Source organism: Ambystoma mexicanum, chromosome 4p, assembly GCF_040938575.1.
Source record: "Ambystoma mexicanum isolate Mex_15411 chromosome 4p, UKY_AmexF1_1, whole genome shotgun sequence".
NCBI classification, from domain to species: Eukaryota; Metazoa; Chordata; class Amphibia; order Caudata; family Ambystomatidae; genus Ambystoma; species Ambystoma mexicanum.
The window spans coordinates 712,741,047-712,813,135 of NC_090927.1; positions in this window are offsets into that span (position 1 = coordinate 712,741,047).

Consider the following 72,089-nt stretch of genomic DNA (forward strand, 5'->3'; position numbering starts at 1 on the left):
TGCCCCTAGTGTCCAGAGCGGCGCAGGACACTCAGGATCACCACCACCTTCCAAGCGGAAGAGGAAGAGTGCTCGTCCGGCACAGGCTGATGCCCCAGACACGGCTACACAGTCCGGTCCGTCGAGGAAGCCCAGCTTCAAGGATGACGAACTGAATGCACTTGTCGAGTATGTGTCCGGACATGATAACGAGACGGTCATTGTTGCAGGATCCAAGACCACACCTGCACAACGCCAGGCACACTGGCAGACCGTTGTGGACATCGTAAGTGCCCTTGGAATCGTGAGGCGCACAGCCAATGATTGCTACAAGCGCTGGAATGACCTAAAGCGCAGGGCAAAGAAGAAGCTGGCCTCAAGTCATGCCGCAACTCTAGTGACTGGAGGTGGGTCTCCAGTAGAAGACATGGAACTCACTCCACATGAGTCAGTCGCTGGGACCTACGTCACGGAGGAACAGATCCAAGGCGTGGGAGATCTGCCTGATTACGAGGCATTGTCCGGTGAGTGCACATGCATGTGTGTGTCATCCATGTGCATGGTGTGTGTGTGAGGGCATCTGTTTGTGTGCCAGGTGAGAGTGTGTGCGCCTGAGTCGAATGGGTCAGCCATGTGCTTCATGCAATACATCCTGCGCAGCTGCATTTTGCCATTGCAGTATCCCTTCTGCCAACAGTAGACATCTAGGCCAACAGCACCCAAGTTGGCCTTGAAGTGTCACCTTGCCACAACATTGTTGCTTATTTTCCTATGTTCAATCAGACAGATTGTATGCATTCCACCACTTATACTAGGCATTCCTCAGTCCTCTAGTCACATGTATGGCATGGCCATGGTAAAGTGGAGTTACTTTGTTACCTGGATATCATATGTTCACACATGTCCCTGTGCAATTGGACCATATTGGACTGCCAGCTCCAGGTGATAAAGCAGACCTGTTTGAATTAGAAAAGCTATTGCATGTGGGAACTGGACAGAATGAATAAGTGCTGCCCTCCTCTCCATCTACACTCAATAGCAATGGCACATGCCATCTGTGTGATGGCATGTGTGTGTCACCTGGCAATCACAGGGCAATGTGTGATGCCACTGCCAGGCAGCATGCATGAAATGTGTTCAACTTCCATCTTTGTGTAATGAGTGTGTGCCATTTGCCTGACCTTCATACGCATTGAGGGTGCATGCATGGGAGGGTCTTAGTCATGTGGGACATGTGTCAATCAAGTACTGGTTCTCTTGCTTCTCAGCCCTCATTGTGTGCCATGGTGCTAATGCGGGTTTCCATTTCTTTGTCATTATGTCATTGCAGGGGAAGACGCACCTGATACTGCTGGGGTTGTGGAGATGGTGCAGAGCCAGGAGGGTTCCGAGGGCCGACCAACCACCAGTGAGGGACGTGGTGTGCTGGTGGGTGAAAACCCACAAGTGCTGCAGGTCGTGCTCTCAAGGGGTGTCTCTGGCTGCACCTCCCCCGAGCTGTACTCAGCTGTTGACTCGGATGATGAGACCTACGTGCCGTCGCAGGTGAGTGTTCCAGGGAGGGAATCTGTTCTGTCCCACCCACCTGCACCAGGGTCAGAACCCTCAATGGGGATGTCAGTGTTGGCAGCTAGGCCTTTGGTGGTTACGGATGCAGGGTCACACTCCGCGACATCTGATCCTGTTCCTGGGCCAGCAGATCAGAGGGGTAATGCAGTCCTGCAGCCTCAGGCAGTGCCGGCACAGCAAGGCGCAGTCCGCCTTGCCCCAGACAGGTGTGGTGCCCGCCGACGTGGTGGCCGTACGCCACCTGGCAATACCGCATGGGAGCAATCCATTTACGGTATGGCTACCCAACAGGCAGCATCATCCGAGATGATGGCTCAGGCCATGGATAGGGTGGCCACTTCCATTGTCCCCCCTGAAAGGCTGATGGAGCGTCTAGAGCAGGCAACCGACTCCATCTGCCAGTCACACAGGGAGGACATGTTGGCGTCCAACAGGGACAGGCGGGCGGCACTGGCGACTCTGCAGGAGGCCATCTCCATAGAGTCCCAGGGCCACAGGGAAGCCCTGAGGCAGGAGCTACATCAACTCAGGACGACTCTTGTTGAGCTAGAGGCTTCAACACACCAAAGGACAGAACAGCAGCTGGAGCGTCTCACCCGTACGCTCTCAGCTGAGATGCAAGCAACGAGGGCGGAGGTCCGGGCATCCCGTGAGTTGTTGCATGGGGACCTCCGCACACTCATCCTCCAGAACGAGACCTACCACACCCGCATGCTTGCAGCCATGGAGGAACAGAGTAGGGCCTTGCGTGGGCTGCCTCCCATAGTGCAACCACCTCCGGATGCAGCTGCACAGGGTGATAATAGCGACAGCAGTGATACTCCCACAGTAGGGTAGCCGTGTGGGCCATGAGCCCATGGAGGTGTTTTTTTTTCCCAGGATCCACACAGGTGGTTTCTGGTGTGCACCCTGACCTCGGACCTCCTGGGTGGCCTCCCCAACCCCCCCGGGCCCTTTAATGGCCATTTTTGATTTTTTTTTATTATTTTTTTTTATTTTTATTTTTATATTTTTCCCAAATTTTTTTGGGACAATTTGTTGGCTTCCGTGGTTCCTGTGGGCATACGCTGCATTGTGGCTGGGCACATGCAGGCTTGTCATGTATTAGGTTCAGATGCCTGGGTTTGAGTCACACACACCCCTCCTGCTTCCCGTTTCCATGGGCTTGCAAAGGGTGTGCCCAAGTGACATTGAAGTACATGGTGACATTGGACTCCCACTACATGTGTGGGTAGTCTAGTCAATACTGTGTATACATTCCTAGTGCATATTGCTGTTGTGTTGTACACTGCATGTTGCATTGATGTGTAACTCATCATCTGTGTCTGCCTCCCAATTTGCAGGTCCCTTCCTCATGTCTACACAAGGCCCTCTAGTCTGGAGATGGGGTCCTTGTTGGCAGCAGTGCACCTACAACTATACATGGCACCAACACTGTTCAGTTGGAAGTGGTGGGAGTGCAGGCATATCCAGGTGGTGAGACAACTGATCTATTACATTGCTGAAGTCATGTTAATGGTAGTACGTGCTCAAGTTTGTTGTTTGTCCTGCATTACAGTGAGCATTTCAGGTGTAGGAAGTTTCTATTGGGGACACTGTACATCGCAACACTTGTCATGTTGTGGGGATTACTTTGTTTACCTGCACATAGCATGACATGGCACGGTGTGTTGTGTGGCGGTGCTGGGGATGGGTTGGGTGACATGGCACTGTCCTCTTGTTGCATTTAGCCAGTGGGTATTCATTTTGGCTGCTTGAATGTGTTTCTTCACAAAACTGCATTGGTGTTGTGTGTGGGTAGGGATGCACACATTGTAACACTTCCTGGTGAACAATCTCAGGCTGATATGCTTTTCACGGTTGAATCTCCAGACATCCAGGATCAGTGTCAGGTTGAGTCATCATTGATTGTCAGATGGAATGTGCCAGGCCAGTGTGCACTCCACAGGGGAGTGTATACTATGTGAAGTAATTAGCCACTAGCTGTGTACGGGTTGCCTCCCCTCGTGCCCTTTCCCCTCCCATGCGCAGCGGCTGTGCATGTGGTTGGGGATGTGGGGCCACCACCATGTCCACGGCCAGGCCCCGGCGTGTTGCAGCGTTGTGCAGGACACATGCTGCCACTATGATCCTGCACACTACTGGGGGAGCGTATAACAGCTGCCCGCCAGAACGGTCAAGGGAGCGAAAGCGTGACTTTAGCACTCCGAATGTGCGCTCCACTATGCCCCGGGTTGTAATGTGGGCTGTGTTATATCTTACCTCGGGTGGCGTGGTGGGGTTCCGAATTGGCATCATCATGTGGGGGCTGAGAGGGTAGGCACTGTCCCCTGTGGAGGTGGTGATTGGTATCATTGGTGGGGTTGTGACCTTGCTCAGTATCCAACAAGCATGCATGTGCAGTGGCATACATACTCACCAAGAAGCCATGTATCGCCATGCCGCCCAGCATCTATGTCCCGGCATAGGGTGGACATTCGGTAAATGAAGCTGTCGTGGGTGGACCCGGGATAGTTGGCATATACTGAGGTGATGATTCCCTTGGCATTACATACTACCTGCACGTTGATGGAATGCCAGTGCTTGCGGTTCCTATAGATGTGCTCAGATGCCCTGGGGGGACGTAGAGCCACATGGGTGCAGTCGATGGCACCTAGCACTTTGGGGAATCGTGCCACACCGTAAAAATCCAGGGCGGCAGCATGCCTTTCAGCAGGTGTACTGGGCAGGTATATGTGCCTGCGGACTGATGGGCGTGCAGTGATGATGTCCAAGACCTGGTGTAGGCAGCGTGACTGGGTGGCCTGTGACACCCCACCCACTATGGCACTTGTCCGCTGAAATGATCCAGTGGCTAAGAAGTGCAGTACATTGAGGACCTTCTCCAGGGGGCTGAGTGCTTGGGAGCACAGGGTGGGTGATGTGAGGTCATCCTCCCACTCACTCACCAGGTCCAGTATTATGTGTGGTGGAAACCTGTACCTTCCATACACCTGGTCATCAGGCATCCCGAAAAGGCTGGTTCTGGGTGTGAATATTCTGGCCCTGACTCTCCTCCTCCTCCTTTGGTAGCCCACTGCCACTGCTGCTAGGAACGGTATGTTCATCCTGGCATCTGGCTTGTTGTTTGAAAAGTGCGCAAATTAATGCTTTGCGCGTGTTCTAGGCGAGCGTGTGACCCGCGCACCCCTGGAATCTAGTTCCCAGTCCAATAGCGTGTGGAAATTCCCACGCAGCACGGGATCAAGTGCGCTGACGTACTTGCGTGTGTAAGTGCCCGCGCACCCCTGAAATACACGTACATAGGCCAATCGCGTGTATGCGCACTTTTGTCCAATTACACGCGATGACGCACCCCTGAAATACACGTACATAGGCCAATCGCGTGTACGCGCACTTTTGTCCAATTACACGCGATGACACTCTGATGTGCAGTATTTCCACGTGTGCTCCGTCATCACGTGCTGAGTGGGGAACACCCGTGCGGGTCACGTCAGACGCGCTTACGCGCTGAGGGACTCTGGTCCAATAGAATCGCGTATGCGTGCTGACGTGCTTACGCGCTAAGGGCCTTTCCTCGGATTTCACGCTGACGTGCAGGAATTTCACGTGCCAAATCACTCCGTATCAAGCTGGTCACCCGAAAACACACGGAAGACCACGCTCCTGCCCAGAAGGCCGAGTTACTGCCCCCCATTACCCCGAGCAGCCTCCCACGTGCCATCTGCTGCTGCCTGCCTGCCTGCCTGCCTGCTGCCACCGTGCCCTGCCATTTGGTGCCTGCACATCAGCCATCTGCAGGGGTCCAGTTGCTGTGTCCACCCCTGCTGGAACTGAAGACTCCCGACTGGGATTACATCGCTCCACAGCCCAGCCCCAGGACCCAGTTGCCCACCCACACCTGCCTCTGGGGTTGCCATGTCGGGCACTTCCACATCTGGCACCAGTGGCAACCCCAGGCCAGAGGGGCAGAGGGGCACCAGCTTCACTGCCACCGAAGTTGGTGTCCTGGTGGAGCATGTCCTGGGGCAGTATGATGCCCTCTTTGGATCGTCCCACGCCAGCAAGGAAGGACGGGAGAGGATCTGGGCCGACTGTGTGGTTGCCATCAACGCGGAGGGGGTGGCAACCCGCAACGTCCAGAAGATCAAGAAGCGCTGGGAGGACTTGAGGTCCAGGACCCTTGTGAAGGCCCGGCGCCTCGTGGAGGGGGGCCGGGGCCACATGAGTTCCATCCAGAAGAGGGTCCTGGAACGCGTACGCCCAGCGCTCCACGCCCAGGTCCTTGAGAGGGAGGCCCGTCTGGAGTTGTGCGGTAAGTGTCCAAGCATTACTGTGTGAGACAGTGCATGTTGCGGTGTGCTGGTTCTATGATACTTGCCTGTATGTGTGCCATGGGCCATGTATGCATGTATGTGTGCAGGGACATCATGGTAATGCATGTGCGACCAGTGATGTGTGACCCACATGGTTGTTGCATGTGTTGAAATGCGGCATGGGGAGCCCTATGCAGATTTTGGACATGAGAGCATGCCAGTCTCTGTACCTGGACATGGATGGGGGTGAAGGATGGGTGCTGATGCCAGGTACATGTATGGTAGCCATGTCTGTGTGCCTGACCTGTGTGTCTGTGACTTGTGCATGCCATGGATGCATGACACATGTGTGTGACAATGCACAGATTGGTGTGTTTGGGGCCAGATGGATGTGACTGAGGTGAAGTGTGTGCATGTGATATGCATGAGCCATGATGCATGTGAGTTACATATCATTGAATGTTTCAATAGTCCATTGGACATGCATGGAAATGTCCATGGCATGCACCATGCCTGTTACTGTGTGTGTTTTGCCTGGACTGACCCATGTGTTGTGGAGGGACATGATGGAAGTGTACTTTGACAGTGGTGCTCATCTGCTATTGTTTCCTGTCTAGGGGACCATTGTACAGTAGCCTGATGCTTGTGTCCTTTGTCTCCCTCTACGCAGCGGCTAGTGAAGAAGAGGGCGGAGACGGCGCTGTGGAGCAAGGCGGCGGGGATGCCCCCACGGCTGTAACGGAAGGGGTGGGTGAGCCCCCACAGGGGCCTGCTACGGCGGGAGACGGTGAGGAGCCATCCAGGTTGGTGGTTTGCACAGAGGAGGAGGAGGCCGACACTGTGCACACATGGGGCCTGGTGGGAGCATCCCTGCTGGTGCAAGTGTTGCAGTCCAGGGCCAGGGCCAGGAGGCAGCACAGGTCACCGTGGAGGGGCCTGTGCATGTCGCTGTCCCTGACCCTGTGAATGCACCACCATGCACCAGCAGGGATGCCCCGTCCCAGGCCCGTCCGCAGGTAGAGGGGATGTCCATGTCACCTGACTCCCCTCCACCTGCGGACGTGGGAACCCCTGGCCGCGTGGAGAAGGTCCTGATTGGGGTCGCGATGCGCACGGCTGTGATTCGTGATGACGTGCATGCTTCCCGGGAGGAGCACGCACGTCATCATGAAGTGCACCGTGCCGACGTGGCCCAATTGGGATCGGCCATGTTTGGGGTTTCCTGCATGTGTTGGCCAATCTGACGGCCCTCTCCTCCTCTGTGCAGGCTATCCACCGGTCGTTCTCCTTGCCGTCTTCCGGCCCAGATGCCACCAGGGCCCCCTGTGGACCTGCCCCGACCAATGCAGCCAGCTCGGTGGGGATCCCATCCCTGCCACAGTTGGGAGTCGGAGGTCCAGCAGGGGTGGACAACACAGCAAGTGGACCCCAGCAGATGGAAGATGTGACGGCATCATCGGGCAGGGCACGTGCACGACGGCGTCGGTGGTTTCCATCAGCCTGGATGCCGTCGTGCTGGCAGAGGCAGTGGCGTCGGAGGCAGCAGCGGGCTCGACGTGGGAGGCATCATGGCTCGGGGCCATCAAGAGCAGAGGGGCAGGCATCGGCCGGAGGGCAGGGCAACCCTGGGATGGTGGTGTCTTCCGTGTGGGAGGAGTTTGGCCAGCGGATAGGTGCGGAGAGGCAGCGGGCGGAAGAGGAGCGGCTCGCCATGGTCAGGGCGGAGTTCTCCATGCGTCAGGCATTGAGGCGGGCTGAGTGCCTCGAGGAAGCTCGCAGGGAATTTGAGGTGGACATGGGGTTGTCCCTGCGAGACCTCGGGGCCAGGACAGAGTCCCGCCTCCAGGACATCGACATGGAGTTCGATGATGCCCTGGCCAGCAACATCACCAAGTGAGCCGCAGGACTTGCCCGCTGCCTTTGTATATAGTTATTTAGTTAGTTAGTGCTAGGTTTCCTTTATTTTTTTTTATTATTTTGGATCGCTCGGACAATGGCCACTTTTTTGTACATATATTTTTCATTAGTTAGTAGTAGGTTTCATTTATGGTGTTGGGCTCATGGACCCTGGTACATTCCTGTATATAGTTTGTTTTTTTGGGAGATACATTATTTTAATTTCTTATTGTTTTCACCATGACGTAATGGTTTTTCATTAATTTCCTACTACATGATATTGCTTTGGACAAATTTTTTTTTTTCATTCCTTTGTTTTCTTGTTTATCACTTTTGTTCTCGGACATGGACCATTTCTTTACTTAGCCACATAGTTGTATGTTTGAAAAGTTAACTTATTTTTGTTATTTAATACATTTTTTATATTTTCTTACACTTGTGTTATTTTCTCATTGGTTTCTTACATGTCATGATATGGGTTTTGACATTCACTTGCACCCTTTGTGTATGTGTGTTTGACGGACATGTGTTCTTTTGCATACTTGCCATTGGGGTTGTGTCATGTGATTGCATTCACTATGTGGGTGGATGCAATCCTTGCCTGGGTGTTTGTGCTGGGTATGCTGGCCATTACTGCCATGATTGTGTATCGTCAGGACCTGGGGCCAGGGGGACATGTGTGGGGGCCTGCTGGCAGGTTCCCCACAGTGCTGGGGGTTGGGGGTGGTGGGAGACATGGGTGGGGGCCTGGTGGAGGCTGCCCCTGGTGGCGGGAGGGTGGGGGTGGTGGGAGACATGGGTGGGGGCCTGGTGGAGGGTGCCCCTGCACTGCTGGGGGGTGGGGGTGGTGGGAGACATGAGTGGGGGCCTGGTGGAGGCTGCCCCTGCACTGCTGGGGGGGTGGGGGTGATTGGGGACATGAGTGGGGGCCTGGTGGAGGGTGCCCCTGCACTGCTGGGGGGGTGGGGGTGGTGGGAGACATGGGTTGGACATGAGTGGGGGCCTGGTGGAGGCTGCCCCTGCACTGCTGGGGGGGTGGGGGTAATTGGGGACATGAGTGGGGGCCTGGTGGAGGGTGCCCCTGCACTGCTGGGGGGGTGGGGGTGGTGGGAGACATGGGTGTGGGCCTGGTAGTGGGTGCCCCTGCACTGCTGGGGGGTGGGGGTGGTGGGAGACATGGGTGGGGGCCTGGTGGAGGCTGCCCCTGGTGGCGGGGGGGTGGGGGTGGTGGGAGACATGGGTGTGGGCCTGGTAGTGGGTGCCCCTGCACTGCTGGGGGGTGGGGGTGGTGGGAGACATGGGTGGGGGCCTGGTGGAGGCTGCCCCTGGTGGCGGGGGGGTGGGGGTGGTGGGAGACATGGGTGGGGGCCTGGTGGAGGGTGCCCCTGCACTGCTGGGGGGTGGGGGTGGTGGGAGACATGGGTGTGGGCCTGGTGGAGGCTGCCCCTGGTGGCAGGGGGGTGGGGGTGGTGGGAGACATGGGTGGGGGCCTGGTGGAGGGTGCCCCTGCACTGCTGGGGGGGGGGGTGGTGGGAGACATGGGTGGGGGCCTGGTGGAGGGTGCCCCTGCACTGCTGGGGGGTGGGGGTGGTGGGAGACATGGGTGTGGGCCTGGTAGTGGGTGCCCCTGCACTGCTGGGGGGTGGGGGTGGTGGGAGACATGGGTGGGGGCCTGGTGGAGGGTACCCCTGGTGGCGGGAGGGTGGGGGTGGTGGGAGACATGGGTGGGGGCCTGGTGGAGGGTGCCCCTGCACTGCTGGGGGGTGGGGGTGGTGGGAGACATGGATGGGGGCCTGGTGGAGGCTGCCCCTGGTGGCGGGGGGGTGGGGGTGGTGGGAGACATGAGTGGGGGCCTGGTGGAGGCTGCCCCTGCACTGCTGGGGGGTGGGGGTGATTGGGGACATGAGTGGGGGCCTGGTGGAGGCTGCCCCTGGTGGCGGGGGGGTAGGGGTGGTGGGAGACATGGGTGGGGGCCTGGTGGAGGGTGCCCCTGCACTGCTGGGGGGTGGGGGTGGTGGGAGACATGGGTTGGACATGGGTGGGGGCCTGCTGGTAGGTTCCCCACAGTGCTGGGGGTTGGGGGTGGTGGGAGACATGTGTGGGGGCCTGGTGGAGGCTGCCCCTGGTGGCGGGGGGGTGGGGGTGGTGGGAGACATGGGTGGGGGCCTGGTAGTGGGTGCCCCTGCACTGCTGGGGGGTGGGGGTGGTGGGAGACATGGGTGGGGGCCTGGTGGAGGCTGCCCCTGGTGGCGGGGGGGTGGGGGTGGTGGGAGACATGGGTGGGGGCCTGGTGGAGGGTGCCCCTGCACTGCTGGGGGGTGGGGGTGGTGGGAGACATGGGTGTGGGCCTGGTAGTGGGTGCCCCTGCACTGCTGGGGGGTGGGGGTGGTGGGAGACATGGGTGGGGGCCTGGTGGAGGGTACCCCTGGTGGCGCGAGGGTGGGGGTGGTGGGAGACATGGGTGGGGGCCTGGTGGAGGGTGCCCCTGCACTGCTGGGGGGTGGGGGTGGTGGGAGACATGGGTGGGGGCCTGGTGGAGGCTGCCCCTGGTGGCGGGGGGGTGGGGGTGATGGGAGACATGGGTGGGGGCCTGGTGGAGGCTGCCCCTGGTGGCGGGGGGGTGAGGGTGGTGGGGGACATGGGTGGGGGCCTGGTGGAGGCTGCCCCTGGTGGCGGGGGGGGGTGGGGGTGGTGGTAGACATGGGTGGGGGCCTGGTGGAGGGTGCCCCTGCACTGCTGGGGGGTGGGGGTGGTGGGAGACATGGGTTGGACATGAGTGGGGGGCTGGTGGAGGCTGCTCCTGCACTGCTGGGGGGTGGGGGTGATTGGGGACATGAGTGGGGGCCTGGTGGAGGGTGCCCCTGCACTGCTGGGGGGGTGGGGGTGGTGGGAGACATGGGTGTGGTCCTGGTAGTGGGTGCCCCTGCACTGCTGGGGGGTGGGGGTGGTGGGAGACATGGGTGGGGGCCTGGTGGAGGCTGCCCCTGGTGGCGGGGGGTGGGGGTGGTGGGAGACATGGGTGTGGGCCTGGTAGTGGGTGCCCCTGCACTGCTGGGGGGTGGGGGTGGTGGGAGACATGGGTGGGGGCCTGGTGGAGGCTGCCCCTGGTGGCGGGGGCGTGGGGGTGGTGGGAGACATGGGTGGGGGCCTGGTGGAGGGTGCCCCTGCACTGCTGGGGGGTGGGGGTGGTGGGAGACATGGGTGTGGGCCTGGTAGTGGGTGCCCCTGCACTGCTGGGGGGTGGGGGTGGTGGGAGACATGGGTGGGGGCCTGGTGGAGGGCACCCCTGGTGGCGGGAGGGTGGGGGTGGTGGGAGACATGGGTGGGGGCCTGGTGGAGGGTGCACCTGCACTGCTGGGGGGTGGGGGTGGTGGGAGACATGGGTGGGGGCCTGGTGGAGGCTGCCCCTGGTGGCGGGGGGGTGGGGGTGGTGGGAGACATGAGTGGGGGCCTGGTGGAGGGTGCCCCTGCACTGCTGGGGGGTGGGGGTGGTGGGAGACATGGGTGGGGGCCTGGTGGAGGGTACCCCTGGTGGCGGGAGGGTGGGGGTGGTGGGAGACATGGGTGGGGGCCTGGTGGAGGGTGCCCCTGCACTGCTGGGGGGTGGGGGTGGTGGGAGACATGAGCAGGTGTGCAGGGTAGTCCCCTGTGGTGTGTGCTGCCTGCAGGGGCCGTGGAGGGTGCACAGGTAATGCCTGGGAGCACACAGCCAAATCGCGTGTGGAACTTCCCGCGCACCCCTGCAATCCACGTACCCTGACTAATCGTGTGTGGAACTTCCCGCGCACCCCTGATATCCACGTACCCGGCCATATCGCGTGTGGAACTTCCCACGCACCCCTGAAATCCACGTACCCGGCCATATCGCGTGTGGAACTTCCCGCGCACCCCTGCAATCCACGTACCCTGCCTAATCGCGTGTGGAACTTCCCGCGCACCCCTGAAATCCACGTACCCTGCCTAATCGCGTGTGGAACTTCCCGCGCACCCCTGAAATCCACGTACCCTGCCTAATCGCGTGTGGAACTTCCCGCGCACCCCTGAAATCCACGTACCCTGCCTAATCGCGTGTGGAACTTCCCGCGCACCCCTGAAATCCACGTACACTGCCTAATCGCGTGTGGAACTTCCCGCGCACCCCTGAAATCCACGTACACCGCCATGTCGCGTGTGGAACTTCCCGCGCACCCCAGAAATCCACGTACACGGCCATATCGCGTGTGGAACTTCCCGCGCAACCCTGCAATCCACGTACCCTGCCTAATCGCGTGTGGGACTTCCCGCGCACCCCTGAAATCCACGTACCCTGACTAATTGCGTGTGGTACTTCCCGCGCACCCCTGAAATCCACGTACCCGGCCATATCGCGTGTGGAACTTCCCGCGCACCCCTGAAATCCACGTACCCTGACTAATCGCGTGTGGTACTTCCCGCGCACCCCTGAAATCCACGTACACTGCCTAATCGCGTGTGGAACTTCCCGCGCACCCCTGAAATCCACGTACACGGCCATGTCGCGTGTGGAACTTCCCGCGCACCCCAGAAATCCACGTACACGGCCATATCGCGTGTGGAACTTCCCGCGCAACCCTGCAATCCACGTACCCTGACTAATCGCGTGTGGTACTTCCCGCGCACCCCTGAAATCCACGTACCCGGCCATATCGCGTGTGGAACTTCCCGCGCACCCCTGAAATCCACGTACCCTGACTAGTCGCGTGTGGTACTTCCCGCGCACCCCTGAAATCCACGTACCCGGCCATATCGCGTGTGGAACTTCCCGTGCACCCCTGAAATCCACGTACCCGGCCATATCGCGTGTGCAACTTCCCGCGCACCCCGGTATACACGCACACGGTTATTTTTTCTCTCAGCGCGTGTCTGTGTTTGTGGGTACCCCTTTGTACGTCATTTATCCTGGAGGGCCACAGTATTGGACATTCATCATGGCTTTATATAGGTGCTATTTGTTGGCGCACCTTTTAGCGCACATTTCTTCCAGGCGCAGAGACGCTACCGCCTGCTTTCTTGTGGCGGTCGTGTTTGTGCCTGTGCGCTGGTTTGAGCGTGCGCTTTTTTGCCCTATTCTATTCCATGAATACGTGTTGTAGGCGAGCGTGTGGGCGTTCCGCGCACTTTTACCCTGTGCTTCCCCCGTGACGCCCACATTTTGGCAAGTTGTTCCCCATTCCGAGTGTTACGCCCCGTGTTCCGCCTACTTTTGTTGCGTGCGCCGCGGTATGTGCGATTTTCGCTGTGGACTGTGCGATTTTCGCTGTGGCCTGGCGCACGCCGTTAGATGGCCTGTGCGCCAACGTGCGCCGCGCACTTTCTTATCGCACGTCCGATGGTTTTCTCGCGCACGGCCTTCCATGAATCGATGTGCGCTGCTTTTCGTGCGATTTTCGCTATTCCACTGCGATTTTCGCTATTCCACTGCGATTCGCACGTTTTTGGCCACTTGCGCCGCGCTAATTATTCCATGAATCGGCTTGTAAATCTTTTGGGTGGGCATGGGAGCTGCACGTGCAACCCAACAACAAGTTTAACATTGTTCATTACATATGTGTGCATGCCTTCACGTGTGTAAATGCATGTAATTGATTGTCCTGTATATCACCTTGGAATTGAAGCATTTGGTTTACTCTTTAAAAAAACTAGGAAAAGATCTCTTCACAATGTAGGTGCTCTAGTGTATACTACAGAGGGTCTATCAGCAATGTTTTGTTTTTAAATCTTCATCAGGTAATAGAACATGCCAATGTTTATTTAGTACTTTGTTTAAGATATTACTGTTTTGGGGTTAAAAAACTTGTTCTGCGTCTGATTCGATCATTATTTTAGCTTTTTCCTGCTTTTTGTTTTGATTCAACAATTATATCACTTCGATATTGCTGTTGAAGAAATCATTTTGCATCAGTGAAAATGTTTTAATCAGTGTTTCCTTTGCACTGCAATGTCTACGAGCTCTTACATATTCCACTGGTGGAATGTATTTAACTGCATTCTTGTGATGACAACTGCATGCATGAAGTGCTGCCTTGACTTCTGGTGGTTTGAGAAAGGCTTTTATGTGTTGTTCATTATATTTAACATATATATTCAAAACCAAAAAGCCGATGCTCCTTTTATTGAAGCTACCACTTAGGTGATACCAAAGTTATTATATATTATGCAAAACCCATCCTGTCAAAATTCCTTTACTGCGCCTTTCCAAATGAAGACCCATTTATTACACCATGTCATTGAATTGTGCGTGTACCCCTTTGTATTCAGAGAATACGTCCAAAGGCTTTGGCCTTCTTTTTATGTGAATATATATCTAATTTAGCACATATTCTTGTCAAGCAGATCTCCCATTCTGTCTTACTATCCAGACACCAGAATAAAAGGTGTCTGAATGTCTCAGTTCCTATCCCACAGACCCTACACAAACCGTCACCCCATCAGACTCCTTCCCTCTTTGCAGCAATAGATTGGGACTATAATGTGGCCATTGAACTGCTATTCAATGTGGTATAAGATTACATCAAGCAAGGAATCCAAACCCCAGTAAGTGTCCAGGAGTGTATCTCACTTGCACTGCGTGCCTTTTGCTCTCTAGGCTTTTGCTCACTCAGACGTTGTGATCGTGACACTAAGAGGTGACCCAAGAGACCCCTGAGAAGTGATTGCTCAGGATCCTCACGGGACTCCTCCCTGTCCCATGATATGGCTTCCCCTCATTTACGTGGCACAAAAACAGTGCCCAACACTGACAGGGGAGCCATTCAGATGGTGTTTGTAGTAGAAGTAATGCACAGTAGCTAGAAGGGCAGGTAGGAACTGATAGTTGGAAACCAGTTGATGATCAGGCAACAGGCAGGTAGCAAGCAAGGAGGCACAGAATGTCTGGCAAAGGAGAGGAGAGAGGCCTGGCCAAGAAAATAAAAAAAAACACGCTTCCTTTTGTTAAAATCGCGGCAAAAATGTCTGTTGTTACAAAATATCGCGGCAGAAATGCTGTGGTTTTTCTGCCGCAATCAATGCAAAGGATGCGGAGGACACCCCCGCTACCCCTGCTCCCCTTAAATGGTATAATGGGCACACCTTTAACGGGTCAAACCGCAGCATTTTTGCCATGATTTTTTGTATAGGCGACATTTTTGCCGCAATTTTATCACTGCATGTCAAAAAACACACTGGGGGAACCCCAAGGAAGGGAAGGTGATCAGATAAGAACAAATAATAAATAGCAAGGGCAGAGGAAGAAAGGGAAAAGGCTAAGGATGACTAGACAGAATTCAAAGGCGAAGGCGGGAACAACGAGGTGTGCTGAACTCACAGCATTGAGATGCACCTGAATGAATGGGAAGCCTGCTTTTAACTGCTTCTGACATGCCGTTATGGTGACGTGCTCTCATGGCGACCAAGACCGCCTGTCCCATTGTGTGCGCATGTTGCAGCTGGTGGGGCCTCCACCCAGACGTGTGCAGAGAAACATGGCAACCACTGCTGAGTGTGCGATCCCTCCAGCTGGACTGATGTTGGCACTCCATCGCTGGGTTCGCGCTCCACTTCATTGCTTGGTTCGAGCTACACTCCCTGACCTGAATGGCCCTAGGAGAAGGCAGCAGCAAGGGTATACGCACCACCCTCCAGTGGGTAAGTGGATCATTGTGCGTGGCAGGTGTGAAAATAAGCAGAGTGTGGGAATTCTCTCTGCAAGAAAGTATGAAAATGGGTCCAAATCATGATTTGTAAATCACATTGGTCCTTATAAAAGATATAACACATTGTTAAGATTGAGAAAAAAACATACTGGAAGATTTATGACATAGGTTTTACTTCCAAGACATGTGGTGGCTGAGAAGAGATGGAAGGAAAGAGGTTTGGTGACTAGGAGAGATGGTTAGAGGAGCAGAAAACAAGGGAACCCACACAAAAGAGACGCCTGGAGTTAAGGCCCATCGGAGAATCTCCATAGTTCCGTCTAGGCCAGTTCACCACAGCCACTCTTCTGCTACTACCCGAGTCTTTGTGTGATTACACCTTAACAGCATGAATTACCTTCTGTTGGTCACATCAGGGATAGATTTATGGTATATTTGTTGGACATGTTCTCTTATTTAACAGTTCAATTATTCAAGAAGGGAGGATTTACTCTTCGGTTCCAACAAATCCACCTACAAATCTCCCTTCAACGACACATCTTTATCTCTCATTTAAACTATATTTTTATAAAATTGCTTATTTTGGCCACATAACATATTTTAATACTTAGCCATCCATGACGTTTATAGAGCTATTACTCAACATAAATGCATAAGTTATCTAATCTAATGTATTCGTTATCAAAGCACTTATTGGAGCTCTGGTCAATCGTGAATCTTTAAGGAGCTTTAAGGTTGTATAATCTTTAAGGATTCCTAAATAGATTTATCCTTGGACTGTTTCTAGTTTTTGGGCACGCATACAGCATTTACATTTTTTCACACGTTCCACTGACATGAGTATGGTTTTCTATAGCTGATTTGTAGGAAATGAAATTCAAAGTACCGCCGCGGGGTAAACAGCATTTTTCCTTTGGGGTGTGATCTAGCAGCACTATGCCATGCACATTTGACAGGAAGGGCAATAATACAGAGCCCAATTCTGGAGGGAAATATTTCTCCCTACTAACAGCAGGTGGGAGGTCAGAGGCATACCACTTAAAAAGGACGGTCAACATGTGTTAAAGTGGATTTCAATTGGTTTCTCTCAGATAACTTTCCACTTTTGTTTAAACGGATTCTAACTGAAGAGTCAGTGTGCAGATATAGAACCAGTTTAAGCAGATCGGCCTAAATCCCACACCATAGATATTCTTATCATACTTTTGACCAGTTTAGCTGAGAGACAGGCATATTTTGTTGTGTATTGCACAGCCCATCTATTTTGCAAGAATATATTTCTCAAGATTTTCCCAGTTGAGCAAGAATCATGGTTAATTTATAAACCTCTACACCAGAAAAATAAGTCTTGGATTTGCAATCTAATATTCAATTGTTCGCTTATGGGAGGAAAACACCCAGCCTATTGGTCTTTTAAAATGTTGACAGAGCTTTTAGACAGGGCAACAGGGCCTAGAGTGATTTTACAGAACATATTTCGTTTATTATACAAATCAAACGGTGGTTGTTATAATACAGGGGTCTGCAACCCAATGCTCTTCAGATGTTTTGGACTGTGGCTTCCATGATCCCTCAGCATTGACTTTGTTGATTAGGGCCAATGGGAGCTGTAGCCCAACACATATGGAGAGTCAAAGGTTGCAGACCCTTGCTATAATATCTGACTTCTTTATTATATTAGCAAAAATACGAACTGCGCCCAGAAAACGAGAGCTTTTGGTAGGCCTACCTCTGTTGGCTCTTGTCCTATTTACAGTGTGATACAGAGAAATGTGCATTAGAATGTTGTGGGATATACCAACTGTAAACTCTGTTAGTGTAAAAAACAAACTTGTAAATAGCAATTTATGTGACTATTTGTCAATACTGCAGCTTCTATTATGTACTATATACTATGAAGAGTTTTTCTTTCCTGCACCAATGGCAAACGCAGATCTGGAGTGTGTGGATATAATATTCTTTGCATATGTGAACCGTATCATGAGTAGTTTGTGACCAATGCAGCCTGACCTTCAGGGCGGCTGTGAGCAGTCTATTCCCACACTGTGTACTTTTAGGGTCTTTTTTCAATGTGCCACACACAGTAACAATGCAATTATTGGCAAATGGTTGAACTGATTAATTACTTCTGAAATTTCGTATTTACATTTTCAATTAACTGCACCACTCTCATCAAAGGATCTTCTTTACCTGCCTCAAAGATGATTAGCAATATGTCAAATATTGACCTAATGTAGCCAATTCATTGTCTGAGGATACAATCCTCTAGACCTGTACACCTTTCCAGTTCTTTCTTCCTGCAACAAAACTAAAATGTATTACCACTGTTCCGGCAGGGGAACAGGGTTAAGTCGGGGCTAAACTGCCCACTGAGCCTCACACTACTGCTAAACCAGCAGTGATCCAAGTCATGAAGGTGAAAAGGGGTGTTCAGGCAAGATACTAGCAGCAATATCAATTGTTCAAGGATATTTCTTTGGAATTATAGAAGAGAGCTTAAAAGTCACTATTGTCCGTTAATGGACCGGCGGGACACATCCTCTCAAAATGCATTGCTATTTGTCTTTTGGGTGCTGGACAGCATCAAGCTGGGCTTGTGCATGCTTTCACTGCAGTCGAGCCAATGTGAGATGTCTTCAGTCGTGTGCAGCCACTGGTGAGATGGCATCATGACTGTTATTTTAATTGACTTTTATACTGCACATGTCACCCCCATAGTGCTATTGAAGCACTGAAATCTTGTCTGTTTGGGTGAACTGTGACCCCGCCCAGGGAGTAGACCAGACAGTCTGTGGGGTCAAAAGGAAATGGGGAAACAGTAAGTGAGAAATGGAAAAGAAGGAGAAAGAAAGAGAACAAAACAGACAGACATGGGTTACAATCAAAAGGGAAGGATAACATAAGATTGAGTGATAGTGATTGCTCGGGTACATGTATAGTAATATGTTTCGACCAAAAGAGGTCGTGACAAGAATCAAGGACTATCCATTTTGGACAATTCACTTGTCTTGTCAACTAGCAATGTGTTGTTGCTATTATTTAAAATTGAATAATTTATGAGTGATGCTCAAGAGTTCCTGTGAGTTGTGGAGGCTTAAAAACCAGGCATTCACGAGGAGCCCCTTTATGAGGAGTACTCATGAGAGCTAGTAATGTTGAGCCTACTGAGAGAGGTGTCTGAACCAAGAGTTGGCTGTGTGCTGAATGAAAGTCGGTGGCACCTAAAGAACAAGAAGCAATAAGCAATAATTGCAATAAGGGATTGAACCCGCCTATATTCTATGGCAGCTCTCTGTAGGCTAACATCAGTTATGGCCAGTGAAAATTCCACTTTCTCATAAGGCTCTCCTACAAGCCACTTCTCATGCCTTTCAGGGATGGACGGTTTAGAGAACTTTTAAATTAACTCTACACTCCTCACACATCACCTTCGTATATATGAAGATATGCATTTGAATCCCACTTTTTTTTAAAGCTCAGGCTATTAAGCCCTCACAGATGGCTTTCTGTCACACTGACAGAACCATATCCAAGTTCTGTGTCCGTGTTTCTCCTTCCTTCTGCGGAGAGTACGAAGAGAAATACTTTCATTTGTTTACTTGTATGTTTTTACCAGTAGTTATTGACTGCAATCTGAAGATTGGCTGAGACAAGGTGAATAATGAGATCCATGCACTACTAACCATTTAATCAAATTGCATTTGGTGATCCATCTAGAAAATAATTAACTATTGTGAAACATAGCTACCGTTAAAAACTCTTCCCTCATTGCATTCAAATTAAATGCCTTAATGTAAAGATCTTTCTGTTTCCTTAGCAGACTCCTAGCATAGATAATGCATTTAAACAAAACTCTATAATTATTAGTAATTAAGCTGTAATGCTTACAAATTACGAGGAGTCATTACTGAAGTGAAGCTGAGTTATAAATTGGCGATGGGTAATTCTCCCAAGTGATATTGACTACAAAAAGGTATACATGCTTGGTTGTAAAATAAACTGTTTCACAATGTCTTGTTGTTTCCTTATTCACTGTTTTTCTTAACTTTGAAGAAACTTAATTTTCTTTCTGTTTCTAAATGTTCTTCTATTGATCTTCTGTAGAATTCGCAAATGTGTTGAAGAAAATGGTTCCAGGAAAGCAGCTTTTTACTGCTGTGAAGATGTGTTAATATGGGAGATAAAGACAATTGTCATCCGCTCATTTTCAGGCAGCTGCTGACGTCAATATGTCTAGAATGTGGCCGATACTGAGGCAATATGCCCCAATGTGTCAGGCCAACCCTGTAGGTAACGGCCCACTGCCTAAGTTAAGGGCGCGACGACAGCAAGGGTCCCTTAACGAGGGTGGTGGTACCATTCCTGAATGGGTTGGCCCGCCACCTCGCAGCATATCGACATTAGCACCCATGTAGTTCTCTACAAAGGTGCAAATGGTGTTTTTTTTGGTTTTATGAATGAAAATTAATGTACCTTCCTTGCACCTTCTAGCACTGGCACTGCTGCTGTTCGTTAAATCCGTTTTTCATGATGATGACTGTGGCGTCATCAACGTGAAAAATTGAACTTTCAGATGGCAGCACTGAGCAGTGCCGGACGGCACAACAAAGCTACTTTTATTTTTTTTATTTTGAAAAAAAAGACATTATTAGCATGCATGCAGGGAGCTAAACGGGTGCTACGGTGAAGGGTGAGCGGGGAAGGGAAGTGCCAAACACCAATGAAAATGCTCGGAAGGCTGGCTTTCCTTAGTGAATAAAGCCCACGTTTCTAGAATTCTCATGGTAGTAATGCTACTTATTGACTTCATTCTATTTCCTTCTTATAGGTTATGTGGCAGTCAATAAGGGAAACCCTAAACTAATATTATATATATAGTTGAGGTGAGTCAAAATGTTATCATTAATAACTTTTGATTCAAGTAACAGATTTGATAAAAATTCCGAACTGATTAAGGAATCAGACCACCATGCCCCCCACAATCTACAAAGTTTTGTAAAGATTTGTTAAAAAAGTAAAAAGTTATTAAGAAGACAAAATTAGATTTTTTTCTATAAGTGCGGCCTACTTCCCATTCATTTTCCCATAGACAAACAAGACCAATTTTTGCAAAAGCGCACAGCCCAAATCGCTGGACGTATTTGGACCAGGTCCGAAACAACTTGGGCAAGAAGTGTTGACTCGGGATCCATGCATGGTTTGGGGTTATTCCATGCAGTAGATTTTTAAGTATTTGACGGGGAAGGCGGTGCCCCCTTCTCAAAAATAGATAGCTATATCTCTGGTATTTACCCAAAACCAGGTGTTTTTAGAAATGGTACAGCCACTATCTTGTTTTTCTCTCGATGCGAGAAATAACCGCAGCATTAGCTGAGGATATGCAAAAATTAAATGCAGGAAAAAACTATTTGCAAGTCAAAAGACATGCACATGTCATCAGGATAAAGGTGGGGGTGGGGAGTGGCTAGAGGGCACCACGTGGAATTTGAGAGTTGGAGGGGGTTTAAGGACTGAGTTTGCAACACAAAGCTTTCTGTAGCCTCAATTATAGCCTCAAATAGCCAAAATCTCAAAGCAAACTGCATTACAGAAACAGCATGTGTTGTGGGGGAAAGGGAGAGGGCAGGAGAGGTGAGGTGGACGTTTGTGGAGTGGGGGGATTTGGCACAGTTAAGATGGGCACTTGGTGAGAGCTTTGGGGGGGGTGCAAGAAAGCATTTGTCTAGCCATTTGTCCGATATTCATGAATAGAAAGGACTATGGGGAGCCAAGGGTATGTGTTGTTCAATACCTGCAGTTACAGTTTTTATTTTTTTATTTTATAGATATCTTTACAGCTAGAGTGACATCAGGGATTTAAAATCACTGGCCATGGAGAGTGACATGATTGCCATCCAGGTCTCCCAGCCAAGAAGTAACCAAGACAGACGCTGCTTACCTTCAAAGTGAGGAAGCGGGCCAGCCTCCTCAGGCCATGTTGCCCGATAAACAAACCAAAGTTACAAGACCACTTAGAGAAACAGGTTGGCCTTTTCCTTTCTGGAAGCTAAGCAGGGTCAGTCTGGGTGACGGAATAGGCATCCGATTTTTTTTTTAAACCCTGCTACTGTCAGTCCTTGAACGTTTTGCACTCAGAGATCTTTTTTGCCTTTTGCTAAATTGCATTCTGGTATTTGTAGTCTCTCAGTAAATAATAAAAAATAGATATTTTTACAGCAACAGTTGTTTTCCAATCCCGGCAGTAACTCGGACGACTTGCCATGGTCATGATCATTGGCCATTGTTTGCATTATTATGGTATAGTATATACTGAACTAGGATGCAGGGTAGGTGCAGTGAATAATTGGGGTTGTTTGGCTCGCTTGGGGTCATAGTGGAGCCTTATGTCGTAGGCAATTGAACAATGATTTCTATCCCCAGCATGCGCTGCTGATAACAACAGACATAAGTATGTGTTGCAAAAAATATGTTTCTTAAATGAGCTTTGTAGTTCTTATATATATGTGAAGAGTGGCCCTTATAATGTTCTGTTTTAAAGCTTGGGAACATTAATTATGATAAATTATGTTGTGCAAGTTTCCTGAAATGATGTGGATGATGCGTATTTGAAATTGCATGAGCACTACAAAAAATAAAATGCTTGGGGTGGGCTCATGTGCTATGTGTATGGAAATTGGCTGCGTGCTGAATAGGTGATTCCCCCCATTGCGATGCCACAAATAGTTAATGAACCGTTAACTTTGACAATAGTGCCAACTCCAGATATTCCAGTTTTTCTGTGTGCCAAAGTCTAAGTGTTAAGAACAATAAAAATCCTCTCTTTCAAAAATGGGCTGCATGTTTGAAATATCTAATCCAAGAATAAATGTATCCTAAAAATAGCACAATCTCCTAAACCTAAATGTCACTCTTATGTAATAAATAGTTACTATGTAGAAAAAGTCTTAATAGAATGATAGAATATAATCTACAGTTTTATTGGCATAGATAAACATCACTCAAAAAATACATTCTCCACTAGGTTCAAAAACAGCATCTGGCGTACCCTAAAAAAAAACAATTCAATTGTGTTTCTACATGTTCTACAAAGTATTCTTTAGAAGGATTGTTTTGGGGTTATTGATTGTTATAGGTTATGATACAGCTGTGCATTTTACTTGTTTGCTGTGTACAGTTCTCTTTTTGTGCTATTGATTTCTGAATGCTATGAAAGTGACCTTTTTGAGACATTTTGACATTTTGATTCCAGAACTCAGAGTGTGCACATGTTCTGTGTTTGGCTAATGTGAAGATCTATTCATTATTTGAGCAGCTGAAGGTCATTGATTGTGTGTTTTTCTAAATGTCATGTATTATATGAATTGCTGTTTATATAAGATACATTAAGTATGTTTAGCTTTCTAATTTAGTAAAGTGTATAAATATTATTTGGAAAGTAGGATTTTCCATATGTGTTATATTATGGTTATGTGTGAGAAAAATATATTTCCAATTAAAGGTTTTTCTCACTAACATTGGAAGATGTGACATGAAAGGGAGTGCATAAGAAACCCTACCTTCAACCTAGCAGCATAACTCTATCCCTTGACAAATAATGCAGCTGTGTATGTGCTTTGTAGTTGGATATCAAGGTGTTTCCTGTGGCCCTATATTAGTGACTTTCTACTGTGCTAGAGTTGTGGAAGTGTTTGAATGTGGCTTTACATTTGAGAAGTTTTATGAGGCAGTGCTCGTGATGAATGCTAACTTGGTTATGATGTTCGCCAATGTTCTCTTGCTTATTTGTGGAGATTTCTGGATTATGTCAGTTTACTGGGAAAGTTAATTTCAACTGGTAAATTTGCATTGAACAGTTCTTCTCTTGAGAAGTGGTTGGGGTATTGTACTGTGAAGTTATGGCTAGAGTATGCCAGGTATCACAAACGTCTTTTGGCATTTCAGGCAAAATACACCAGGTAAATGGTTTATGAAAAATTATGAAGCGAAGTGAAGAATGTGAATTCATAGTGGCTAAATGGCTAAGGCCTCATAGTTTGCCTTTCAGCTTTTCTGCAGTAATCCATCAAATGTGCCTGTCTCTTTTTATATAGGCACAACCTTGTAAATCACATGGTTTATGCATATCTTTCTCTTAATATGTGCATGCTTTATCATTATTTTTTAGGTTATGAAAAAATGGTTTCTGTGGCGTATAAGATGAACTCACTTTTCAATTCAGCTTTTCATCCAAAACATTTACGGTGCCAACTACTGATATATCACAACCCAACAAACTCAGTGCCCACCTCGTGAAACTCTACTTTGCTCATCTTATTTATGCTATATGAGCTGCTCAATACCATCCCACATTACTCAACTACTTAGAGCAGAGGTCTATATGGGGTATGTTTGTATACTGCAGTATTTCCACTCTCATCTAATTGATGCATTATGGAGCTCAGCTATGTACCCTTCTCTCACCGACAATATATGTGTAATTGAGTCTAATATGTCAGTCACAGATTTGAAAGTAGATTCCATCACTGAATTGTTTGTAGAACAGTATGGGTACTATAATGTTCTGCACAAGTGCAAGCACAAGTCTAACTTGTGTGGTAGACAAAACAAAATGTTCGGTAGTAATTTATAAATAATAATCAGAACCATATCGGGTATTGTTACAATTTGCTTGGAAATGGTGTGCTGTGGAAGGTCAGAAACCTAATTGGGTTTCATGCTATGTAATCACATGTTGCATAATGCACAGACTTAGGAAGATGTACAATGAATGGGGGTGCATAGTCATTTGTATCATCAAACAAGCAGCATAACTCTACCATTGAAATATATTGCAGCTGTGTTTGTGCTTCAAAGTTGGATATCAAGCTCTTCTCTATGACTCCATATTAGTAACTCCTTTTGTGTCAGATTTGTGGAAATGTCTGAATGTGGCCTTAAACATGACATGTCTTATGCTGGAGTGCAGCTGATCAGTGCTAACTTGGTTTTGATGTTGGCAAATGTTATTTTCCTTATTTGTGGTAGTTCATGGATGCTGCCATCTGACAGAGAAAGTTAACTTCAACTGGTAAGTTTCAGTGAACATGTCTTCTCTTTAGAAGTGGCTTGGGAATTGTACTCTGAAGTTATGGTTACAGTATACCAAGTAATGCTAAAGGAATGTTCACTGGGATGGGGGCAAGGGCAATATTGATGAGGATCGCTAGCTTTCTGGGGCTACCCAGGGCACTTGGCCATTCAAACCCTAGTGAGAGTGGGGATGGGCAGTGGAGGGAGGACACAGATGGTGATATCTTTTGTTGAGTAGCAGTAGTAGTGATTAGTTTCTAGGTGAAATGCAGGATAGCGGGTCAGGCCGTTGGCCCTATAAAGTTTGAACAGGTACAAAGAGGTACAAATAGGTGAGGTTCTTGTCAATCAGCACATCGCTGATTGATTGTTTGATTGTTTATGCACTTATAGATTAGTGTTTCAAAGCAAAACCATGCATGTGAGGGAATGAAATAGGAAACGCAAGAAAAACGATCTTACTAGGCATGGTTCATTCAGAATATGCAGGTGAACAGAAACAGAAAGTGCGTGGGTTGGGGGGGCAATAGGGACCAAGTGCGCTGAGTTCATCAGAACCTGGGTTAAGTGCAGAGAGATACCACTCTCATGGGCCGTAACTGAAGTGCAGTAGTGCTGCAGCATGTGCAAGGCCCAGGGGCAAGAGTAGGAGACCAGTGAGGAAGCTTGGGACCTTTGAGGATCTGAAGATGCACCAGGCAGCCAGTCTGTGAAACTGAGCAGAAGAAGAGGAGAGAGAGCAAGAGAGCAGAAAGAGGTGGTTAGCAGGGGAGGAGGAGAGAGAAGGAGGAGGCAAAGAGGAAAGTCTTGAGGAGTTTCCGGAACTTAAGGAGATCCATCTCAAGACGGAGAGTGGCAGTGAGGCTGTTCCAGGCGGAGGCACCTGCACTGGATAAAGATCTCCCCCCAAGTCTCTGCTTGGAGAAGCAGCTCACCCGCAGAGAGTTGGAGGAAGCCGAGCGGAGGGCTCAGGAAGGTGAGTATTTAGGAAGAGAGTGTTGCAGGTAGATTGGGCCCAGTCCCCAGAAAGCCTTGTGGATGATGCAAAGGGTCTTGACCTTAATCCTTGCAGCCACGCGGAGCCAGTGAAGGGATTCTAGCACCGGAGAGATGCGGCCCCTGCCCTTGAGGCCAATGAAAAGTCTTGCAGTTCTGTTCTGGATGAGTTGAAGAGGACGGAATGTAGAAGAGGGCAGGTTGAGAAAGAGGCTGTTGCAGTAGTCCAGCCTAGAGAGGACCAATGCCCTGGAGATGGTGAGCCGCTGAGTGAAGGTCAGAAAAGTTAGAATAACCCTGAGAAGGTGCAGTTGGTAATGGGACTTTTTAGAGCTGTCCATGATGTGAGACGAGAAGGATAGAGTGGAGTCGAAGATGATCCCCAGATTTTTTGCCTTATTGGTAGGTGGAGGCGCAGGGCCTAGGGAGGCCAGCCAGAGAGAAAGAAGGAAGGCAGGAGCAGGGTTCCCGATGAGGACAATCTCTGTCTTTCTGGCACTGAGGAAGAGGTCGTTTTCAGCACACCACAACTGAATTGCAGACAGACAGTCAGGTATGAGTGAGGAAGAGGAAGAGGCAGAGGGTAGACTGAAAGTTGTAGGTGAAGGTGGCTATCATACAGTCCAAGGGAGCCAGGTAGCCATTGAAAAACCATGGGGATAGGTTAGATCCCTAGGGGACACCACACATATAGAGAGTGATAGGGGAGAGGAAGGGCCCTAATTCCACCCGAGATGGGCGGTCGTAGAGAAAGGAGGTTAGCCACGCCAGGTCCTGATCAGTGATGCCCAGGGTATCACTGAGACACGTGATCAGGGTGTTGTGGTTCACTGCATTGAAGGCAGAGGAGAGGTTGAGTAGAATGAGGACAAAGGGAGAGTTAGAATCAAGGTTTGAGAGCAGATCTTCACAGGTGTTCAGAAGAGCAGTTTCCATGCCTCTGAATGCTCTAAAGCCAGACTGGTGGTCATGGAAACAACCAACAGATTCAGTGTCGAGGGTAAACTGAGAAATAGCCAACTTCTCCAGGACTTCGACTAGGAAAAGACTGATAGAGATCGGGCAATAGTTTGCCGGAATGAAAGGGTCAGCAGAAGGTTTTTTAAGGAGGCAGTGCACAAAGGAATGCTTAAGAGCAGTGGTGAAAACTCCAGTGGTGAAAGAGAGGTTGCAGATGTCGGCCAAGGCTGGGCCAAGAGAGTCAATGTTGTCCTTGATGGTCCTTGACAGGGGTCCGCCTGTTTGGAGGAGGCTTTCATAGACCGGACTTGTCTAGTGACCTCCAAAGGTGTGACAGGGGTGAGAGAAGAGAGAAGAAGGGGAAGGGTGCGGCTGGCCAAGGGAGGTATAAGAGATGTTGGTGCATGAGGAGGTGAGGAAGAAAGAGATGATAGGATGTCCTGTGTTTTTGAGTTGAAGTGTGCAGCCAGGGCCGAGCAAAGGGCCTGGGTGGGTGCGATGGTGGAGGAGGCTGCAGTAGGGTTGGCTAGTTCCTTGCAGACTTTAAAAGGTTTGGCTGTGTTATTGGATGCCTCAGAGATGCAGGCTTGAATTAAGACTCTTTTTTTGGAGCGGATGCAAAGTCTATACTGCCTTTGAAGGAGGTGGCAGGCCAGTTTGTCAGAGGGTGCGCACGAAGAATCCCATTTCCGGTCACCTGCCCTGCACTTGCATTTAAGGGCAGCCATTTCAGAGTCATACCAAGAGTTGCACGTTTTGTTAGGCATCGGTTGTAACCTCATGACAGGGGCAATAATATCAAGAGTGTTGGAAACAGAGAGGTTAAACGTAAAGAGGGTTGAGTCAGGGTGGGAGTCAGCTGAAGGAGTAGAAGGAGCAGAGTAGGTGGGGCAAAGGCAGCTACCGACACTCTTTTCATGGGTCGGATGACCTTCTAAAATGGGAGGCACTGTTGGGCTTACCGATGTAAGAGGAGAAGAGAACTTCAAGTGAGAAGAGAGGATAGAATGATCAGTCCAGTAGAGAGAAGTAGTGAGAGGGATAGATAGAGGCATGTCAGTTGAGATGAGAGTATCCAAGGTGTGGCCAGCAGTGTGCCTTGGGCCAGAGGGTAAGATGGAAAGAGAGAGAGAGAGAGTCGCAAAGATTGCGGAAAGGTCCTGAGGAATTGGGTGCGTTGAGATGGATGTTGAGATCACCCAGTAGGAGGAGTTGAGAAGAGGAGGAAAGGAGAGAAGAGGCCAGGTCAGTCCATTCCAAAAGGATCAATACCCCTTAATGAGGATGCCTAAAGAGGACTGATTAAATAGGTGGTGGGAGGAGCCAGTGAGTGGCAGGGAATGTGACTAGCAGCCTACTCAATGCTGTCTGCCTGAAGTTGGCCTACAGTCCTTAAGTAGATGCTTGTAAGGCATGAAAACTGGATTTGGGTGGAGCAACTGAGTGGCAGTGCATTACCTTGCAGCTCTCCTACCTCATCACCTTCCTCATGAATTGAGGACGCACCAGAGATTCATGAATGGCAGGTTGCTACATCAAACCAAAGATGTGTAACACATTATCTTGCAACACTTTTATATATGTGAATTAACAAGTTATGCTAATGTATGTCATGTTTACTCTGCTCAGGACCAAGATGCCCACTTTGCACCTTCAGTTTATAGTGATCATGCCTTTTGCCGAATAGGCCGTCATACCTCTTGTTGATTAGCCTTATATGATTAGAGAAAGTGTGTGAAGGATTGAGTAGTGTTAATAAGATTTGAAAAGTAGACTTTCAATGGATGCTAACTGAGTTTCTCAGCTTGTGATGCATTTCTGTTTGGTACAGTACATTTTCAAGATGCTAAGCCTGAGTGAAACCTGAGCTAATTGTATACATCATATTGACCATTTGTTTCACAGCTTAAGAATTCATGATAAGGGATGCACATATGAAGTGAAAGATATCCATCAACTATGGGATTTGCCAGGTCATACCTATGGAAAAAAGAAGCAAAGACAATTGATAAGGGAAATATATTTTTCACACACAAAAACATAGCATAGCATGTACTATTGCTTGAGAAATCTTCAGAAAACACTGGAATAAAATATGGAAAACCCTACTTCCAAGGAATAACTATAAACTGTACCAAATTGCAAACCTAAATATACTGAATATATTTTATTTAAACAACAATGTATATTATATATTGAAAATATTAAAAAACATAATCACTGACCTTCACACATTTTTTTGTTTACAGATATTTTCGAAGATGCCATCAAGCAGGCAACAACAACAACGTGCCAGAAGGAAGAATCATATGCAAAGAAGTAAACATTTACAATATCATATTTTTTAATGTAATGTTCTCAAATCTTTAGATAATACAACAATACGGGTTATTGATAATACTTTAGAAAATGTGCAATTTCAAATAGTAGATGTGCCAAATAAACAAATGAATGGAGCACAGAATGTTTTTAGTGAAAGAAATAAAAGAAAAGAAAAATGTATCAAATCTATAACTAGTAAATAAAACAGATTTTTAGATGAAAAATAATAAATCTGCTATCAATTTGAAACAGAGGAATAAAGATATTTATCGGAAAATGTACCACTCTCGAGTCTTTGCAAATCCTTTGTGAAGTCTGAAACCAAAATCTAGATATGTTTTAAAGTTTTTTTTGCTAAACAAAAGAGTAGAAGTAATAATTAAAAAAGATGTTTATAAGAAAAGAAGATTGTTCATTTTTTTATTGAATAAACTTAAGAAATTACTTAAGGTGACTACACCATTCCATAGAACTATAAAAACAGTTAATGTACTTACACGTGACAACTTTTTTGACATTTTTGTCGCAGAGTAGAAACACACTTCTCATAGAGAAAGATTCTTTACAGTGGGCGTAGCTATGAAGTCTAAAGCGGTGTGATTTCGAAAAAAGAAGGAATGCTAAGGTCTGATAATACAGAAATTGAAAGTTTAGGTCAGTCTAGAATAAAACCTTAAAAGCAAAGTGAGGTATGGATGTGCAATTTTTTGTGCAATATTGATACATTTTCTTGAAAAGTCTTAAAGAGATTTTTGCAGGTTTTACACAAAAATAATAGTGTTCAAAGACAGATGAAGATGATATAGAAAATAGATGACTGTGAAGTTTGTGAACAAACAGGACATCAGGATCACTCTCTAGCTTGTCTTGATAAAACTAGATGTAAGAGTCCATTTTTTAATATACCGATGCTGGCTGCACATCATACTAAAATGAGATGCCTTCTAGTTAAATTATATGAGTGCAAAACACTAAGTATGTCTCCTGCACTTTTAAATCAAATACGTTTGACTGGACCTGTAGAAAGTTTAGTATTTACACTGCAAATGATAAATATAATGCATTTAAAAGATTATGGGCCTCATTACGAGTTTCGAGGTGGCCATGGAGCTGTTAGCTCCATGGCTGCCTCCAAACCGGGCTCCTTTTCCGGGTTCATGCAATGGGGACTTACTGGGTCATTCCGAAATAGGAGGACCGGGTAAGTCCTCCTTGCAGGAACCATTCCCCATTCCCATTTGAGCCCCCCTAGGGCTCAATGGGAATGGGGATGGAGGTAACAACGGTCACATTATAAGTGTCCCGCTGTTACCTCCCTCTTCCCCTAGCGGGACCTGGAAAGGACGCCTGATTTTATCAGGCATCCGATCCGGGTCCCGAGATGGGAAGCTCATAATCAGCCCTGACGGAATGAAGGGGGTCAGCCCCGTACCGGCCCCCTTCATTTCGTCAGCGCCTGCCTCGTAATGAGGCCCTATGTGTACGTAGATGAAACACTTACAGGAAGTGGAAATGATGATTCTATGCTTTCAAAGGATCTGATTTTTCAACAGTATAAAAAAAGCATTGCAATGTTTGAGTTGTCTTCCACTGAAAGACCTGACATTTTTTGCGTATCTTGTTGATGCACTTTTTATAAGTCTGAAAATGCAACTAGTGTACATTCAGGAGAAAATTAAACAGATTGTAGAAGATGTTTGGAAATAACTTTATTTGTATTTGTTTGTAGAACAATGATTTGATACAAGTGAGGCACCTTATATTTGTGTACACTGTGTTGGGTTTTGTAATCAAACAGTATTCCTGCAAGTAGTGTCTTGAATGACATGATAGTGCTGGATATCCGTGTTGTGCTTCAAAAATGTAACATGTTTGAAGTGATTGCATTTCAAACTGTTCATCCTTTTCAGGTTACTGTTAGATTGCAAACACAAATGTCAAACCTGCCCTTAAAAATCATTAGTGCAAGGTGTGAAAGGCAAAGTTGTGTATTTATCTCTCAGTTTGGAAGACAATATGAACACTGTAGGAGAGAAGGGTAACACCTAAGTTTCTTTGTCTTAGTAAATGGTGTTGCAGCCAAAGATAAGAACATTTGGAAATAGCTTATAGATATTGGAAAGGTGAAAAACATATTGACATGTATGTTGGAGAACAATGATTTCTGCAAAGGCAGTGTGGCTGTACCAGACTTGTCTATGCTTGATGTTGAGTCAACAAACAAAAGCAGTGAATCTCAGTTCCAAAATCTATCTGTTGCAGAAGGCAATAGTTTGTATCAAGATTACACTATTCACACTCTACACTCATGTGAAGTCATGGGTGACAGTTTAGAATTGTATCAAATGAAAGCAACAAAAGGTGCACCAATCAGTGTCTGGGAAAAGACGTTAGAAGCTCATTGTTTGCCTATGCTTTTTCCTGCTGGTACAGGAGGCAGATTGAAAGGTTCCAATTTCTTCTTCAGAATATCATTGTACAAGGATGTATTCTGAAGATTCCCGATTGCGCATGTTGAATATATTTTTCACTTGCATGAAAGTGAATTTTGACATTATGTTATGCTGTCGCTCATACACTTCAGACCAGAAATAGATTTCAAAATCTTTCTGCATGTGAAATGCTCCAACATGTGAAAATAATAAATGAAGTTTTAGAGGGTACAATTACCAATATTCTTGCTACAATGAAAGGAACCAAGGAATATTGGTGTAGGAGACACTCAAAGGTTAGATGCATGATCAGAAACCTGGGCTCTCCAACTTGGTTTGTGACTTAAGTTGCACTGAGTATGATTGGGATGATCTTGCAGAGTGGATTCCTGAAAGTAATCCACAGAAACAAGATATAGAACACATGACACCAGGAGAATTGTTTTCCATGGATCCAGTAAGTGTATAGCAGTTCTTTCATCACAGATTTTTAGCCAGGTTACACTATATATGTAATACATAAGAACATGGTCCACTAGGTAGTGTGGAACATTCCTTTTGGAGGCAAGAGTAACAGAGACAAGGGTCTCCACATATACATAGGCTGCTGTGGATAAAAGATGCTCCTCAGTTTGGAAAAGAAAGTGATGGCTGTATGATGGAGTTTATAGAACATTATGTTACTTGCTGCATTCCTGCTCAGCAGGTGAATGCTGATCTACAGAAAAAGGTGGAAAGATTATAAAGGCACTCATGTGGAAAGTGCTTTCAGAGAAAATACAAAAGTAAAGATAAGTACTACACTCAGTGCAGTTTTGGCTTTCCAAAGCCTGTGACAACAGTTGGTCGAGCGAATAGTTTGATGTCATCTGTTCGGCGCCATGCTACAGGTAACGCACCATGAAATACCTATCATTTAAAAAGAGATAAGGAATGCCTATTCATTAATTATCACAATCATGCTCAGCTTTTTATTTATTGCAATTTTGGTCACCATGCAACCCTGCGCAATATAGACCATTTAACATTTCATACAAGTATAACAATTATCCCAAAAAAACTTAAACCCACATTTTCACAGCATAGGGCAACATATTCGACAGTTTATAGCATAGATCCACTTCCTAGAACATCAAATATAAAAACAACTTGAGAACCTAATTTACTTTAAAATCAACTATAATCTCGTATGAATCAATCTAAAAATGTTCCATAAGCATTTTTGCTGCATAATATTTACAGTTAAACATACAGCTTCTTAGGTCTCCCTGCTATAATCCAATGTATGTACTCAATCATCCATGATTGTCATTATATACACTAAATGAGTTCTTTCTATTAGGTGCTTGCTTGGTCCATAACACAATTAGTCACATATTCATTTTTAACTGCACTTTTAGTAAAAATGTGATCATTGCTATATTTAGCAATATTGATTTGGCATTAAAAAGCATACACCATAAATCAAGAGGCGACAATATTTGAAAGACAAAAATTAAAAAATATATTCTTTCCTTTGTACTTCAAGGTTTTTACAAGAGGTCAAGCGATGTTCTGCAGATTCTTCAATTGATGTGTTATTGCAGTATCTGCAGGATGAGTCAACATTTGTTTGTTTGTTCAATTGGCACATATCTGTCTTGTGGGCCATAAATTAAACATAGCCTCATAATGTGGTCTCTGTATTGTTTATCTGGGAATCTTAATAAATAATTTGTGATTTCCCCCACTTTAAATACCTTAAACTTTTTGCAGTCATCCCGTTGTACCGACCGTCCACCCAAAGTCTCTAAGCTTATTTTTCACCTTGTCTGGTCTTTCTAATAGTAAGTCGATCTGAATTTCAGCTATACTTAGGAGTTAATCACATTCAGCTTTCCAGACTTTTAGAAGGTTTTTTCGGTCTGAATTCATGGCCACGGCTAGACCCGAGAGTAGTGGATGCTGAATTGAATCTGATAATAAACATTTCCTGTAGAAGGATAGCTTCAGCCAGGCTATCATCATTTGGATAGGCAGCAATACCAGCTCAAACCTTATCACTTGTATAAGGAAGCTCTTTGGCACGGCTAGCAATTCCTTCCAAATGATGTCTCCTAAAAGGTTCCAATTTGGCTGATTCTTAGCAGTTTTTACCTGGGTACCATAGGATACTACTTTTTTTTTATAAAAAAGAATAATAGATTCCAACAAGAATCTGCAGAATCTTTTCTGAATGATTTTCGCATGAGATGTTAGGTTATCTTTTACCTGGTTATTTACCTTTTGCCACAAATATTTATACTCGTAGATATTTTCAAGGGGGAGGGTTCCTATAGTCAATTTATAGGACATTTGTAGTTTTCTTCCTCTTGTGATTATAAGCGTATTAAATTTCTGAATAGTTATTTGTAAGGAATTATTCTCAGCATAATTTTGAAAAGCGTACAGTTTCTGTGGAAGTCCTATCAGTGTTAAATCAACAAACAGCAAATCATCAGTGTAAAGTAGCCATGATATCTTCTAGTTTCCAAGTTTGGGTGGAAAGGACCTGACGGCCTCAAAGGCTTTATAAATATCATGAATATAAAAATTAAAAAGGATAGCAGCAAGGATGCATCCTTGTTTTAATCCTCTGTGTGTTGGTATCAATTTTGTTAACAATCCAGCTTGATTCAGTTTAATTTGTATGTAAGTATCTGAAAAGAATTGTACAATCAAGTTAAGTAAATATGATGGACATTCCTCATTGGACAATTTGTTCCACAGCAACTCCCTCGAGATGGAATCAAAGGCCTGTCTAAAGTTGATAAATGCGAAGTAGACAGGCTTCTTTTTTGCTAATGCTTGATTTTTTTGTGCTTCAAGAATTGTTAAATTAACTGACATACCAGGACTGGCTACAAAGCCTGATTGAAATATATGTCTCAATTTGAAATTCTTTAGCCAAATTCAGAAGTCACGAGCAAACAACTTCCCCGGCACGTCAGGCAAGGCAATGGGGTGAAAATTATTGGGGTCCTCTCTATTGCCCGACAATTATCATCGAGCAGGGCAATGGGGCAATAATTAATCAGGTCCTCTCTATGACCCGAATAATTACCGCCCCATTGCCCTGATGTACACTATATTGCTGATGATACAACAGCTGTTGCTCGTTATGTTACAGCATACACGACAAAAGAAAAAAAAAAGCAGAAAAAAGTCTTAGTCAGAAACTTCTAAACTTTGGTCTGAAGAGGCTCTCACCTAGAGCGTGTGGTGGCTACGAAGCTGCAGATCAGCTAACTAGTTTGCCTCTGTATGAACTTAGCATTAATGTACTTTGCTTAAGTCTTGGCCCAGCTAGTACTAGAAATCAGGTACTGAAACCTTTGAGTGAAATTCAGCAGTTAGCTGAAACAATACCTGACAGTACATAGGTTCTGAAAACCAACTTGATTGATATAAATTATCCAAATTGATCAGTAGATTTGAGGATCTTTGTTTATGAATAGCCTGGCCAGGCTCGTATAGCAGTCAGCCCGATTATTAGTAGAGTACACTTAAGCCCCGCAAAAACTCCCAGCCACAAGACTGGAAGACTCAGCCATGGGGCAAAGTTGCTGTTGTTCATTAGCAAATAAACATAACAGGGATCACACCAGAAGAACAAGTTTCATCTAGAGTTCTCAGCTTCTAAGCATGTGTTACCCGGTTTTATCCCGGTGTGAGGTCACAAATCCAGATTCCCTCCCGGAAACCTATCAGACATTTACATTGGCCAGTTTGGGTAACTTATATATAAAGAATGTATAGGTTAGTTTTGCAATTGGTTAGCCATATCCAGTGGCTTCTCCTGGGACTACCTCTACTAGCACCCATCTAAATGATGCTGGGTCACCGAAAGACCATTGGCCCTTGCAACAAATTATATCCCCACAGCAAAAGGTGCATTTGGATTGGGCAGAATGTGTCCTCCGAACTCTGGGACCCTAGACAGTTCTCAGACCGAATGTACCTCTTCAAGGTAATGAGAAAGAAAATGGATGTGCAAAGTGTTCCCTAATGTTGCTATTCTCTGATCACCCAAGCCTGTGAGAGTACAGTCAGTTAATGAATCATGTGCAACACTTGTATATTCTTCTCTCTGGTAACAGTTGCCTCCGTCTGGGTCACGTGTGTCGAGACCACGAAATGAAGCCCTCTTGTATGTAATTATGAGGATGTTAGCCTGAATTTCTGCAGGTGGCCCACTATCTCAGTCGCTCGAATGTTCCTGCTTTGTCTTTGTCCTTGGCTGGGTGTCCTATTTCTGTTCGCCTCAAGCTGCAGTGATCATGCAGCTTGTCTGTGCAGTCTTAATCTGTCTCTCCTTTCTTGTTTGTTTCAGAGGCCTATAACTTCTATAGTATTCCTTATGTCTTCTCCATGTTAGTAGCAGTCAAGCAAGTGCAAGCTAGAAATATGAATTCTTTGCATCTTTCATTTTCAGCGTTGGCAAAAGCTATGAGTATTGAGATTTGTATGGGTGTTCGTCCTCTCCCTAAGTTGGTCATAAGCATGTGCTTTGTGCCTATATGCCATACACTAGGGCAGGTCTGTGTAGCTTCATGAATGGATAAATAAGTGCTTCATGTATGAGCGCGGCTACGTCGTGATGTCAATGATGATGTCATTGGTTTCTGGTTTCCCGGTCAGACGACCAGATTGATTGATGTCAATTCTATGTCATCCAATTCATCAATTTGCTGACCTGTAATGGTACACAGGCAGCCAGAGAGATTTATTTGGGAAAAATCTTGAGATCAACAAAATCGCTTGATGAAGAAGTGGGTCATTGCAGTAACATTATTCATGAAAAATATTGGTTTGGAAAATTTAAAGAGTTAACTGGATTTTCTATTGGGAGAAGACAGCTGGAAGACGGATTATGAAGAATGATGGATTTTATGTGATGGCTAAGAATATCCAGTAAGGATCTTTTTTTGGATTGTTTTCTTTTGAAAAAATTGTAATACAATTAACACAAATAACAAAAAAATAAATTCATCAATTGGGTATGGCCTGAATGGTTGTCTAATAGAATATCGCTTTTCACACCTGCAATACATCAATGATTGTGGTGATGGGCGTAAGAGTGAGGGACACCTATCATTTTGCTGTGTATGTGTCGAGAGTTGTGCAGGGGGGAGGAGGGTCAGATGTGGCCACTCATCTACATTTAAAAGAAGTAGCAGAACGGTACTCATATTGAAATATTGACACAAATAGTGAGAGAGGACAGTTTAAAGCACATGGATGTACTAGTTGTCTAGTCAGACATGAGAAAGCAAGTCTCATCCACAACATGAAACTCTCTTGCCAAAATGCAGAGAAAAAGGAATTATTTTGTTTTTTGTCTTTTGCAGTAGTTCTTCCCATGGCGTGGAGAAAGTGATTTGCTTGGAAGTTTTGAAACATTTGAAGAATACATTGTTTGTAAAAAAAGTGGAATTACATATCCAAAATGTGAACAGTACTTGGAGTTACTGGAGAAAGAAATAGGTCGAGAAGAACTTTTGACAGCTCAATTGGCAAAATAGACTCCTGAGGGAAGTCAAAATTCTGCAGTAGGAAATCAAAACATGCTTGGTGAGCCAATTATTAAAACTGATGTTCAGCTTGCCATGAAGAAGTAGAAAATGCAATGCAACAAACTAAAGTTGCAGATGCAAATTATGATGAAATATTAAACTAAATGCAGAGCAAAAAGAAGTTCATTTTAAAATCAAAGATAGGTTCTTACATGGTTTACAGCATGACAAGCATGAATGTTCTTGTGTCCAATACAAACATGTATTGTTGTATCTTAATTGACAAGCAGGAACAGGTAAATCTTTTTTAATTCGTGCAATAAAAGCTATGATCCAAAATGTAACTGATTACTCTTTGTCATCTATTGTAACTTCTCCAACAGGCTCAGTAACATTCAATGTAGGAGGTGTTACTTTACAACGACAGATGATACTACCAGTGGAGCATGACAACAAACTAGAGTTCCGAAAACCTGTATCAAGTGCAGCACAAGAAGTAGGAATAATTCTTAGAAAATGAAATACCTTGATTGTAGATGAAGTAAGCATGGTGTCTAACTTGATGCTAGCTTTCATTCACTTACGAATGCAAGAGTTTTGAAGACTGACTACAACGTTTTGTTGGAAGGTAAACATGTACTTGTTTTTGGACACTTGTTACAATTAACTCCTGTGAAAAGTCAGCCAGTTTTAAAAATACTGCAATCTAAGGATAGTGAAAAAACGATAGGAAGTATTGGTAATAGTAGCCTTTAGAAATGTTTTGATTTCCAGGAACTTACCATTAATATGAGGCAATCTAGAGACTTAGAGCATGCAGAAATGCTTAATAAGATTTGTATAGGTGTTTCTGAGGAGAATTTGAAAGCAGTCTTAAAGGGAAGATTGATTTCTAACGTTTCATGTAGATTGCAGTCCATCTTCTGTCATGTTGACTCTTAAGGAAAGAAACATTTCTTGTGTTGCTTTGATGTGCACACTTGCAGAGTGTAACAAGTTTAACTCTACAATGCTACGGTCAGAAAAGCAAAATAATGTGGAGATAAAATCATGTGATGCTTTAGATGGTCATGTTATGTCATTAGAGTTGGATAAGAGAGCAAAATCTTGATTAGTTTAACTAGAGAATTAAATTTCTAAAACAGCAGGTCTAGAAGCAGTTTTGAAACTGTGCATAAAAACACGAGTAATTCTGTAGAGGAACTTAATTGTAAGAATTGGTGAAGTCAATGTAGCAAAGGGAAGAGTGATTGCATTTCACCCTTTTCCTCACAGTACAGATATTGAACATGCTGAAGTAAAGTTTGATTGTGTAGAAGATACTGATTTGATTTCTCAAACCTAGTTTCATGATTTTAAGGATACCCTTGTGAATCTGCACATGCAATTACAAAAGGGTTGACTTTAGAAGCAGCACTTATTGACATTGGTCGTACAATATTTAAAGCAGGAATGTCATATGTAGCTCTATCACGTGCGATAATATTGAAGGTTTATTTTTAATAAACTCTGATGAAAGAAAAGTGACGGCTGACATTTCTTGCATTGAAGAATATAATAGATTATGTGTACTGTATGTTCCTCACGTGAACCTTATACCTGTACCTACAAAGCACTTAGCCAGGAATAGTCAAATGAAATCATCTTCTTGGTGTGTTATGAAACTAGTACAATTTTCTGGTTCTAGTCCCAATTCCTTCTTGGTTCAGTTTAGTTCAGCCCTGGACTTTAGTTTCTCTTCCAGTCTGCAGCTGGGTGGGGATTCTGATAAGCTCTCAGATATTGAGTGCCCATTCCCTTCACCTCTCTTTTAAGACTAAAAAACAACAGAATCTACCGGAGTTGGAAAGTCATTAAATTATGACATACTCTCATTGCAGATTTTGTAATGAAACAGGAGATGAATGCTATTATAATGCAGCTTTGTGTATATTATTTCAAATGACACCATTGATGCAACAAATAGCTTCCACAGCAGACAAGCAACTATGTGTCAAACTTTCATTTCTTAAAATATATGTAGATGAAAAACCACACAGTACACATTCAGCAAATCCAATCTGAAATGTAGTAGTCTTTGCAAGTGGAAATCAACAATTTTCCCAAAGTACACAGGAAGATAGTCAAGATTTTTTTAATGACAAGCTTCAATTTATTACTACAGTAAACTGTAAATGTAGATAGATATGTAGGAATTAGTTACGAGTGGAATCATATGTGTCCACAATGTAACAAAGATTACACTACTCAGGTTATTTCTGAAATATTTTTATATGTTCCTATCCCTGATCAGAAAAGTTTAACATTTTCTGATCTTCTAACTAAAGCATTCCATGACGTACAATGCAGTGATTGTGGTTATTTACAACCTGCACTTCAAAATCTAGTTTTCAATAAGTATGCATTGATTATGTTTCAAAGCTACGGTGTAGATGGTAAAAAAATTAACATGGCAGTAATTAATTTTGAAAATAGTAAAGTATCTATTAGTAAGAACACTTTTAAGATACGCAATTATTTTTCATGAGCGTGAATCCATCACTGTGGACATTTCAGAACATGGGTACGTACAGAAGTGGATTGGCTTGTTTATATTGACTCTGCAGTCACACACCAAGCTAGATTGCCAAAGGGTTTAAGAATGCTTACTTAATGTTGTTTGAACCAAAGTTTTAAGACATATGTTTTGTATTCTGTGTGAATATAACCATGCAAAATAAAAGTTTGTAATAGAAGAATAGGGTAATAAGTGTTTGATGTCAAGTAGAAGAGGGATTGTTACTAGGATGTATTTTAAAATCAGTACAAAATAAATGTAGAGGTAATATTCGGAAGATTATATATAAATTAGAAGAGAAAACAGCGTTCTGCAATCTTCTACTTCTGTTTTATTGTGTAAAACAGTGTATATTCTAATATGCGCAAGTGTTCCCTATGAGTAATAGGCTACATAAATGGTTCATGTACATTATTTTGACTGTTAAGGAGTTTTGAAGGTCATGACTGTTTACATATGAAACAAATAAACAGTAGGATGAAGATACAAAAACAATAAAGTACATTGTTTGTAAACTAAATGACATCTAATTACTAATAAGAGTTTTAGGGAAGGATTTCAATATATTATTTCTTATTTGTCATGTGGGTAGGTGTTGAAAATAAGGATGCACACAATGTTTTTAAAAAGTATTCCATTTCAATAAAAAAATGAAAATGGATTACTTTAAGTGTTAGTTTGTTCAATGTTTAAAGATCTTCTATTTGCAGTATATTGCGTTATTACACTTTGGACGTAAAGTAGTTTATTCAAAAATTGTCATTAGCTTGTTAAGTGTGTAGTTGGCCAAAAAAAAGCAAGCCCAATTAAAAAAGAAGTATTCAAATGAAAATGTAGAGGTAATCATTATATTTTAAAAAGAAGTTTGATCTCTTAAAAAAAGTATTCCAACCTACTTACAACTTTTTGTGCAAATAAAAGTTTAAATAGCAATTTCCAGTTAAAACAAATTTCAAATATGATGCGCACATTTTGAAATGCTATTATTAACTTATCATGTGTGCACATGGCCAAACAAAGGACACACACATATTTCAAAGGAAGTCTGTAAATTACACTTGTTAGGTTCTTAGTGTAGCTTTTGGTAAGTGTTAATACGTTTACACACACAAAGGTTTTAATTGTCTACCTATTTTTGGAAAAACTGGTGTGACTTCATTTTAAAAACATGTATACTGAAAATAATGTTACAATTTTGCCATGTCTTCATACATTTATTTGTAAAACTGAAGACATAGTTAGGTTATATGTCTTGGTTTCCTGATTAAGATTGCATAAATTAATCTGCAAATGTATCATCATTTAATATTAGATAATGTTTGTACAGCGTTGCAAAATATCTTCATTGTAGTGATATGCCTTTATAGATGCACAAACTATTGACATTGTGGGCAATTCTATGTGGAATTTACTGATGGGAATCCAAGGGGGGTAATTCATAGAAATCGGCGCACCAGTGGCGCACACGGCTGGTGCACAGTGAGCGCGTGCGGCAGTCTGCGCCAGCCACGTGCGCCAAAACCCATTTCAGAGCACAGCATATTCAGGGATTTCAACATCCATAAACAGCCGTGCAGAGTAGTGCAGCTACCGTGCAGCAGCGCCAGTAACGCCCCCAATCCCGCCCCATGCGCCAAAAACAATGCACAATTCTCCTACATGGTGCAAAGGCCAGGGGACCAGCATACAGCCCCCCAAGCACGAAAACGCGTGTAAAAGTCCATGCGCACACCTTGGAAAACACATACCCCTCTCACGCTAGCAAAAACACGTAGTAAACTCCCTGCACACACCTCAGAATACACGTACCCTGCTCGCGCTATCGAAAAAGCATGTAAAAGTCCACGCGCACCCCTCATAATACACGTTCCCCACTTGCACTATCGAAAACATGTGTAAAAGTCCATGTGCACCCCTCGGAATACACATACCCCTCTCGCACTATCGAAAATGCATGGAAAACTCCCCATGCACCCCTCGGAATACACATACCTTGCTCACGCCAGCCAAAACGCGTGGAAACGTCCACGCGCACCCTCGGAATTCACGTACCGCATCCCACGAAGAGCAAATATAGAGCTATGGAAACTCACGTGGGACCTTTAACCCGTGGCGAGGGAAACGCCTGTGCGTGTTACGTCACAGATGCACTTACGCGCTAAGGGCCTTTCCTCGAATTACACACTGACATGCTGTTTTTTCATGTGCCAAATCACTCCATCTCAAGCTGGCCACGCAACAACACATGGAAGACCACGTTCCTGCCCAGAAGGCCAAATTACTGCCCCCCATAGCCCTGAGCAGCCTCCCACGATCCATCTGCTGCTGCCTGCCTGCTGCCACCATGCCCTGCCATTTGGTGCCTGCACATCTGCCATCTGCAGGGGTCCAGTTGCAGTGACCACCCCTGCTGGAACAGAAGACTCCCGACTGAAGTACCATCACTCCACAGCCCAGCCCCAGGACCCAGTTGCCCACCCACACCTGCCTTGGGGGTTGCCATGTCCGACACAACACCTTCTGGCACCAGTGGCAACCCCCAGCCAGAGAGGCAGAGGGCTACCAGCTTCAGTGAAAATGAAGTTGGTATCCTGGTGGAGGAAGTTCTGGGGCATTATGATTCCCTCTTCACACCATCATGCGCTGACAAGGAAGGACAGAAGAAGATCTGGAAGGACATATTGGATGCCATCAACGTGGAGGGGGTGGAACCCCGTGACTTCAAACACGTCCAGAAGCGCTGGGAGGACTACAAGTCCAGGACCCTCAAGAAGGGCGGCGCCTCTTGGAAGCAGAGGATGCAGTGCATTCGCCCAGTGCTTCTCCACCAGATCCTCAGGATGCAGGCCCATCTGGAGTCGAGCGGTAAGTGGCCATGCACTTATGTTAAAAAAAAGGGCATGTTGCAGTGTGCTGGTAGTTAGCTACTTGGCTGCATGTGTGAAATGGGTCATGTTTGGATGTGTGTGTGCAGGGACATGATGGTGCCACATGTGAGTCCAGTCAGGCGTGACCCACATGGATGGTGAATGTGTAACAATGCATCATGCGGAGCAGCATGCGGAACGCACACATGTATGCATGCCTGTGTCTGTAATTTGACATGTTTGGGGTGTGAGAGATGTGTGCTGTTGTCATGGACATGCATGATGTACATGTCCGTGTGTTTGAGTAGTGTGTGCGCCATGGATGTATGACACATGTTGGTGACGATACAGCCTAATCATCCCTGTATCCACTGTGTTCCCGGGGTATACCGGGCCAAATACATGACCCTCCAGTGATGCGTGTGCATGTGACCAGCATGTCTCATGGTGCATGTGAGAACCATCCCACCATTGGATGCAACTACGGTGCCTTGGACATGGATGCCAATGTATGTTGCATGTGCCATGCCTGTTCCTGCACGTGTGTTGCCTGCACTGGCCCATGTGTTGTGGTGTGGAGGGACATGATGGAAATGATGTTTGACAGTGCCACTCATGTGCCATTGCTTTGTGTCTAGGGGACTATAGTTCAGTACCCTGATGCTTGTGTTCAATGTCTTCCTTTACACAGCAGCAAGTGAAGAAGAGGGCAGAGATGGCGCTGTGGAGGAAAGCGGCAGGGATGCCTCCACCGGCCGGCGATGCAAGGCCCAGTCACCCTCCCAGGAAATACCATCATCCGGGAGTGAGGGGACTGGTGCCGCTTCTGCCACTACGGCTGCAGCGGAAGGGGCGGATGAGCCCCCACAGGGGCTTGCAATGGCGGAAGACAGTGCCGAGCCATCCAGGTTGGTGGTGGGCATAGAGGAGGAGGAGGCTGCTACAGAGCCGCACATGGGGCCTGGTGGGGGTGGTACCACTTGTGCAGGGGCAGGGGCAGGAGACAGCACAGGTTGCCACGGAGGTGCCTGTGCATGTCTCTGTCCCTGACACTGTGACTGCATCACCATGCACCAGCAGGGATGCCCGTCCCAGGCCCGTCCGCAGGTAAGGGGGAGGTCCATGTCATCTGGCACTCCTCTACCTGTGGACGAGGGGACCCGTGACCGGATGGAGTCCGTCCTGATTGGTGTTACGTTGCGCACATGTGACATTCGTGATGATGTGCGTGGTTCCCCGGGGGACCAAGCACGTCATCACAAAGAGCTGTGTGCGAACGTGGCACAGTTGGGAGGGTCCATGGTCGGGGGTTTCCTCCATGTGTCGGCCACACTTGCAGCCCTATCCTCCTCTGTGCACACCATATGCCAGTCGTTCTCCATGCCGTCTTCTGGCCCAGATGCCACTAGTGCCCCCTGTGGATCTGCCCCAACCAATAAAGCCAGCCTGGTGGAGATCCCATCCCTGCCACAGTCGGGAGTCGGAGATCCAGCAGGGGTGAACACCCCACCAACTGGCCCCCAGAGGATGGAGGATGTGCCGGCATCATCAGGTAGGGCACGTGCACGATGGTGCCGGTGGATTCCATCATCCCGGATGCTGTTGTGCTGGCAGAGGCAGTTGCGTTGGAGGCAGCGGCAGGATCAGCGTGGGAGGCATCATGGCTCGGGGCCATCAACATCAGAGGGGCAGTCATCGGCCGGAGGGCAGGAGGACCCTGTATTGGGAGTGTCTTCCGTGTGGCAGTGGTTGGGCCAGCGGATAGATGTGGAGTGCCGGCGGACAGAGGAGGCACGGCTCACTATGGTCAGGGCGGAGAATTGCATGCGCAGGGCATTGAGGCGGGCTGAGTGCCTCGAGGCAACTCGCAGGGAGTTGGAACAGGCCATGACTACATCCCTGCAAGACCTCGAGGCCAGGGAAGAGGCCCGTCTTCGGGACATTGACGTGGAGTTCGATGATGCCCTGGCCCCAAATATCAACGAGTGAGCCATTGGACTTGCCCGCCGCCATTGCACATAGTTCATTAGTGTTAGGTTTCCTTTGTTTTTACTTTTATTTTGGAGTTCAAGGACATTGCTCCACTTCGTGTATATAGTTTATTCTTCATAGGACTTTTTTATAGGTTTCCTTTTGTTTGTAGATCATGGACCATTTGGACTTCCATTGTATACAGTTACAGACTTGTACATACTTTCTTTTTAAATTTTCCCATGGATCAATGGTTTTCTTTAATTTGGATTATGTTTTTCTAATAGACATTGGCAATGAACCACTTTTTCATCCAACATGACATATTTTATTTTTTGCCCATCACTGCTGGGTGGGTGGGGGTGCAGGGGGACATGAGCCGGGGCCTGCTGGCAGGTGCCTGTCACGGGTGGGTGAGGGTGCAGGGGGACATGAGTCTGTGCTCCCGAGTGCATGGTGCCATGTGGGCTGCCTGTGGGGCATGGTCAGGGGTGTAGGGTAGTCTCCTGTGGTGTGGGCTGCCTGCAGGGCATGGGGAGGGGGGAAAGGACACACCCGAGGGCTCATACTGCCAATGCGCGTGTAAAACTCCCTGCACACCCCTCAGAATACACGTACCCCGCTCGCATCAGGTAAAATGTGTGTAGAAATCCACGTGCACCCCTCCGAATACACGCAGGCAGCCCATCCACCCTCCCCATGCCCCACAGGCAGCCCAAACCACAGGGGGAGTTTTTCCTCGCATTTTACCTAATGCGAGTGGGGTACGCGTATTCCGAGGGGTGCGCAGGGAGTTTTACATGCGTTTTCGCTAGCGCGGGTGGGGTATGCGTATTCTGAGGGGTGCGTGGGGAGTTTTACATGCATTTTTGCTAGAGCGGGTGGGATACGCATATTCCGAGGGGTGTATGGGGTGTGCCCTTTACCCCCTCCCCATGCCCTGCAGGCAGCCCACACCACAGGGGACTACCCTACACCCCTGACCATGCCCAGCAGGCAGCCCACATGGCACCATGCACTCGGGAGCACAGACTCATGTCCCCCTGCTCCCCCATCCACCCATGACGAGCACCTGCCAGCATGCCCTGACTCATGTCCCCCTGTACCCCCACCCACCCAGCAGCGACGGGCTCCTGCCAGCAGGCCCCGACTCATGTCCCACCAAACAACATGCTCTTGCAAAACTGACCCATGTCCCTAATGCCAACCCTATTCCCCCTGCCCCCCAGTACAAGCACGCAACCATCCACTGCACTCACTCCATATCACCCATGCCATGAGAGTCTCAAAAGAACCACTATGGCCATGCATAAATGTACAACAGAGCCACACAGTGGCAACACATGATTGAGTATATGCTCATAGAGACATGCACAAAACCAATGAAAGTAGACCACACCAATAATGAAGATGAATGAAATGTATTAAAAATCGTATTGAAAAAACATATCATAAATTAAAACTTGTACATTAAGAGACAATGAAATCATTAAAAAAAAGTAAAATCCGATGTAAAACAAAAATCCACAAGAGAAAAAAATGGCACGGAGTACGACTAGCACATAGCGGGTTCAGTTGAGGAGGGGGCGCTAGAAGATCCAGCACACGGAGGAACCCATCCTGGGTGACCTGTCCTAGTAGGCCGAAGCGGTCAATGAGGTATTCGGAATGATGTGCATTGTCCTCACGAGAACCCTGCACGTCATCCCGAATACCACATTGACGCAACACCACCACAGCTAGGACAGGCTCAACCCGGTCTGGGATAGCCATGTCTGCAGGGAGAGGAAGGCCAGTTGTTGTTCGCGCATCCCCTCCCTGAAAACGGGTCTGGACGAAGGCATCCCTGCTGGTGCGGGATGATGCAGTCACAGGATCGGGGACAGGATTACACACAGGCACCTCCGCAGCTGCCTCTGCTGCCTCCTGTCCCTGCCCCTGGACTGCACCACTAGCACCAGTGGAATCCCCCCCTCCAGAGCCCGTGCGTGGGCCTTCCACGGCCTCCTCCTCAACAAAACCCTCCACCAACCTGGATGACTCTGTGCCATCTTCCTCCATAAGCCCCTTTGGGGTCATCCGCTGCCCCTTCTGCTGCCGAGGGGTCCATCTCCGACCTCCGCCTCTTGGACCTACCCTCGGCAGCTTCGGCCGCAGACGCGGCACCAGACTCCTCACTCCCCAACGAGATAACAACATGGGAGGGGAGCTGGGCCTTGCGTCTCTGGCTGGCGGTGGGATCCCTGCCGCTGTGCTCCACAGCACCGTCTCTGCCCTCTTCATCAGTTGACACTGCAGACATGGAGAGACAGAACACAGGCATCAGGGCACTGCACAATGGTCTGATACACACATGACAGTTGCACATGAGTGGCAGTGTCAAACTTCACACATGGCATCACACTCCCCACCACACATATCATTTGAACCCAACATATGTGCAAATTAACAGGAATCTTGCAGCAGGCAACACCATCCATACACATGCAACAGCATGAGCATATGAAGGTTAGCCTGACATCACATGCAACACGGGGAGTGGCGAACACATGCACACACGCCACCAGACATACATGCATCTGTACATCTCCACCACATGTCGCAGTGAATTCATCGGAATCCATGTCACATCTGCCAATCAGACTCCTACATGTCGGTGTCACATGCATCCATGGTGTATCACAGTGGCACACATGTCAAATACACACACATGCACATGTGCATTGTGCACATACATGAAGCTGGAACCAGCATCCATGTGTCACACCACAAACATGCCACAGTACATACACAGAAATGTATGCATGTGTGCACCCACGCATGCATTTGGGCATCATGCATTTGAACACATACACCATTGATTTGCCTCACACATGACTGGACTCACATGCGCAGGCTCATGTCCCTGTACATACATAGCCATACATTGGCCTTTCAAGACATATGTCCAACCTGCACAATCCTGGCACACCTCAACATGCATTGCGTCCAATCAGTACGCATGGACACTTATCGCTTGCTCCGGATGGGTCTGCCTCTGAAGGACCTGGAGGTGGAGCGCTGGGTGTATGCATTCCAGGACCCTCATCTGGATGTTTGGTAAGGTGGACCCGGCACCCCTCTGCATGCGCTGCCTTCAAGAGGCGCCGGGCCTTGCTGAGGGTCCTGGACCTGAAGTCCTCCCAGCACTTCCGGACGTGTTTCATGTCACGGGCTGCCACCCCCACCACATTGATGGCAGCCACGATGTCCTTCCAGATCCTCTTCCGTCCTTCATTGTCGGCGCATGAATTTCTGAAGAGGGCATCATAATGCCCCAGGACTTGCTCCACCAGGATGCCAACTTCATTGGCAGTGAAGCTGGCAGCCCTCTGCCTCTCTGCTGGGGGGTTGTCACTGGTGCCAGATGGTGTTGTGTCGGACATGGCAACCCCCAAGACAGGTGTGGGTGGGCAACTGGGTCCTGTGGCTGGGCTGTGAAGCAATGGAATACCAGTCGGGAGTCTTCTATTCCAGCAGGGGTGGTCACAGCAACTGGACCCCTGCAGATGACTGATGTGCAGGCACCAAATAGCAGGGCACATGGCCAGCAGGCAGGCATGCAGCAGCAGATGGAAGGTGGGAGCGTGCTAGAGGTTCTGGGAGGCAGGGAAATGGCCTTCTGGGCAGGAGCGTGGTCTTCCATGTGTTGTCGCATGGTCAGCTTGATACGGAGTGATTTGGCACATGAATAAACTGCACGTCAGTGTGCAATTCGAGGAAAGGCCCTTAGTGAGCAAGCGGTATGTGACGTGATACGCGCGGGCGTTTCCCTCAGCACGGGTGCATCCGCAGGTGCAAAAAAATCACGTCCGCGTGTGAATGCATGTAATTCGAGGAAAGGTCCTAAGCGCGTAAGCACGTATGTAACGTTACGCACACGGGTGTTGCTCTCTGCACTGGTTAAAGGTGAGTGCGGGCCAGCAAAACACTGCACCTGCTGTTCGTGGAGACTGACGCGTGTGTTTACTCTGCTGGAATCACACGCGATTACTTCACAGCGTCTGAATTCCAAACCTCTTCTTTTGGTGGGGTGTTGCTTACGTGCACAAGCGCGTGTGTGTTTTTTTTTTCACACAAGGCAGACGGTGACTCGCATATGCTTTTTTCCCCACTGTGGTTCCCCCTGTGCATGCGTACCGTTTACAGGTCATTGTAGCCCGCATGTTCCACACGTACATGTTTTTTGTTTTCCTGGGTGCCACACCGCACTTCTGGAGGTAATATTCATGCACGTGGGCTACCAGGGTCGCGTGCAGGAATATATATTTTTTTCCAATTTCCTGAGCTTACATTTCTTTTTATTTTGGATTTTTTTATTTTTTATTTTTTTATTTTTTTATTTTTTTATTTTCTTTTTGGGGGTGCCTGCGCGTTGCATGACCTGTAATTTCTCCCAAGGGGTTACAGACAGTCTTGCAGGGGCACTGGGGTACCTATTCCATCAAGTACCCTGCCCCCATCTAGCCAATTGCCCAGGACAATTGTTGAGTGAACCTCCCATAGCCCATTTTCCATCAGTGCCATGGTTGGGAGGCCACCAAAGGCTAAGAGTGGCAAAGCTGGGCATCCTCCCAGAGCTGGACGTGGTCAGGCACGTGGGTGCGGAGACCAGGGAGGACAGGGAGTCCAGGGTGGCCAGGGTGGCTACAGCGGTGAAAGAGGCAGGGGTGCTCCTCTGGGTCAGGATGCCCAGCCACGTGCTGGTGCAGACATGCCACCACCCCCTGTGGTCCCTGGTGATGCAGCTGTTGTATCACAACCAGGCGCCCATATCACCCAACAGCAAATTACATCTGCTGTCACAGGCCCACGGTGGTGGTATCTGCAGGTGCAGATGTGGCTACTTCCACCCGGCTCTGGGTCAGGCAGCGCATGTTGCGTTGTGTGACGAGGAATCCCAGGACGATTTCCATCTTGTCCGGAGTTGGGGTCATGTGTGTCCACTGTGGCTGTGACTGTGGCACACGTATCTGGGGTAGTTATGACATCTGCTGCCCCAAGCAGCCGGGTGGTGGTAACTGCATGTGCAGATGCAGCCAACACCACCCCGGCAGTGAGTCAGACCCAAGCCAGACCTTCTGTCCTCATACCAACACCGACTGCTTTGGTCCAGTCCACCAGCGCCACTGCCCCCACTGATCAGGGCCACATTGCCCACTCAGGGTCAGTACCACCGGCCAAAAGGAGGAAGCGTGCTCCTGCACAAGAGGCTGGGACCCCAGACACGGCTCCGGCCTACGGCACGTCAAAGAAGAGATCTTTCTGCAATCAGGAACTGGACTTCCTTGTGGGCTACGTGTCGGAACACCAAAGCGATATGATTGTGGGCCCACAGTGCCATACAACACATCACCAGCGTTGGGTCCACTGGCAGCATGTTGCGGATGGTGTGACATCCATGGGATTCCAGGTGGGCACAGCTCAGGACTACTACAAGCGCTGGAATGAGCTCAGACGCAGTGCTAAGCAAAAGCGTGCCTCAAATTACTCCATGTCTCTGGTGACTGGTGGTGGGCCACCACCAGAGGAGGACGAACTCACTCAGCATGAGGAGATCACTTCAGAGTTCATCCCGGAGGAACAAATCCGTGGAGTGGGAGAGAGGATGGATTATGATGCATCATCTGGTGAGTATTGATGCGTGTAACTCAATGAAGTGTGTTTGGCATGTGTGACCCAGCCAGCTACAAGTTGGCTCTTTCCTATCTTCAATCTCCCTCTCCACCTGTGTTGTTCACTAGGGGTCTGACCTTTCAGCCTCAATTCACAAAGAGCACCTCGCAGCTCTTAACTACTGCATTATCATTTTTTTGTACGAGTTCCGGTGCTATGCTGATTACAACCAACTAATTTCCTGGCTGCCCGTGGCCACCTCTTGTCCCTCCCTTATTTCCAATAGCCACATTGCCATTTGCTTTTGGTGTACTACCAATGGTCTCTGTCTGAATGCCAGCAAGACTGACATCCTCCTCATCGATGCACCTTTTCCATCCTTTGCCATCAATCTCTGGCCAGCCCCATTTGGCCCTCCTCCTGCCTTCACCTGCAAGGCCAAGAACCTCTGGGTCACCTTTGACTCAACACATCCCTTTTACACACACATTTGTGACGTATGTTGGAATGCATTAACTTCTTGCTCCGCCACCTCAAGGGTACTGTGCCCTCCCTAACATTCCCCTACATGCTCACAGTCTGTCAAGCTCTGGTTCATTAAAGGTTGATGTACTGTGACAGTCTCATTCAATATTCGACCTGCCTCCACCCTCCAACACTAATCCGGTACAGGACTACACTGCTTGTCCTTGGCCTCAAGCCCTGGGATCCCATATTTCCAGCTATATGACCCATTCATTGGCTACCAGTGGATGCAAGGATGTTACTTCAGACCCTCTGCATTGTGCACAAGTTTTTTTTTGGGACTGGGTAGAAAATACCTTCAACAATCCCTCTGCCAATTCCTCCCCCTTTGAGTCCTTTGCTCCTCTACCCCACACTCCCTCAAGGTCATTTGTTAATGTAATAAATGAGGTAGGAGCAGATCTGTGTGTACAGCTGGGAGCTCACTTTTGAACAGTCAACTGGCCACGTTGAATCTTGATGCGGGAGAGATATATCTGCTTCTGGTAGCACCTCAATACCTTCCTTCTTGCTTCTGCATTAGCCCCTCTTCTACCCAGCTGAACAGTTTCCTCTGTTGGCACTGTGCCCCTGCACACACTCTGTCCATCAGATCAGGTACCTGATCACCCTCCCTCCCTGCTGCACTGCCTACAGGCCTCCCATATCAATGGGTCCAGTGCTTGTCCCCATACAGTCCAGCACTATGTGTCTGCACTCATCAGATTTGCCCTCTCCAAATCATCTTGCACTTGCCACTTGCTGGCTGCACTACCACTTTTTGAATGGACATTCTATCATCGCACTTCATTTTCCTTCTTTGGTCTCCTTTGTTTGGCACATTCCCCTTCTCCCACTTCCTGGGTCTTTAACCCTTTATCCCTTCTCCATGCACTAGCGTGTTCTGTATGTCACTGTGCCCAGTTTGATAGATGTTTTGAATTCCTTTTCTCCCTTGTTCCCCTCCCTTTGCTTGTTTGTGCTCTGAGCCACTTGTGTACATGTGCAATCTTGATGAGATGTCACATCATGGTATACGCATCCTTTGTCCTTGGTGCAGTGTGGCTCAATCTGAATGGGCTGATGGCAGTGGCTCCACATGCACATATGTGCAGGATCATGTTACATGTGCATTCCATGTATGCCCCTAGGTGTCCTTCACCACCTGCTCATTCTAGTATTTGTTCAGGATGATCCAAGTGTCATCTCATTTGTATGTCATGCTCACTGTAGGTCTGTGTGTCATCACGCACGTCTTTGAGCTGTGCACCTCTGTATCATGGCCATGGCTCCCCCAGTTACAGGCCCATGACCACTTTTCAACAGGTGTTGTCTTCTACATGCATGGATGTAGTATGGGTGGTTTACTCAACTCTCCTCCATCATGTCCACTTCTCATTGGCTGTAGAGACATTTGACTGATGAAATGCAATAAACTGACGCCTACACTGTCTGGCAATGCACAGTTCTGCGTGGAACATGTCATTGCCATGCAGTCCCTCCCTGCTATTGGCCATAGGGCAGATGTTTCATGGAAACCATGCTACCTGGTGCATGCCATTTGCACATGATGGCTGCAATTGCCATTGCACTGTCATAATGTTTGAATATTGTCATCACTATGTATATCTTGATGTTGTAAGTTGAGGGGCTACACATGCACTGCACCACACAAACCCACTCCTGTGCCAAGTTAAGCCCTTCAACGTGCAATCATGATGGTGCTGTGTGATGTTGACCTGACATGTATATACCCATGTCCCTCCCATCACAGTATGGAAATGCACTAGCGTATATGCCTCCTATGACACATGTACTGTGCATTGTTGATTGTAGTTGAGTGTTGCACATGAACATGCATGTTACATGTATTATGGTGTGTTCGGTTACATTTCTAGCTGTGTCTATCTGTGTGGTAACACATGCTTATTCTAGGTGCTCACTATTTGTTAACATCTCTCATTTTGGCATTGGATGTATGCTCTCTAGAGGTTGTGTGTGATGCAGGTGATGTGCAACATGCAATACATGTGTTGCATTCACATTTTCCACACATCCTTTATTGCTTTTGGGATGGCCCTGCATTGCAATGCTACTGGATGCATGTTGGGGTTTGATTTGCCTGTGAGATGGCTGTTTCATTATTTGTCTGTCAATGTTGTGAAATGTATGTGTGTGGTATGTGCTACTGACGTGAGTGTTCTTGTTTCTCTTTTTCATGTTGCAGGTGATGACGCACTGGCGGCAGAGGATGAAGATGTCATCTCAGACACGGTGGTCAGTTCACATGACCAACCAGGCACCAGTTGTGGTCGTGGGGTGGCAACCCACGAGAACCCACAGGTGCTCCAGGCCATCGTGTCCAGAGCTGACTCTGAGTCAGGCTCTGATGTATCCTCTGACCACTATGTTGAGCCGGATCTGCATCATGACGTGTCATTGCCGGTAGGTGATCCTGTGTCAGATGGTCTTCTGTCTGCAACACCTGCAGTAGGGATCCAGGCAGGGTTGGAATGTCCACCTGTGGTGGTTACAGTTGCACGGTCACACTCGACACCAGTTGGCCATGTTCCTGGGGCATCAGGTTGATGGAGGGATGCAGTCCGGCAGCCACAGATTGCACCAACCCAGCAAGGACCTCGGCTCCTTAGGCCCAGCAGGTGTGGTGTCCGGTGACACAATGGCCGTGTGCCACCGGGGTCAACTGAGTGGGAGCGTTCCATGATTGCCATAGCACAGCAAAAGGGGGGAGCAGTTGAGATGATTGCTCAAGGTATGGAAAGTGTGGCCCATTCCATCCTCCCCTCTGTTAGGCAAATGGTGCTCCATCAGCGGGCTACGCAGTCCACGTGCCGCTCACTTAGGCTGGGCATGATGGCGTATGACGGGGCACGCCGTGCTGAAATGGTGGCGCTGCATGAAACACTTAATGCTCTAGCAGAGGCACACAGTGAGGCCTTTAGGGTGGAACAACAAGCCCTCCAATCTACTCTAACTGACCTCATGATGGATCAGAGTAGGCGGACAGAAGACAGGTTTGAACAGTGTGAAAGAACCATCTCGGCTGAACTCTGTGCAAGCCGGGAATCACTACGTTTGCCATGTGAGGCCATGTAAGCAGAACTCCGTCTCACACATCAGTCCCTGCAGGAGGAAGCACCACCTTCTGATTCAGATCCAGAGGGTGACAATGACAACCTATCTCCCACATAGGTCGGGCCGTGCAGGCGCGGAGCCCAGTGAGTTGTTTCTTTTGTACCTTGACATCTACACATGTGGGTGTAGAGGTTCACCCTTCACCTCCCCCCTCCTGGGTACCAGCCTAACCCCCTGGATGATATAAGGCCATTTTTATCTTTTTTTTCCTGCATTTTTTTTTCTGCAGTTTTTATTCTGATAATATTTTTGATTTTTAATCCAAATTGTATGGTTCTTGGTAAGTATGTTATCTTCATTTTCATTTTTCATTTTATTTAATTTTTCCGTTATTTTGCTGCTCTTTTTCAATGATTTCACTTCGCTTTTTATTTGTTATGTTTTTTTTCTGCTTTTGTTCTATTTTATTGATTTTGCTTTTGTTTCTTTCATTACTCTTTTCATTTTTTTATTTCAACTGATTATTTGATTTTATTTGTATTTTCTTTAGAATTCGTTTTTTTCAATTTTATTTTGTCTATTGTGCATCCATGTGACAGTGTGGTGCTTCGTGGCATCGGAAGGCATCCACTGTATGTTCCTGCTGGGCCCATTCATGCTTGTCTTGTGTATGTGTTTTGCTTGGTGTCCTGACACATATGCTACTACTGCTTCCCTTTTCCATGGGCTCGCAAGGATGGCTCGGTGTAACATCATATCACACATGGGCATTGGGTGTCCGTCATATCTGTGGCCAGCCTGCAGTTCTACTTGTGTGTACACCCCTAGTGGGTATTCCAGATGGGTTCTCCAATGCATGTCTGCACTTCACTTTGGTGAGTATTAAGCTGACTGTGCATTTCATCATGTTGCTTGAGATGTTTGTTATGTATTGAATGTCTATGTTGATGCACTTCCTGCTGTAGCTGGTACCATTCACCTTTGGCTGCATACAACACACTGATGGTGGGAGGGGTCCATGTGCTGAGAATGTTGAATTGGGACAGTTTCCCACTGTGATTTTGATATGCCACATGAAGGCTGCATGCTGAGTTACCCCTGTCACCATGCATTTCAACAAACACCCATTCCTTACTAGCACCACTTTGGACATTTCCCAGCCCTAGCTGGTGTTTGGAGGTCTAATTTAAAGATTAGGAGAGATCCGATTTATGGGAATACCACCCTCAGGGGTCAGGAAGAACCTATGAGAAGAGCAAACAAAGGGGGTGGTCACCCTATTTCTTCCAGAAACACTCAGGTAAGTGATGTGCCTGTTGTTAGAAGGCAAAGCCGCTGCAACACTTAACAAAAATGTGTGAGTGTAATCATGACACTCAGTTGATTAAGGCAGGGAGGTACAAATGGAAAAACATCTAACAAAAGCACCTCAAAAAACAACCACTAGATAATAAAAAAACTAATTTTATTGATCTTCATGATAAAACTAATCTAAAAATTCCACTTGAAAAATTGGAAGACATGATTCGCAATACATATACACATAATGACAGCAATTGGTATGTTATTTTCAAAGCTAAAAGTTTGGTGGAGTTAGTACGTGAAGAGTAGTACTGTATAGGCACTAAATGTGCAACATCAAGCATTTAGAAGTAGAGCACTGTTTGGTTGAACCAGCTCTATCAAAAGGAAAAACCTATTAGATGTCTTAGGTTTCTATTTGTGAGAGTCGACATATGTTTCGGCTAGAAGCATCCTAAAAAATCAGGTAATGCACAAAACATTTGTCTGTTGATGTAGTTGTAGCCGTCTTCAGGACACAGGAAAATAGGGCGATAGAACAACTTGGTGGTGTTGAGTACATCTTAATGATCGTAATTATTTGACAAAAAACCCACTGTAAAGTAAACAAACATAGGCAAATAAATAAATATGAAGTGGTTGACATAATACATATAGAAAAAACATAGACATGTTGCAGGAGCGGAGTCCTCCATTACAGTGCACATCATCATTAACAACACTTATAGTGGCCGAGAGATATGCATGTAATATTACGTTTTCATGCATAAAAGAGAAAGGCACGTTTTTATAAAACCTTCCAGGTGGCAATTTGGAACACATTACCCAAAAAGAGCCAGACAATCAAAAAAGAGACCATATGTGTCTCAAGGAAAGGATTTTAAAATTTTTCAAGTTACGCAATGTGATACACTCACCTATGTGTTAGATAGAGTAAGAGAATTACGGTCTGCTTATTGAAAATTGGCCAAGGAGAAATTAACTTTTGATCCCAGTAAGCAGAAAGGGATCTGTGAATACAATAGATTTATGGTTAGTTTTGTCTATTTTATCACTTGTTAATTTGGTGTTTATCTAAAACACTAAGTGTAACGGCAGCTCAAGATGGTAGGTACACTCACCTATATTTAATGCTGTAATGATTTCTATTTTTAGAAAGTTGTCCACGATGCTCATTAGTAAATGGTGCTACATCCGAAATACAGTGCGTCTCAAGATTCACGTTGTCGGAAAATGCTGCAGGATGGAAATTATGGCGAAAAAGGAAAAAACTATGAATTTTCAGGACAAAATATGCTTGCGGTCTTAGTGCGAGAAGCAGGGTAGGCTCATTACCTTTTGTGGCTAACGAGGTGGGTCTGCTTGGTAACAGCAGTGTTACAGAGGAACCGGTACGTTGGTGAAAGGTGCTCATAGTCAGAGTTACGTTCGATTGAGGCGCGGCCTGCAGTTGGGTAAGTGACGACAAAGTAAATATATTGTAAACTACTATTTTAAAGTGCCATTCAAAACCGAAAAAATCACCCGGTTCTTACCTAGTTGTTGCCAGTGCAGGGTCGTGCAAGCGGTGTTCCCGATCAACGTAGACTGCAAGTCGGCGTCAAGAAAGGGGGCGTGGTACTCTGCGAATTCCGGACCAGAAGGCGTATCGGGCACGTCAGCTGTTGTGGTCAGAAGAGCGCGAGCGGCTGCCTGATCTTTTTATACAAAACGTTGCGTATGATGTTACAAGGAGAGAGGCAGGTCTTCTCTAATGCTTCTGAATAAAAAACAAGAAACAGAGAGGAGTGGAGTCCACTAGAAGGCTCTGGGCAACATGTTTGGCCATGGTGATCCTTCTGTGGTTTTTCTCTCTCTGAAATTGCAACCGGGAGACTCAAAAAACTCTCTTGTTCGCAAGTGTAAAGTAATGAAAAGAGTGCAGCATGCAATATCCCCCAAGGCCACTGAACATGCTTCAAGCCCGCAGGTGTTTAAAAAGAGAAATTCTGCTTCCCATATTTCTATATATAAATTGTTGTTTCTAAGAGGTTGAATAAATAAAGGTGCTGCAATAAATAAATTACTAGCCACACCACCAGTTATGTAAATTGCACCAATATAGAAATGGTTGTAGGTGACAGGCAGATGAGGTAATGTTTGAACACGAGGTGTTTTAAGTGTTTTATAGTCTAAGATAATTTACAGGGAACAATAGGAACCAGGAAGCACTCTAGAAAAAGAGGGACCACTCCACTGTGGTATTTAAACCCCGTTTTACAGTATCCAGATTGAAAATCCATTTTTGTTCCTGTTTTGTGAGGAGCAGATTTTTGTTGCCTCCTCTAGGGGGTGCTGGGATCGTTTGGATAATAAACCAAAATAAATCATTATGGGAATGTTTCAACTGAGTGAAGTGTGCCACCATTGGTTTATTATCGATCTTATTTTTAATACACGAACAATGTTCGCATATTCTTTGTTTTATTGGATGCTTCGTCTTGCCAATATACAGTAAATTGCATGGGCATTTTATACCGTTAATGGCCTACGAGGTGTTACAGTTGGTAAAGCTTGAAAGAGTCCATTTGGTTTCGTATAATTCCAGGGTTTTTACATTTATTGTTAAAGAGCAAACAGAACATAGGCCACATTTGAAGTGGCCTACTACCAGTGGTAAAGACCACAGTGTAGTTTGAGAGTTTTCCGGCCTCCGTGTGGTAATATAGGTGTGTACGAGTTTGTCTCTCAGATTTGGTTGTCTCTTGAACGCAAAACGAGGTATGGAAGGATCAAAATCAGGAGTTTTTATGATATGCCAATTTTTTATTATTGTTTTCCTGAAGAAATGACTGATAGGTGAAAAAGTAGACACACAAGTGATTTTGTCTTACGTGCTTCTACTAGTTGGTACTAAACAGCTTTGTCTGTTGGTATGCTTTGCTCTTCTGTATGCCCGTTGGATAGTTCTATGGGGATAACCACAGTTTGAGAGACGGGTTTTAAAAATCTTACTGTGGTGTTCAAAATCAGAAGTGGTGGTACAATTCTTTCTGATTCTGAGGAATTGCCGTGTCGACAGGTTTTCCTTCAAGCTTGCAGGTTGGAAGCTGTCAAACCTTAACAAAGTATTTTTATCTGTATCTTTTCTGTATAGTGAGGTTTCTAAATTGCCATTCAGGGATTTTCTAATGACTAAATCGATGTACCTCTAGAATGTGCAAGAATCTATATGTATTATGTCAACTACTTCATATTTATTTATGTGCCTATGTTTGTTTACTTTACAGTGTTTTTTTTTGTCAAATAAGTACGATCATTAAGAAGTACTCAACACCACCAAGTTGTTCTATCGCCCTATTTTCCTGTGTCCTGAAGACGGCTACACCTGCATCAACAGACAACTGTTTTGTGCATTGCCTGATTTTTTAGGATGCTTCTAGCCGAAACATATGTCGACTCTCACAAATAGAAACCTAAGACATCTAATAGGTTTTTCCTTTTGATAGAGCTGGTTCAACCAAACAGTGCTCTACTTCTAAATGCTTGATGTTGCACATTTAGTGCCTATACAGTACTACTCTTCACGTACTAACCCCACCAAACTTTTAGCTTTGAAAATAACATACCAATTGCTGTCATTATGTTTATATGTATTGCAAATCATATCTTGCATTTTTTCAGGTGGAATTTTTATATTAGTTTTATCATGAAAATTAATAAAATTAGTTTTGTTATTATCTAGTGGTTGTTTTTTTAGGTGCTTTTGTTAGATGTTTTTCCATTTGTACCTCCCTGCCTTGATCAACTGAGTGTCATGATTACACTCACACATTCTTATTATCAAGTGTTGCATCGGCTTTGCCTTCTAACAACAGGCACATCACTTACCTGAGTGTGGCTGGAAGAGATATGGTGTTTGGATGTGACATCTGAGTTATGACTACATAGTTTGTCATTTAAATTTTCAGTTTGTGTCCTGGACCTGCTCCCCCCTCCCACTTGTGACTATCCGGCCAACCAGGATGCTTGAGCCTGCCACCACTATCAAAATCCCACTAAGGTGACCCTGTCTAGACCTGTCCACGTGCCTTCTCAGTCACTTGAGTACCCCCCTGTCTCCCCTGCCCCTGTCAGTGTCCCTCTGTCCCCCCCTTCATCATCACATCCCCTACTCTCCTGCACCGTCATGTTTCCTTCTGCCCCCTGTGTGTGCTTTCTTTCACCATCTTCCTCATTGGTCCACCACCCTTTGGCCTCCTCCTTGTACTCTGGCTGTCATTTTCATCCACTAGCCCAATTGCCATTGACCATGGTGATATGTAGGCGCTTGTTCTTTGCACACATTTGCCCTTCTGCCTCTGTCCTTCCACAGCCCACCTTCGCCATTTTAAGTAATATTTTGACAGTTAATTTGATCATTAGTCCCTCCACCACTGATTACAGGTCATCTCTTCGCCCTTTCCCTTCTGTCTTTCTTCTCTGCCTCCCCAGCACTATGTTGATTCTTTGTAGACCTACCACAGTTTGTCACTTGTTTTGTTACTCTCCTCACCTCTTCCCTCCTCTTCATCACTCCCTCCTTATGTGACTCCTGCACTGCGACTATTCCCGTCAGGCATAGGAATGTTGATGCTTGTTATGTCATCCGACATTCCCTCCCTAGGCTCTCCCTTATTGGTCCAGGCAATTGAAATATGTACTTTGCTTTTACAGTTCATTCTCACATTGTGGACTGTTTGAAGGACATGTTGGAAAGTACTGTTATTCTCCCTTATTCACTCACTCATTGATGCGCTTTGATGAAGTTCGTGTGCTGTTCATTTAATCGATTTCTATGAATCAGTGATGGGTCACTGTCTGCCATTGCCGATGTGGTGTACTCTGTACATTATATGTTCTGCTGGTCAATGGCTGATGTAATGTAGTGATTTCTTTTGACGTGTCAGGGGATGGGTGTGGTTTGAGACACAGGGGGATCCTTGGTGCTATGTTCATATGTGCTGTGTATGGGACATACACTTCATTTCACATGCATGCATTCTAGACATGTCCATATGGATGAATACACTTAGGCAACACCCCCCCAAATACATTACACCCAGATTGCCTTCTCATGCATGCTGTGTCACAACAATCCATGTTCACTTCCGAGTCATTATTCGTGTACATGCATGACAGGGTTGTATGCCATTTTTTGAAATGATGCAGAGGGGTTTTCACCAATGCAATGCACACTCACTGTGCTATGCAGTGTGCAGTGTTTGATATGGCCATTTGCTATTGTCCAGTGTGCATGGCAAAGGGTATTCAGACCTTTGTTGCTTGAACGACTGGTGGCATGCATTTGTGGCACCGTTTTCAGGGTGTGAGGTTTTGGTCACTCATTTTTTCCGATTCCGTGTGAGGTGTAATTGTCTGGTGACTATTTAAATTTCTCACATGGCACTTCATGACTATTGTGTCATGTGTTGTGCATATGGTTAGATGTTTTGATGTTGCATGCCATGTTATGGTGTGGCAATCAGGGCTGAGGAGTGTTGGGAGGGTTTGGGTGGCATGCCAGTCCTTTCATGCCCTGTTTAGCAAGGGGGGGAATGCATTGAATGTGTTCCCTTTGGTCATATGGGATTGGTTGTGTTTACGTAGCTAGAGATGCACACAATGTGGCACTTCATGGACACATTCTCAGGGTGGTAAGGTAGTGACAGTTAACTGTCCCTTTGTCATCATCGATTGTGACCTGGTATGTGCCAGGCCTGTGTGCACTCCACAGGGGTTGGAGTTTAGGTGAAAAATGTGGCCACGAGCTGGGTATGGGCTGCCTCGCCACATGCCCTTTCCCCTCCCATGCGCAGCGGGCGTGCATGTGGTTGGGGATGTGGGGGCACCACCATGTCCACCGGTACGCCATGCCGTGTTGCAACATTGTGCAGGACACATGCTGCCACAATGATCCTGCACACTACTGGGAGTGCATATAGTAACTGTCCACCAGAGCGGTCAAGGGAGCGAAAGCGTGACTTGAGCACTCCGAATGTGCGCTCCACTATGGCCCTTGTTGCAATATTGGCTGTGTTGTATCTTACCTGGGGTGGTGTGGTGGGGTTCTGTATGGGCGTCATCATGTAGGTGCTCAGAGGGTAAGCACTGTCCCATGGTAAGGTGATAATAGTTATCATTAGTGGGGCTTTTGTATTTGTCTGTGTGTGACATGTATGCATGTGCACAGGCATTTGTACTCACCTAGGAGCCATGTGTTGCCATGCTTCCCAGCTTCCAGGGCCCAGCTCAGGGCGGACATTCTGAAAATGAAACTATCATGGGTGGACCCAGGGAAGTTTGCATATACAGAGGTGATGATTCCCTTGGCATCGCATACCACCTGCACATTGATGGAATGCCAGTGCTTGCGGTTTCGATAGCTGTGCTCAGTGGCCCTAGGTGAGCGTAGGGCCACATGGATGCAATCTATGGCACCAAGCACTTTGGGGAAGTGTGCCACCCTGTAGAAGTCCAGGACCACGGCCTGCCTTTCTGCGGGTGTTCTGGGCATTTATATGTCCCTGCGGACTGAGGGGCACGCAGTGATGATTGCCAACACCTGGTGTTGGCAGCGTGACTGCTTGGCCTGTGAGACACCCCCACACTATGGCAGTTTTCCGCTGAAATGACCCAGTGGCCAAAAAATGCAGTACATTGAGCACCTTCTCCAAGGGGCTCAATGCTTGGGAGCATTGGGTGGGTGATGTGAGTTCATCCTCCCACTCCCTGACCAGCTCTAGGATGATATGAGGTGGAATCCTATACCTATCATAGACCTGGTCATCAGGCGTCCCAAACAGGCTGGTCCTGGGCAATAAAATTTGGGGCCTGGCTGTTCTCCTCCTGCTGAGGTGTCCCACGATCACTCCTGTGAGGAACAGGACATTCATCATAGCTGTATATGCTTGTTTGTTGTTTGCGCGCACTTTTATGCTGTGCGAGGGCGCTTCTGCCTGCTTTCGTGTGCCGGACGTAATTGTGTGTGTGCGTGTGTTTTGATGTGCATGGGATTTCCCTATTCGATTACATGAATACGTGTAGTTCGCGTGTGTGTGGGCATTCCATTTACTTCCCAGCTGTACTTTATTTTCACACGTTGTTCCCCATTCCGCGTTTTCCACCCCTTGTTACGCCCCCTTTTTGATGTGTGCACTTTAGCTGTGAGCATCGTGCACGGCGTTCGGGATGTGGAAATGATGTGTGCGCCGGTGTGCGCCACACACGGATTTGGCGCACATCCTGGAAATTACACGCGCAGGGCCTTCGATGAATCGCACACGTGCGATTCGCACGCATGCGCTGGCTTTTTCACGCCTGTGCCTGCTTGCGCCACTGATTTCGCCGCACATTTATTCCATGAATTACCCCCCAAGTTCGTAGTTACCTAAATGGTTACTGTTATTGAGGTAATTATAGAGCATGTATTTTATCTATACCACACTGTAGATACCCCTTCTCTTTGAAACTGTTATTCTTTTAAGTTTTTCTTTGACATAATGTTCATTTATACAGTTGTTCAATTTGTTTTTTAACTTGTCATATAGATATACTTGTAGAAACAACCGTGTAGTTATGGTTCAGTTGCTAAACTCATAGGAAGACCACTTTTTTGGTGGCGTTTAACTTCGCTCCCCCTGGAGAAATCCTCAACAAAATTTGCAAACAAAGTATATGGCCCGCCCTGAATTTTGTGTTGTGGTTTCGTGCAGGTGGGGGGGGGCAAAGTTATAAGAGGGGTCCCAAAACATTTGTTTTCCATAGACTGAATGGGGAAAACCTTTGCGCACCGCTACAGGCTGAACGGCTGGATGGATTTACACCAAATATGCGACAGGTGCGGGAGCTTGGGTCAGAAAGCATGCTTTTTTGTGTTTGGTGGAAATCCGACCAGTGCTTTTGTTGCACAGAACTGAAATGTGGACAGAAGTGTCATTGGCTTGCAGTACGGCATGATGTAGGTGAACACTGGACATGGCTGGTGGTTGGCTGGAGGGAAGCATGCTGTGCATCAAAGTTTTTGGAAACGCTGCCATGGTGTATCGGAGGATAGTGTTGTGGTGTGTGTGCCAAGCCCCTTAGGCATTGTGTGCATGGCTGGGCCTCTTGTATGTAACAGTGTTGCCTTTAAAATGAGTCATATCTGGCTTTGCTCCAGTGTACCATTTCCCTGTTCGCTGCAAAGTCAACATTTTAATTGCACTGCTTGCTGTGTGCGGTGCTGTGATGTGCATCAATACTTTTCGTTAACGCCAGCAAGTTGTATCCGGGGACAATGCAGCAGCCTGGAAAACATAGTTTACAGCATCTGTTGGTGGAAAGAAGGGATGGAAAGGGTGGGGGAGTGAGAAGTGCTTCATGTGATATATCTCATTAGAAGAAGACGGTGGTGTGCCAGCGGTATCCGTGCATACTATGCCGATTTACGGTTACTTCATCAGGCAACAACCTTGTGTGGAGATTGCAGGCCTTCGTTATGGCATGACAACTCCAGCAGCGATTTCTTTCTGTGATGAGTGGTAGCAGGCTCAATTGCAGAAGGGGAGTGCATTCCACATGACATGAACATTTAAACATAGCGTGTACTGTGGTGTGTTGTGTGTGGTAAGTCCATAGCCCCTTTGATGCATGGCTGGCGCCCTCGCACAGAAAAATATGTCCACTGGTTGAAAAGGTATGTTCACTGGTTGCAAGTAGTTGCCACATTGTTGCTTTGTGTGTGTGGTTTGGCTGCATTGCACACATTGTTGGTTGCACGGATGTGGTGATTGTTAGCACATCCTACAGTTGTCAGTTTATGGGTGGAGATGGTGTAGTGAGCAGTCATGCAGTGTGTCCACTGGGTGCACTATTGGAATAGTGTACATATAGAAGAGGTTACGGTTGAACTGGTTTTTATATGTGCTTTGGTAGTCTTCAGTGCACAGATTAGTAAGTGTTGCAGTTTGCACTATGCAGTATTGCTTCTATACACGTACTAAAGTTTTGGGAGCAGGACCAATGTTGTGAAGATTGTGTTGTTTGGTTGGCATTATTACAATGCCTTGTGAATGGAAGTGGGTGGCAGTGCCAAACACTGTGGTATGTTTGTGCATTATGGTAGGTGGAACATGTGTGCTTGCATCCCTGCTTTATGGTGCAGCAGTTAGGAAGAAGTGCTCATGCCTATGTTGCCTTTCTGAATTCTGGCACATGCCTAAATGTTCGCCTGCATGGCTCTTTTGTGTTGTGGTGGGAGTGGCCAAGGCCTAGACGGTTGGGTGCATGGCTGAAGGCCGTAGGATGAAGGCCATGCACCCAACAGCCTATGCCTTCATCACAGCCACTACAACATAATGCAGCCATGCAGTTGTCAATCTGCATGCATTTGAAGTTGGTGACTTTTACACAATGGTTGTGGAGGATATTGTTGACTTGGTAAAACAGCACAAGTGAGCTGCTATGCGTATATTAGCATATGGTGTACATCATTGCCCCTGATGCACAGCAGGGAGCCATATGTCACCATTTGCATTTGCTATGGTTAGGCCCTTATAAGACCCTTGCTTTAGGAAGTGCTTTAAGATATTGCAACATGAAAGAACGTGCTCAGCAGTACACATGTAAAATATGGGCAATGTACACAGCCTCATACATACCGTTCAGCACATCCAACACAATGTTATGCAGCCATGCATGCAAATATGTGCCCAGGGTGAAAACTGGCAGGCTCAATTGCAGATGGGGAGTGCAGTGCAAATGACATGAGCATTTAAACATAGCGTGCACTATGGTGTGTTCTGTATCGTGAGAGCCTAGCGCCTTGAATGCATGGCTGGATTGGAAATGGAAAAAGGACTGTCCATGCTTTACTGGGGCTCAGCCCTCAGAGTAGCTGGGAATGTGCACGCGCCACATCCTGCCCTTTTAAGGATGGTGGGCATGGAAATGGAACTGTGATAATTACCCAATCAGGTGTCGTAGGTGTGGTTTATAGGAAGGGGTGGTGATATTATTCCCCAAAACTCAATACAGTGAGGTTGGTAGGGATGGAGAGATGCAGAGTGCTGATCATGGGTGATACCTTTGTGCAAGATCTGCATAGGTATGCCATGGAAATAGGCTTTGCTGCTAACATTCAGTTGGAAGGAGTGGAGGATTTTTGGGGCACAGTCTATGAGTGGGGTTTCTGTGCCATGGTTCTCCTTTGTACATGTGTGGCCTCTGTCGGTACTGTTGATGTACTCGTCGTGCATTATGGAGCACTACATTTGGGGTACATGTCATGCTGAAGTTTGTTCCATCACCTCAAGAAGTTGGTGACAGCAGTGATGCAGATTTTTCCAACTGCCAAGGTGATTTTCTCATCCATACTACCAAGAGGAGCATGGGACCATGCCGGTGTAATTTGTCCACAGCCAGGTGTCGGGAGGTGTTTCATAAATAGAAGCATTTGTGACTTTACGTGCAGTGCTGAGATGTTCTGCACCGACTATGAGAGCATTAACGAGCAAGAATCGCAGTGGTTCCAAGGAAATGGCATTTTTTTTACCTTCAAAGGCAATGCTGTTTTGTCTGCCACTGTGCACAAATCATTGCAGAGAATCCTGTAGAAATGTAAGAGAAGCGTTCACCTGCAGTTGGTAGAAATATCATGAGGAGAAACAAACAGAAACTCATTGAAAGAGATACAAATAAAAGTGTATGCAACACGTACATACCAAAAACAGGACAAAAAAAGAAAAGAAATATATATATCTTTTCTGACACAGTACTAAAGACCCACACTCCTACCCTGGTTCACACTCCCCCCCTTCCTGGCATAAAATCTCAGTGGATTCTGCGGTAGTTTCAGGATTACATGTGACACATACAGACATTTTCAGGATGGAAGCCATGGAAATGGGACTGTGGAGGCTAAGGCATTGCTCAATAAGGTTTGTGGTTGTGCTGTGTAAGCACAAACTGTACCAGAAGGTTTCTTTGTACAAAAAAGTGCAGAGTCCTATGGTGGAAGTGTGCAAGGTAGGGGGCAGGCATCCTAATTGGATGCATGTACTGTATGTACTTGTTTGAAGTTGGTAACATGCATTCAGTGGTGCTTTTGTGTGATCATTTATGAAAAGGTTGTCGTAAGTGGGGTACTGCAGAAAAAAAAAACTATGATGTGTACAAGGTAAGTGGCAGGCATCCTGTTGGCATGAATGCAATGAGTGTATGATATGATGTGAAATTGTATGATATGGCATTCATAATGCGCCTATACACTAGTATTGCAAGGCGCAACAAGGCAAAGGAAGGGGGAACAGAGGGGAGACAGAGACAACGAACCTAATAGGCCAGGTGGCACTCGGATTGCTAAGTGCATGGGGAGGGGAGGAGAAAGTGCAGTACATGGGAAGAAGATACAATGACAAGAAGTAAAAATATGGCCCGATGGTGGCAAGTGCAAGGATAAGTCCAGACAATAGGAGGTGGTGGAACTGTTAGGTATACAGCAAACAGTCTCCAAGTGAGGGGTTTGCCAGAAAGGCAGTGCAGGGCTGCAACTGGTGGGTAGAGGTGGCCTTGGTCCGAGATCAGAGGGTGGCCAAGTAACCAGTACAGAATCAGTTTCAGGCAGTAAGTCAGCAAGGGAGAGGAGGAGGTAAGCAGAGGCAAATAGAACGATTTTGAGTTGCTTCCGGAACCTGTAATGGTTTTCCTCAAGTGTCAGGAAGGCATGGAGGCTATTGCAGAGGAAGGCCTTAGCCAAAGAACGAGATCTACCACCAAGTGGTTACTTGCTGAAGAGAGTGACCTTGAGGGAGTTGGAGGTGGATGAGGGAAGAGCTCGAGCACGGACATATTTAGGAAGTGACAGTTGCAGGTATTGAAGCCCCAGGGCCCAGAAGGCCTGGTGCCTAATGAAGAGGGTTTTCACCTTATTCCTTGCAGGTCCTGGGACCAGTGCAGACATTTTAGTCCCAGAGAGATACCATCCCTGGGCTTGAGGCCAAAGATGAGGTGCACAGTCCTCTTCTGGATAAGTTGCAGAGGGCAATGAGTAGAAGCAGGCAAATTTAGACCAAGGCTGTTGCAATAGTGCAGCCTAGAGAGAACCACAGCTTTGGAGACAGTGAGATTTTTGGACCTTCCTTTACGTTGCTGATATACATTCAGTGCTGGTTTTGGAGAACATGTTTATGATTTCTGTAGGGCATGGGTTAGTGGGGAAAAAATGTGCACTATTGTCCGAACGAAAGAATAGAGTTCCTGTTTCAATATTACAATGGGTGATATGGGTAAATGGAAACATTGCAAACATATACAATTGAAGTGTCACTTCATGACAGTAGAAAAAAACAGTAAAAGTTTTACGAATGTAAGGGACACTCAGTGGCACATACCGTGCGCACAGGCACTTATAACGGAGTTGTACACATTCTGCAGAAATAATATTCATACCTCCACTTTGTGGTGATGGGTGCTCATGTGGATGAATGTTGATGCACAAATCTTGCATGCTATCACTCAACTTTCTTCTGGATGTGCGTTCCAATGACATGCCACTTGGAGGCTGAATGCGTTGTACAGAAGTGACAGTGTTAAATGCTAAAATCTTGGATGTCATTGGTGGATGCGTGTGTAACTATTTAACGGTACCCAATGCGGTAGTGATGGACAAAAATGTGTGGAAAGGGAAGAAGGACTGACCTGCTTTACTTGGGCACGGCACTCGCGGTACTTTGGGAAGTGCACGTGCTACATTCTGCGCTTCTCACCATGCCAGCCAATGGAAATTGGACTGTGGGGATTGTCCAAACAGGTGCTCAGGTTGTGAATCACAGGAAAGGGCAGCAATAGTTTTTTTCATTACTTTGTGTAGGGCGGCTGGCAGACATGAAAAGACGCACAGTTTTCGTAGTGGGTGATGCCTTTGTGGAAGATCTGTTCCTGTATGCCCTTCAAAAAGGCTTTTGTGGCAATTTCAATTTGGATCGAGTGGAGGCTTTGTGGTGCAGTGTTGATGCGTGCTGTTTTGGCGGTGTGCTTGCAGAATGTTGATGTGTGGCCACTTCTGCAACTGTACATGTTGTGGTCGTGCACTACCAAGCCTTGTTTTTGGGTTCCATGCCTTGTTCACATGTGTACTGTCAACTGAAGAAGTTGATGAAAGCAGTGAAGCACATTTTTCCCACTGCGAAGGTGCTTTTCTCATGTATACCACCAAGAATAGTATGGGACTATTCCAATTAATGTTGTCGCCAGCCAGAGGTCAGAAGAGGTCTTATCAACAGAAGCATATGTGACTTCTTGAGTGTTGCTGGAATGTTCTCTTGTGAGAATTACAATGTTGGTTCTTGATATATACACTTTTTCAAGGCGAATGGCATGTCTTTGTCGACCAGTGCAATGACATTTTGTTTTCCAATCTACAGGCTGCACTGAAGACCCTATTGTAAGAATGTGAGCTGAACTACAAAACACAAAAAACTTGCAAAACCCCCCAAAAAAAGTTGTTTCTATGGAAGCACCTTTACAAAAAAAGAAAATAAAAGGCTTTTTTCAGAGCCACCTCTACTTACGAAGTCCCCTACCCTGGTTCCAATTTATTCCCCCACTCCTGTGCACACACAAAATGAAAAGACCAAGGACATAGCGAGAGTTACAGGGTTGCATGTGTACACATACGCCCCTTTTTTGCTGATGGCGGCATAGAAATGGGCCTGTGGAGGCTATGGGTTTGCACAATAAGGTTTCTGGGTGTGGTTTGTATGCACAGACTGTCGTACACAGTGTATTTGTCGACAGAAATGCAGAAGGTGCGGTTATGGCTGTGTGTTTTAGGAGCCACAGCATACGCTTTTTGGGGGAGTTCTGAAAACATTGATTGAAAGTGAATGAAAAACACTGTGCCATGGTTGCTCATTTTGCATTGTATCATGTGGATTTGTACTGCTATGGAGTACCTACAATGAAGTGACTGATGTTGGTTTATCTTTGTGAGACTTTGGTGATGCTTGATGATGTCAACATTACTGTTCTTCATTGTGGAGGGAAAATTACACAATATGTTACACGACTTTCAGTGACATTTGCGATGAAGGAGGCACTTGCCCAGGTCATGCATCTTTTTCCGATCACCTGCATAATTGTTTATCGCATTACGCAGAGACAGATGTGGCTGCGTTATTTTTCATTTGCTCCGGAAATGCAGAAAGCGTGGTACATTGAGAAGAAGTCTATTTCTGCTTTTTTACGACATGTCCCAATGTCGTACTTCACAAATTGGGAATATGACGTTTAACAGCATGAAGAGTTTTTCCCAGAAATAGCGTGTCTCTTACTATTCCTGCCCTTAAGACTTCTGCACGCACTATCCAAAATGCCTTGATGCCCTTCTTGGAAGTACAGGAAGAATTTTTGCACTAGGTCTTGCGCACTTAAACTCTTCAAAAAGCACTGCAACACATAAAAACACCTCTTTTAACAGCAAGCCCTTTTTATCCAATTCCACTACAGTGTTTTCCACAGTGCCACGCCTCCCTTTATTTAGCGCACATTCTGTGGAGTGTATACGGTGTGCGGCGCCCTGCATCCATCTGTTGGTTATTCCATTGGTGAACTTTGAAAGGCGCTTTCTTTACCTAACTTTTCTCATTTTCCAGTTCATTTCTATTTATTTTGGTCTTTTAATACATGACACAGAAGGAACGGAAGGTAAGGGTCGGTACAGAAGGGGCAGCACCTATGGATAATATAGGGGATGTGCACAGAGAGGTAAATGTTGGGTGGCCCTCACTTAAATAGGCGGCAGCCATTGTCATGCTCCTAAGCCCTTCCAAGTCCCTTCCCTCTGTACAATAGCGCATCACAGTACATGCACAATACAATGCCCTTTGCCTGATAAGGGTCTGTAGCACAGCATATGGTCTTTAATGATGTTGTGAGGACCTGCTTCCCTACAGGAGTGTCCCTGCTGTTGGCGGCTGCAGATGTGGAGAATGCTGAAATTACCCTACTGCATTGTTGGAAGGGCAGTACCCTGCCCACTGGTCCCTTGTGCTTCGATTTCAGTTCTCGTCACATGCATTACGGAAAATTCATGGTACAGCATTAGCCGTTGTACCAGCATTCACGGAGATGAATACATTCTGAAATACAAGAATGCTTACAACAACGAGAAATGCAGCTTAATTACGTGGAGGAGGAAGATTATTATTCTGCGAGACCCATGTGGCTACACTACTTTTCTAACCACCACTGATATTCTTTGCGCCCCGAAGAATCTGCTGTTTCCTTTTATCGCTTTACATGCACTAGTATCTGAGTGCCGAAGCTGCACCACCTTTGCCATTTTGCAGACTCACTACAAACTGTGACACCTGCAGTGAAATGTTTTCTCCAACTCTACGACCGGCAGGCAAACCCTTGACACTTTCCGTCACAGTGCTCTGTGCAGAGACGGTGTGTCTGTTTCACGGGTCATGGAAAGGCTAGCAGCAGATCAATCAAATGAATGCAACATTTAACACAGCCATCCTACACTGGAGGTTGATGTTCCTTGTTTTCCAGTGGGCCTCATAAAGCCCGGCGTGCTGCAGCCATGTATTGATAGGTTTGCACAGCAACTCACATAGTCGCCAGGACTACTTCAAATGCGGTAGCCTATTGTATGAATCGGTAGGGCTGGCGACAGGGGCAGTGTTACCAGCACACAGAGGATTCCCTATGCATGCGCATAGCTGTGCAACGGACAGACGTGCGCTCCCACACCTAATTAAAAGTGCATTAGAAGATGCAGCAATGCGGCCAGTACTGGAGTCCTATGGATACCTGCATTGTGATTGCACATACATCATCTCGGACAGTAATGTGCGGCACAGACTCACCATGCATTGTTACCACAAAATGAGAAACCACTCACACACTCACCAACACTTCACATGTACACCTTCAATTTCTAAGATACACCAACACTATTAGGAAAGAGAAGGGGTAGCACAAATGGATACATACAGAGGGGAATTTGGGCTTTCACCAAGTTCGTCATGAGGACAGCCAAGGAATCTGTGACAAAATGTTGTTAACGGAATGTTATGGTTCAGTTGCAGTACCAGAAACCTATCACCTTTACACAAAACACTATGCTAAAGCAATGTTCCGGTTACAGTGCCTTACTAAAAAGCTATGAAATTCAATAACAAAAAACATTGTTATAGGGACGTTATGGTTAAGTTGCGCTACTAAAAACATATGCCCTTTGCTAAAAAAAAACTATGCTAAAGGAAGGTCCTGGTTACAGTGCCCTACTAAAAACCTATCATATGCAGTGGAAAAACTTTGGTAAACGGACGTTATGCTTCAGTTGCCCTAAGAACAACCAAGCAAATGCAGTGCAAATACTTTTGTTACAGGGACGTTACAGTTACTTTGCACTAACAACACCCTATCTACACTATGGTTACAAGTAAAACCGAAAACCCCCAGAAATTCGCCAGTTATGGTAAGCTAAGCAACCATAACTCGGCCAACCACTGTGCACTGCTAAGACTAACACCCATGGCATCAAAGATGACATCACAAATGTCATTGATCACAACACTGATGACATTATATGCGCATTTACTTTTCACGAAAAGCCTCCCCAAGGGATTGTCAATATAATGTTGGCAGAAAACTATCAGAGGTCATTGGGAGAACTATCATGAGATACATAATTCATTACACAATCCATTGTAATAAACACCATTGAAGTACACAGTTCTTTCCAGTATAGGAACCAACTCATGAACAAACGTAGGCATTTTGTCTGCAGCAAAGCACCATAGAGGTGCAATATATAATTGTTTGCCATTTTCAATAGTAAAATGATGAATGCTTTAGTTTCCAGGTTTTGCGTACTGCGAAACATTTAATAAGTAGCTAATACCGCCTCACTTCATATATATTTGTACTACTACACACAAAACATAAAGAAACCACAACACACATAAATATACCGTACACAGGGAAAGTAAAGTTAGCAAAAAAGCAGCAGTATTACCAAAAAATGTTCATAACCTAACTGATTATGTTCATGCACAGAAATGATTGCTGTGTTTCAGGCCTGCTTCTTCGCCTATTTATATGTATCATATAATGTGACTGAACCCTTAGGAAAGTAGTGTAAGAACATATGAGAAGGGTAAGGTCTACAAATATAGTACCTTTTGAATGTTTAGTTCCTGACTGTCAGTGAAGAAAACCACCTGCCCTACATATGTCAGTGGGCAGAAAAAGAGGGAGCGAGACATGTGATGTCATCAGTGATCTGGTGTTGAGATATTAACTTCTACCAATCCTTAGTAGTGGCACCTGCCATGGCTACCCATTTGTGGAATAGTTCACACATGACTCATTTCTGAGACATTGGGACCCGGTAGGTGC